We start from the raw sequence: 72,089 nt of genomic DNA on the forward strand, positions 1-72,089 counted from the left end.
GGTGACGAAGACGTGGTGATCGAGATGTACCTCGAGGTTTTCAAATCGGAAAGTTGCCTCGGCACAGAAGTATTGATACGAGGTTCCTGCCGAATCGGCAAATACGAGACGACCGACGACGATCTGGATGACATTAAGAGAGCATCCTGCTTCGCCGAGGACTCCGGCATCTTCCTGGGCGCCAGCAGGGCCGCGACGGAGAAACTCAGTTGATGAGTCGGTTTCGAGGTTGCTTGCAGCGCCTGAGCCTCGTTTGACGAATCCGGACTGGTCGATCCAGGCGTCACCGGCGAGGTCATCCTTATTACTGTCATTCTCGAACGTCGATCGGGCACGTTTTGTGTCGATTAGCACTGCTCGGATTCGCAATAACAATGTCCCGATTTTATATCCGAACGAGAGCTCGTTCGCTCATCCGCGAGACAGATTAAAAAACTCTCGACGTGCTCACTGTTTTTTTTTTTTTTTATCAAAGCAATCCTCACTGATTCATAATCTTTCACGAACGGTCAGCTCCGGAAGACGACGCGCTCGAGACACATCGTTCACACCAAGAACATTGTCCGACGTTTGACAGCTCTCATGGATCAATGATCGTTTCGACCGTCAGCTCCGGTAGCCTCCAGCCAAGTCGAGCTCTCCGTGTGGACTGAGTCTGACCGCTTCAGCCAGCACCGCCCTGATTTTTCCTTTTGCCTCGGGCCGAGTGTTCGTGGTGGGGTTGAACGTACGTCAGTACAAGAGAGATCTCCCGCAAGAGTGGGAAATGCGAGTGATAGAACGAGAAGGAGAGGTTCAGAAACGGGGCTGGCAACTCTACCAACGGGGCTGGAAACTAGTAACAGGGGCATTCCTCGCGATGCTCCGCCCCGTAGCTGGGAACAGGAATTATCTATACAGCGATTTTTGTGCCGAGAGGGATAAGTTTCTCTCGTGCAAATGCGACGCGCCGTCACGGAGCAAGAAGGGATGCGAGAAGAGGGTTGAGGGAAGCGCGACGGGAAGGAGAGATTTAATCGCCACTTGCTTTACTACGTCGGAGACGGTAATGAGTGCAATTGAGCAATTAGGCGGGGTGATTAAGATTGAAAAAAAAAATTAAGAGTGCGGATGAGATATAGTTTTCAATTGTCGTTACGCATATTAAATGATAAAACGAAGAGATAATGGATCAAGGAAAAAACGTTTGCTACTCAAAAATTCGAAAGCATTTCAACATTTATATATGTGTATTATTCGATGTGCATTGTTTTATTAATGATATAAATATTGTGACAAACTATTTCTTTCCTTTGATGATAAATTTAGTTATGAAGATAACAGTGACAAGGTAACAAGGAATGAATAATAAAACTTTTCACGCTTTAATTTTAAATATATAAATTTGAACTCGACTCAAAATTGAATTTGTGATTACTAAATTGGGCAACAATTTATTAAAAAAAAAATAAAAATTATCATTCATATTACTTCTCAATTTAATAATCAATTTATTATATGCATCACATTAATTACCTAAATAATTTTCGCGCGACAATTACAATATTTGAATTCATAATTATATTAATCACGTTTGGCTGACAATCAGAGATGCACAGTGCACTATATCACGGTTGAAAGGATTAAATCATGATGGTAACGCAAAAATATGAGAACTCTGAAATTTCGGCCATCTCTTCCAGTCCGGGAGATACGGTTTGTTCGCGCATGCAGGTAGATAGGTGTAGGTATATCGATTCGCAGTCGAACATCAACCCCTCTCAGTCTCGAGACTTCCCTCTCGACGTTCAGCCCCTAAATCGAGCCGTCGCGTCGCGTCGCGTCGCGTCGCGGCGTGTCGGGAGATTTTCGGGGTACGTCCGTGATGCTCGTTTGTTCTGACGGAGATTCCATCGTCGCGCACCCGTCCGTCATATTTACGGTGACTCCGTCACGTAACTTCGCGATAAGCAAAAACAAATGAGTCCCGATAGGGGTGCCGATATAACACGCTGCACCGCCGAATAAAACCTCGCGGACGTTCTTCCATTTTCGCGGAATTGGTTGGAGCCGTAAATTTCATCGTGCGGAAATCCGCGCGGTGTCTATTTTCACCGTTTTATCAGAGAGAATCGATGCCAAACCTCAAAAACATATCGCTTACCAGCGATACATTCACATCGTTACATTATTCGTAACTCCCCCGTTAGACAAAAGTCTGTTTGTTTGTCTATTTGATGGAGACTCTAAACGCAAATTTATTAATAATAAAATGTCTGTAGAAGCTGTAAAATCTAGAAGACATTCAGCATAAAGCGTGTACATGATTGTTTCTCGCGGATCAATTAATGTACGTAGTGTAAGACGTTTAATGAAGTCGAATATATAGAATCAAAATGGATATTCATTGTCGAGTTGGTCTTTATGCTGTCAACTGCCGTTCTGAGAAATTGTTATTCGACAGTCGATATCGTGACAGACTCGTATTGTACATAACGAAGTATAGATAGTCGGAGGACGATTCACGATTAACTATCCCTGTACCTAACTTCTAACAGCACGATATTAATGTTAACTGCAGACTCGGCAATTGAGAAGAAATCGCGATGGCAATAAAGAGATTCATAAACTCCCAAAGTAACAAAGCATTTTCGCTATCTTTCGTTACTCGAGGCATTCATGTTTACAGGCCATTGATTTTTAAATTCGCTTTCACGAGCATATCCATTCCGTTTGCTCTCAACATAAATTTGTGTGTCCGATTGGCGAGGTCATAATTGCGTTCTCCTATCGTTAGATTTTCTCTTTAAAAAATAATTGCGGTATTAACTAAAGCATATATTCTTCAGTTATTTGAAGTTTCAGAATTTACGTGCGCATCGTTTCCAAGAATTTTCGAACTTGGACCAATTATATAGATTTGATCAAAAAGGAAGTCTTTGGCCAGCGCAGTGTCAGAAGCTTCCTGATAACATTTTCCTAAATAAATCGGTATTAACTAAAGCATATATTCTTCAGTTATTTGAAGTTTCAGAATTTATGTGTGCATCGTTTCCAAGAATTTTCGAACTTGGACCAATTATATAGATTTGATCAAAAAGGAAGTCTTTGGCCAGCAGCAGTGTTAGAAGCTTCCTGATAACATTTTCCTAAATAAATCGGTATTAACTAAAGCATATATTCTTCAGTTATTTGAAGTTTCAGAATTTATGTGTGCATCGTTTCCAAGAATTTTCGAACTTGGACCAATTATATAGATTTGATCAAAAAGGAAGTCTTTGGCCAGCGCAGTGTTAGAAGCTTCCTGATAACATTTTCCTAAATAAATCGACATTAACTAAAGCATATATTCTTCAGTTATTTGAAGTTTCAGAATTTATGTGTGCATCGTTTCCAAGAATTTTCGAACTTGGACCAATTATATAGATTTGATCAAAAAGGAAGTCTTTGGCCAGCACAGTGTTAGAAGCTTCCTGATAACATTTTCCTAAATAAATCGGTATTAACTAAAGCATATATTCTTCAGTTATTTGAAGTTTCAGAATTTATGTGTGCATCGTTTCCAAGAATTTTCGAACTTGGACCAATTATATAGATTTGATCAAAAAGGAAGTCTTTGGCCAGCGCAGTGTTAGAAGCTTCCTGATAACATTTTCCTAAATAAATCAGTATTAACTAAAGCATATATTCTTCAGTTATTTGAAGTTTCAGAATTTATGTGTGCATCGTTTCCAAGAATTTTCGAACTTGGACCAATTATATAGATTTGATCAAAAAGGAAGTCTTTGGCCAGCGCAGTGTTAGAAGCTTCCTGATAACATTTTCCTAAATAAATCGGTATTAACTAAAGCATATATTCTTCAGTTATTTGAAGTTTCAGAATTTATGTGCGCATCGTTTCCAAGAATTTTCGAACTTGGACCAATTATATAGATTTGATCAAAAAGGAAGTCTTTGGCCAGCACAGTGTTAGAAGCTTCCTGATAACATTTTCCTAAATAAATCGGTATTAACTAAAGCATATATTCTTCAGTTATTTGAAGTTTCAGAATTTATGTGTGCATCGTTTCCAAGAATTTTCGAACTTGGACCAATTATATAGATTTGATCAAAAAGGAAGTCTTTGGCCAGCGCAGTGTTAGAAGCTTCCTGATAACATTTTCCTAAATAAATCGACATTAACTAAAGCATATATTCTTCAGTTATTTGAAGTTTCAGAATTTATGTGCGCATCGTTTCCAAGAATTTTCCAACTTGGACCAATTATATAGATTTGATCAAAAAGGAAGTCTTTGGCCAGCGCAGTGTTAGAAGCTTTCTGATAACATTTTCCTAAATAAATCGACATTAACTAAAGTATATATTCTTCAGTTATTTGAAGTTTCAGAATTTATGTGCGCATTGTTTCCAAGAATTTTTGAACTTGGACCAATTATATATTATAGATTTGATCAAAAAGGAAGTCTTTGGCCAGCGCAGTGTTAGAAGCTTCCTGATAACATTTTCCTAAATAAATCGACATTAACTAAAGCATATATTCTTCAGTTATTTGAAGTTTCAGAATTTATGTGCGCATCGTTTCCAAGAATTTTCCAACTTGGACCAATTATATAGATTTGATCAAAAAGGAAGTCTTTGGCCAGCGCAGTGTTAGAAGCTTTCTGATAACATTTTCCTAAATAAATCGACATTAACTAAAGTATATATTCTTCAGTTATTTGAAGTTTCAGAATTTATGTGCGCATTGTTTCCAAGAATTTTCGAACTTGGACCAATTATATATTATAGATTTGATCAAAAAGAAAATCTTTGGCCAGCACAGTGTCAGAAGCTTCCTGATAACATTTTCCTAAATAAATCGGTATTAACTAAAGTATGTATTCTTCAGTTATTTGAAGTTTCAGAATTTATGTGTGCATTGTTTCCAAGAATTTTCGAACTTGGACCAATTATATAAATTTGATCAAAAAGGAAGTCTTTGGCCAGCGCAGTGTTAGGAGCTTCCTGATAACATTCTCCTAAATAAATGGCGGTTCGCCATTACGATATAATCTTTCACAGGAAACGAGTGTTTTCTATTAGAGCACACCGTGACGGTCGGATCGTCGTTATTAAACATCGTCCTTTCAATAATTAAAGAAGACAAGAGCGAGGTCGGGAAAGATGCCGTTGCCGCGGGATAGAGAAGGATGAGCTAATTTGGATGGTTACCAAGGCAAACGATACGTTAAATAGATAGGACGGGTAAGCAGTGGGGAACCCGACATAATGAGGACCACCCGCTAGCACCGTAAGATGTACTCGGTACACGTACTCGGTGTATCGCAGAATTTTGCCTCAACGTTTTCGCTATTTTCTGGAAACAAACTTCCACGTGTACCGAATCAATATACAATTCAAATGTGCGTTCACAAGCTTTTTAGAGAAATGTGACAATCTCTTAACATTTTTCTATATCTATCAATAATTATTGCAAATAATTTTTAGAAATGTATGAAATAAATTCAATTTAGTTTAGTCTGATTAATATAAATATAATACTCTGTGTAATAATATTTATGTACGCTATAAAACTTGAGTAGATGCAGCGTTTCTAAAAACATGAATAACTATAAGAAACTTTCAACAGTCATGAATTTTGTGCGATATCGAGACACCCTGTACGTGTAAAGTCCCAGGAGCTGGCCGTTAATTATTAGCGAGCCGCTATATTGAGCATGAAAACAGTATTTCTTTCGGGCAGAAAAGATTCGAGTCAAATTGGCGTTAAAATTGCAATCACGGTGGTCCGTCTTCCTCGCTTCGCCTTGCTCCATCAGCTCGTTCCTCGCTTCCTCCCATCCACGGAATTAGATCGTCTATTCTCAGAGAGAACGCGCACGCTCGCCGCTCGCCTCTAATAGCCGTTTAGAGGGTTAATTTCTCTTGGAAAAAAAAGAATATGGTCATGGGAGCGCGTTCTTGCGCTTTTTGCCGTTGATGCGCCACTTATACTTCGATGATATATATCGAGCAGTTTGGAAAAAAATCTGTAGCCGAGCTACGTCAATTTTTAAATATGTAGACAGTATTTTATTTTTAGAAATAACCAGATCTCATAATTAATAGTGAAATTATTACGATGAAAAATCTTGAACAAATTTGTACCCATTAAGTAATCTGATAAATTTAATTTATAGCCGAATATATTTTTGAAATATCTTAACATTATGTACAAGGAAAAGTCAAGAAAATATTCTTTACGCAGGAACTTCTTAATGATATTTTTTATCACATATTCTATTAAATTAAATTAGACGAGATTCCACCGAAAATTAGTGAGTGTTTTAACAAATGATTTTCAATCAAATACATTTTATTCTTTCGTCTTATGTCTCACTGACTGTGATGATAAATTAGCCAATGTTCGATCTTTCAGTATTTCCCTAACAGCACAACATATCCGAAAGACGTTTAGAGGCTACCCAGAGGATTAGTAATTAAATTCCTATGGTAGATAATTCAAATATCATTTTTAATATTAAAATAATCTCTTCAGAGTTATAACTGAATAAATGATTCCTAATTTCATTGCGAACAAAATGTTCTATTTATTTTCTTGATAGATCGTAATTTCATTCCTGTCAAAAGTATTGTGCAATTATCGAGAGAAACGCTCAAAAAATATTGTTTGATAAATTTAATTTATAGCCGAATATATTTTTGAAATATCTTAACATTATATACAAGGAAAAGTCAAGAAAATATTCTTTACGCAGGAACTTCTTAATGATATTTTTTATCACATATTCTATTAAATTAAATTAGACGAGATTCCACCGAAAATTAGTGAGTGTTTTAACAAATGATTTTCAATCAAATACATTTTATTCTTTCGTCTTATGTCTCACTGACTGTGATGATAAATTAGCCAATGTTCGATCTTTCAGTATTTCCCTAACAGCACAACATATTCGAAAGACGTTTAGAGGCTATCCAGAAGATTAGTAATTAAATTCCTATGGTAGATAATTCAAATATCATTTTTAATATTAAAATATTCTCTTCAGAGATTTATAACTGAATAAATGATTCCTAATTTCATTGCGAACAAAATGTTCTATTTATTTTCTTGATAGATCGTAATTTCATTCCTGTCAAAAGTACTGTGCAATTATCGCGAGAAACGCTCAAAAAGCATCGTTTGATAAATGCATCGCAAGCCAGCCATTCTCATTCTTCATAGATTTCAGTATCGAGCGGCGGGAAGATTGCATCTCTCGTAATCTCCCCACGAGTTCATTCTGCGCTTGTCGCGTTTCGATTTAAGTACCTCTGACTCGATTGGGCTCTTTGAAGCATTGCGTGTCACAGCGAATACCGTGCCCATTCCGCGAACCCGGCGCACGATCGCATTTGCACGGAAAGCCACGACGGACGGAACACTGCTCGTTTGTTTCAGATTTCTGCCAGGAAACGCGCCGTCTCACCCCAAACTCACCCTTTCCCTTTCTCTCGTTGCCATTCTCTGTTTCTTGCTCGGCAGGAGGCGGCGAAACACACGCGCCCATTCGTATATGCACCCCAGAAACCGTAAGCGACTTCGTTTCCCGCTTTTTGCGAGCGAACGCTCGCGTAGCCAATAATTGAATATCGGAGCCCCGAATGGCGTGGGTGGAAAGAAGGGAAGAAGCGAAGAAAGAGAAAGAGCGAAAGCAATGGAAAGGAAGGAAAAATAGAGAGAGAGAGGAAGCGATGGCTGTACAACAGGATGAGCGAGGGTGAGAGAAGAGGAAGAATCACGGGGTTGGGTACGGTCGATGCTACCGTATGGAGGGTGGAAAAGGCGGACTAGGGTGGGAGAAACTGCGAAAGGCGAATTCGCGAGAGTCGCGGCGATGGGGGAGAAAATCGATATTTTAATTGGACAAAATAATTGGAACGAGCGAACGAATGAAAGATCGTAATCTCCGGGCTCCCCTTTGTATATTGGCGAACCTGCACGTCCCATCCAATCCTCCCTTCTCTGTGATCCTCCTGTCCCATCCCTTTCCCTTCTGCGAAGCGTCTCTTGTGTTGTTCACCGACCGATTCTCTCTCTGCCGTTTAACGCACCCCGGTATCATCGCGTCGTGTAGATGTACATTACATTAATGGTCACGAAAGGAATATAGGGGATTTAAGACTCACGGCTGATCGTTAACGAAAATTATTCGTAATCGACGGTATCCGATTTGCGAGGAAGCATCGCAAAGGAAGTATTTTTAATTAAGCTCTTCGGTTTTTAATAGGATCTACCATTTTTATGGAAACAATAATAACGATTAGAAATTTCGTCGTTCCGTAGAGATTATTTTTTGATATTAAAAATCATATTTCAATTATCTACCATAGGAATTTAATTACTAACCCTAACAGCACGTATTTCCAAAAGATGTTCAAAGGATATCCTCTGGATATGTTGTACTGTTAGGGAAATGCTGAAAGATTGAACATAAGCTTACAATTAGAAATTACTGTCTTAAACACAAGAGATTTTGTCAATCCTTGTTTTTCACTATGATACAAACTTTTTTTTGCAAATCCACGAGCATCAATTCGACGATATATAAAATAATTGTTTGATACAACATATATGAGTTTATACATACAACACAATCACACGCGAGTATGAATGGCGGTAAACGAAGCGCGTCGAGCGGATAGCGCGTAATGTCCGATAATTTTGCGTTGTTTCAGTTAATTAAATTTCATTTTCTCCCTCTCTCTCTCTCCCCTTTAAGCGGTTTATGCGCGTCGGCTTATCCCCGGCCGGTTTGACAGTTGACCACTGGCGCGATAGCGAGCGCGACGTCGAGCTGGCCAATTTCATCGCCACCGGCTCGTAAAATTAGAATACACCCGAGGAAAACCGCTACCGGAACTTCAAAGACTCTCGCGAAATCCTCAAGTAACTGCCTTAAGACGCTGCGACTTTCAAAGTGTCCTTCGTCCGTGGCAGTTTGCATTTCTGCTCGCGAGCTATCAAAGACTAATACGTCCGAAAATATCAAATTATTCCAGTCGAGGATAAACTATATACAATTGTATTGGCCATTACACGGTTATAAAAGCTATTTCAGTTTAAATTACCGTCAAATTACGGCAACTTGTGTTTAATAATTTTTCAGTCTTCAAGAATGAAGAAGGAAAGCTTACGCAACAAATATTCTATTAAATATCATATTAAATCTAAAAATATCATATTAAATTTTCATTCAGCATTTTCCTCTCTTTCTCTGTTTTTACATAAATTATAATTCCTAACTTAATTAAATTTGAGCTGTCAGTTTTAAATCTCGCGAGAGTGATTTTGTCTCGCACGGTCAATTTATTAGTCAAACGGAAGAAAATTGAGGGTAGCGATATAGCGCGCGTGGTTCCGAGTCACCCGTCGTGGCCAATTACGTAGGGCCCAAATATTTTTGCTCCGATTTCGTCCGGCGTGAAATGGAGCGTCGCGACGGGGTGGTGGGGTGGGGTGGGGAAGTGAAAGGACGGGAAGGGTCACGGCCGAGGATAAGGGTCTTTGCGCCTCTGGCGCAGTCGACACCTCCACACGTGCTCGCCATGCGCGGCTAGTTAGAGAGGCGCCGTGTATCGGTGGTTATATACTTGTTAGCCTCTAACTGGTCCTTTACCCGCCTCTTCCTATCCGTCTTTCGGGTTTTGCGGTGCCCCGATAGTTCATTTGTTGCGTTCGCGGACTTCCGCTCTTAAAAACGCCGCGCTAACGATAACTTCCTCTCGAACGGTTTCGTTATAAAGCCACGATGCAATATGTCTTTCAATTATATATAATTACGTTAAGAAATGCAATAATTTTGTGATCAACAATGTGAGCAAAATATTTATCTTACATTAATGCAGAATTTCATTTATCCAAACACTCAGAGTGTCTAGCGGTCGGGGAATTGTATAAATCTGGAATAAAATTGTCAGGGAAAAGTCAGGAAATTTTACTATTTATCTGGATTTTTTTCCATTATTCTACATTTGTCTTGATAATTAATTTGAAATTTTTTATTGAATAAATATAAACTTTTTCTTGACTCCCAGCACGCTAATTTTCTGTGTTAAAAATCGATTCGTTAATTTATATTTTCGTCATCGTGTTACTTTATTTCAATGTCTTTGATAGAGACAAAACTAAAAAAATTTGATATAATATAAATAAAAAAGGTGATTTAACATTTAATTGATTTACCATATATGCAAATTATATATTTGGAAAAAATAATACTAAAAAGTCAAGGAATTTTTTTTATTGAGTCTGTTGGACACCCTGAATATAATTATATTATCTATAATATATATATTATATTATTATAATATATATAATTACGTTAAGAAATAATTTTCTACAACAATGTGATAAAAATATTAATCTTACATTTCATTTATCCAAACACTTTAATTACTATATATTATCTCTATCGTTTTCTCTCCGTTTTGATCTAATTTTAATTTTTCAAGATCTAAACTTTAAACAAATTTAACATTAATCAAGAGAAACATTAATTCGCTATTATATATTTTACAACTTAAAAAGCAATCTCTAGGGAGAAAGTTCATACTACAGAATATATCGACGCCAGTTGGTAGCGGCACGTGTGTTCTGTTACATTCGTGGCGCTTCATAAGACGTGCCGAACAGAAGTTCTCTTGCTCGTCAAGGATAAGTAGCCGGTCTTCATAAGTAGCCGTTCGCACTTGTCGATAATAGCCCTTTTAAGAAGTGCCTCTCGAACGTCACGCCTGTGCGAGATCGCTTCTGGGATCATAACGACGGATTATAGGCTCATCAAAGTTTTCACACGAGTCGAGAGCTTTGGGAAATCATTAATATCTCTTGTAGAGTGAGTGCATCCCGCATGCATCCGCTTTAATGGAATCGCGCGAGCGCGTTTTCGCCTCGTCGTGCTACCACTTAGCAGAGCCGCTTCCGCCAGGCGTAAAAAGGTTTCGTTACTTTTCGGCGCTTTTTAGGCCGAATGTGTCGAAGATTTATCGTGTTTAGATTGAGTCGCGCCGCACGCTGGATTAAAACATTCAATGTAACCGTTGCGATAAAATGTCGAGAAAATTATGCTACTGTCGGATCAATGTTTCAGAAAGTATAAGTATAAAAATGGTTTTTTTTTTCTGAGGTATAAGTTTTCATAAAATGCAAAAGCTGAATTTTTTCTAACTCTTGCTTACATCCTCAAAATGAACAAATCAAATAAACAAGGATAGACGCTCGAGATGAATAAAAAATAATAAATATATAAATAAATGAATTATACTCAAAGGTTGGATATACAATTATTTTATTAAATATATCTCTTCTATTTTATTTCTTGTTTTCCATTCATTATATCGATTTTTTTAAATTTAATACATGTAATAATAATTGTTTGAAATATAAATTATTTTGAACGCTACTATAATTAAAATCTTATATTTATGTTACAGATCAGTTTCAAATACTCTGCTACTGGTGTGGTACATCGACCGGTGAGTGTAACTTTTATTTTATGGTAAAAACCGTCAAATAAATATAAGTAAAAATAATTTTATATAATAAACACACATATGGCCGATCTTTTTAAATTTCTGTTTGCCATACACAAGTGTGAATACTTGTTTGCATATTTGGCGTCTTTTACATTTGCTTTTCTTTTTTTTGAAGAAAAATTGATATATGCGATGCGAGAGAGAGATACGAAAATTTCGCTGGCGAAAGCATAAAAATCGAAACGAATAAAAGAATTAAGGAGATAAGAGAGATGCGTGAAGACAAGTTCGATCCGCGATATGTATTAATCGTTCGTCGAGCAATTATCCATTAATGACCGAGTCGACAAACGTGTTTCCACGAACACGTACGTAATCAAGTAACAGTCGTAACGAGCTATCGGGTTTCTTGGATTTCATGGCCCATCATCTCGCAAATTGCGGTGAGACGTCGCAATTAGCGCGTAAAAAGGTTCAGTGAAAAGTGCTTTTCGAAAAGAGATCTGATGAGCCACTTTCTCAATTTCGCGATGATTGCATTCGATATTCGGCACCCGTTCGTGAGATCGTCGCTCGTGCATTCCTGCTGCATGGCACTTTGAAAAATGTCTTTTATTTTTTTATCGGTACACAATATTCTCTCGTGTACGTGAGATCGTAAAACGCATCCCCCAGACTCGTCTCGACGACTATGTTTAGCCGGGATGTTTTCGAGATGAATGTTTGCTGCGTGTCTCCTCGTTCGTATCTTTTTTTTTTCACCGGTACTCGCGAGTTATTCTCCATTGAAATTCCTCTCTTGCCCGTTGCACTCTCTCGTGATGCAATAAACAAAATTGCACTAATTAGATATAAGATAGCATTTATAATAGAAGCTATAGTGTTTTTATATATGTACACATTCGCTTGAATTTTAATTCGTAACGACATAATTCAAATTAAAATAGATATTACGTGTTTCTCTATGAATTATAATAAATTTCAATAATTATTTATAAAAGTCAACAGACGGGCAAGTATGAAGAGAAGAAAATTAACATAAACTTTAAATCGTCTTCTGAAGAGAAATTATTTAATGATAATCACTATCTTTTAGACATATATTTTTCTCATAACATTTTCAGTCCAATCAAGGTTCGGTTAAAGTAAACGTTAATTTAAAATCGCCACGCCTTCTGCTAATTCTCTATCGTCACAAACAGAAACGGGAAGGTGGAGAAAGAACTGAAAGCAAAGAGATCCGCATAAACGTGAGTAGTTACGCCGTCATTTAACGACAGGAAGTGTTGCTCAGGAGAAACATATGTTTCGCGTGCATTCGTAATGATTACACTCGCGTTCGACAAGTTCCTCGTTATTTCCTTCTTAATTATAGACCGGCCGAACCCGAACGTGCCCTGCGCGAAACGGTTTTCCTTCGTTCCTTCATCTTCGTTCTTTTTTCTTAACTTTACATCTCGAAATAACTCAATCTTGATATTTGCCTGTGATACAAGAAATTTTGCAAACAGGCGAATTGTGATGAATAATTCTCATAAATAATACAATGCAATTGATCATCATCTTTCTTTCAAAAATGATAAAAAATATTTCTTTTTACAATTAAAATATAAGATTGCTTTTTTCAGATACATTTCTGGATACATCTTCACATATTTTTTGAATAGCCCAATTCTTTAAATTTTTAAAAGATCAAGACTGCAAGTTATCAACTTATCGTCATCAACACCGGTTGGGGGATTATTAAGCATTGATCAAATTTTAGTATCATGGCGAAATAGTTTGAGTGACGATATGAATACGCGAAACGGTTTTCCTTCGTTCCTTCATCTTCGTTCTCTTTTCTTAACTTTACATCTCGAAATAACTCAATCTTGATATTTGCCTGTGATACAAGAAATTTTGCAAACAGGCGAATTGTGAATAATTCTCATAAATAATACAATGCAATTGATTATCTTCTTTCTTTCAAAAATGATAGAAAATATTTCTTTTTACAATTAAAATATAAGATTGCTTTTTTCAGATACATTTCTAGATACATCTTCACATATTTTTTGAATAGCCCAATTCTTTAAATTTTTAAAAGATCAAGACTGCAAGTTATCAACTTATCGTCATCAACACCGGTTGGGGGATTATTAAGCATTGATCAAATTTTAGTACCATGGCGAAATAGTTTGAGTGACGATATGGATACGCGAAACGGTTTTCCTTCGTTCCTTCATCTTCGTTCTCTTTTCTTAACTTTACATCTCGAAATAACTCAATCTTGATATTTGCCTGTGATACAAGATATGCTTTGTGAAATTATGCAAACAGGCGAATTGTGATGAATAATTCTCATCAATAATACAATGCAATTGATTATCTTCTTTCTTTCAAAAATGATAGAAAATATTTCTTTTTACAATTAAAATATAAGAGCTTTCATTCGATTTTACATAATGGATATTGCAATTATATAATGTATAATGTCACAAATCAAAATGAGTTATTAAACTCTGAAATTTAGGCGCGGATACAAAATTGTTTATAGAAACGGGGGATAAGCGAGACATGAACACGTCGCAAATTTGGTAATCTCGCGGGGTACTAAATAACTGACTGGGAGCGACACGAATTGATTATGTGTATAAATGGAAACGCACGGGCGGTTAGCCGAGCGTCAGGGCGAATCAGCTGTTATCAGCCGTTTATCTCGCCCCGTGGCAATAAGTTTCGACATTTTACTGCGTTACAACTTCATCAGGCCGCGCAACAGCGAAAATTAACTCCGACACCGTCGATATAAACTATAATAAGCGCGAATAAGGTCGAAAACGATAGTATCATAATCGTCGATATCTTAATGAGCGTTCGATGACAAAAAATTATGCAGCCGGAGACGCGCGAAAATACAAGGCGAAGGTTGAATAAGCGAACGAATTGCGAAAAAAAAAAAAGAAAAGAAAAAAGGAGAGCGCGCGGAGCTTTCGAAAGGAGACTTCTGGTTTTCTCGCGAGCCGACCGACGCTCGTTTCGCAATTTAAATTCTGCCAGACACCCTTAACCGTGGATCGGGTACGAAATAAAAAAAAGGAGAGTGCAGGGAACGAGAAGAGAGAAAGAGAGCGGCAAATGTGGCGAAAAGAGAGCAATCACGGCGCAGCAAGAGCAGCGGCGACGCTGCGACAGGAGCGTTTGTTTTTTGAAGTCTGTATTGCTTACAAATGTCCCGTTGTAAAAAGCGAGCAGCACGGTCCTAATGAGTTTGGTTGTTAAAAGACCCCCCCTTTTTTACGCCTCACGCGCTCTTTCCTTCTCTTGTCCCTCGTCGCCCGTCGTCCGTCATTCTCGCGGAAGATCCATTAAAGTGACGGACACATTGTAGACCGCGAGATCTTCCTCAGACTTCGTGTACGACTTTAAACGGCTTCTAATAATGCGCGAAAAATAATACAGATTTTTGTGCCTTCTCCATAATTAACCCATAATGATTGAGTAAAAATATTATATAACATTCAAATAATAATTTACATGAATTATTATGAATATCACAATCAGTGATGCGTAGATATACCTGTATACAGATACGTGTAAAAAATATATCCAGATACAGATACAGATACACAAATTAAAATGTATATATAGATACAGATACTTTTAAAAGTATCTCAGATACATATCAGATACTTTTAAATTATATTTTATCATAATAATGGTAATATGCACAAAATGTACTGAAATTATTCAGTACATTTACAGATAAAAGAATTATCTTTTATCTTCATTAATATTTTTGTTTATATTGCGACTTTAGTCGTTAGTCTTAACACGTGAGAAATGCCTCAAAGATATCGTCACTCAAACTATTTCGCCATGGTATTAAAATTTGACCAATGCTTAATAATCCCCCAACCGGTGTTGATGACGATAAGTTGATAACTTGCAGTCTTGATCTTTTGAAAATTTAAAGAATTGGGCTATTCAAAAAATATGTGAAGATGTATCTACAAATGTATCTGAAAAAAGCAATTCAGATATACCATGTTTTGTATCTAGATACTTCAATTCGAATATATCTCAGATATACGGACTCAGATACACAAAATATGTCTAGATACCGTATCACAATGTATTCAGATATTATTCTAAAATAATACATAGTTATGTTAACTGGCTGATTAACGTAAACGCTCTCGTCAGAATTTACAGGGACAAAATTACGAACATGAACAGTTTATAGAGTAATTTCCGTGAAACACCAACCAACTTTGTGACTTTCGGTCGGATTTCGGTCGATCTCGGACACATCCCAAGTCGTAATACTCGATAGCGGCGGCGCTTGTAAATGGTCCTAGGGCACACTTAAACGCCCATTTCCTCAGAAATCCGCCCAAATCGCTTAGACGCAGCAAAGCGTTCCAATTAAGAGGTATGCGTCTCGCTTCTGGTATCTCAGCAACGAGAGGATATATATTTTTTTTAACCCTCGTCGACCTTTCCTTCTCTTCCCTGCATCCTCCCGTGTTACTCGCGCGTCAACCACGTGCTAGCCAGGAGAAGTTAATTGATGGGAATCTTTCGGTCTATTAACGGCGTTGCCACCGACGTGGCGTGCGAGCAAAATTGATATCTTGTTGCGTGTACGCTGCGCTATATATCGCATCCTTTCGATTTCACTTTTTCTTATTTTCGTGAACGCTATATCGTCTTGATTAAAATTCCTCAAACATGGATTTTAAAACGAAATTTTATATATACACAGGGAAAATTTTCTTTTAGAATTTACCCTCAAAATTATAGTAATTGTGGGACAATTTGGTATTGGCAGAATTTTATAAGAGTTTTACAGATTAATATTTATGACATTAAAAAATATTAATATATACATATAGTAAAATTCATCGAATATATTTGATATTTTATTGTGGTAGATATTACTATTTTTATTGTGGTAAATATTAATCAGAGAAACTCTTATAAAATTCTTCCAACACCATATTATCCTACCATGATTTTCAGGGTAAATTCTAAGAGAAAATTCTTTCCGTGTAGTATTCGAAAAGTCAAACTCGAATGTATGTTTAAAATTGAATATAATTTTATATATAGTCGAAAAATATTTGTTCTCTCTATTCGATATCTATTCTTCTAGATATATCTTTTTCAATTTTTCGTTCTATTGTTAATTTACAAGATGTCTTATAATATTTTATATAATGGGAATTGTGAAATTAACGTAATAATGTTCAATAACGTTATACATTTTTTATGTTTGAGAGGAAGAAAAAATTATTATTTTTATATTATTTTATAACTACTATTTCTTTGTCCGTCTCCTTCGACGCGAATCTTTACGGTTGCGGGGCGCCGGCCATACAACAATCAGAAAGAATCGTAAACTAAGGATATAAACGTGCCGCGAAACACTTCCAGGAATCATTGCACGAAACATGTGTTTAAGATTAGAACGACGTTCCACTACGTACCATTCTACCGAATCTATTCAACGAAATAAAGTTTTACAAATGAAGTTTAACAGATGTCAAACGATATTACTGAAGCAATAAAAATTTCTGTATCATATATATATATATATTAAATATTCAAAAAAAAATTCATGATTTACACATTTACAGTCGAGTAAAAACCAAAAATTAAAATGTCATTATTTAAGAAAATACGCGTATAAAAAAATTATTAATGCTTTGACACTGAAGCAACGTGGTACTTTAGTTTGAAAGGGTAGGTCCGGAATATCCCAGAATATTAATGAAGATAAAGTCGACTTTGTCGTAAGTGGTGATCCCAGAAAAAGCTTGAAAGAGACGGAACAGAGACAAGGAGGAAAAGAAGAAGAAAGGAGCGCGCATTCCGCAAGCGCGTGCCGCGGTGTCAGTTCGGCGAGAGCGAATGATACGTAATTTATAATGGCATGGGACTAAATACCGGCGTATGAGAGGAGGATGCGAGTTAAGACCGAGCGAGATCCTCGTCTCGGGAATCACGTTGACGCTCGCGAACGGAGACGACCGGTGTCTAAATATTGAGCGCATGTCGAGAGTGCCGTCGGCTTCTAAATGACAACGAAAATAGAAGCCGCAACGTGGTCCGCCGTACGTCATCTCGCTCGAGCCGCGGAGATCCGCGCGTGGACCATTCGGTTGCGAGCCGACTTGGTGTTTTCGGGCATCGTGTTTGGCGTTAGGTGGTATTCCCTCTAAGCGTCTACTTCATCTTTCTCTCGTCTGGTCTCATCCCGTCTCGTCTCTTCTCTTCTTCGCGTGTTTTACAATTCGTTCCCGCATCGCGACAGGAGGAAGCGAGAAAAAAAGAAGCGCTCGCTGTCTGTCGTCTTAATTGACTAGGTGGGCTTTTGAGCGTGTGATGACTCTCGAACGATGCTTGCTCGAGTTGGGAGTAGGAACGACCGTGTGTGGAACATGCGATAATAAATGTGGCGCTCGTGTCTGTAGTGTTTGGTCTTAATTTCGTTCCTCGATTGTCTATTGGACGTGGGAAATTCATCATCTAGCTGAGGATGATGGTTTTTATATAGAATCGCGCGTAGAATTCGGAGTAACAATACGAGTGTTTAGATATTTTAGTGGTTCATTCGTCAATTTTTTCCTCTTTTCACGAATATTTTTAATGTTTATGTAGCAAGATTAATTTCTCTTATTTCGCGTTTAATCCTCAGTATCCGAAGTCAGATTAAAAAGATTCTGCGTCTTTTTTTTTCAACTACATTTTAGAATAAATTTTGTCTCGCAAGTTTTATTTTGTGACTTTTGCATATGTACTTTAAAATATAATACATTTTATATTCGAAAAAGATGTAAAAAGTTGAAGTTTCGTTTTAGAATACATATACATATAATTAATTTAAAATGTGTGAGAAAATATCAGAATTGAAAACTGTTGCAATTATATGATTAAATCTTTAAATTTGTGAAGATAATGAATTGTTAAACCAATAATCGAAACTCGCGTAAAATGATTGATATTCGATACTACATCTTGTAAACCGCTCGATTTCAGGGCGGTCAGTGTTTCGCTAGAGAATCTTTCGCGCGACTTTTATTGCCGCACAACAGTGGAGTCCAAATTGTTCGATTGTCCGTTTCGAGTGGCTGCCCCATTGTTGAGCAGTCGCAGCTGTCCCGTGGCTCTTAAATCGCAATTATGCGAATGCCTAGCTGCGAAAAAGGGGGCCACTTTTCTGGCGTTTCGCTCAAAAACTGATCCTTCGAACGGTCTACAATGGACGCGAAACGAATCGCTTGGGTTACTTTTATGTCCACCTCTTTGTCTCTCTCATTCTCTCTCTCTCTTTCTCTCTTCTTGCCTGCACCTTCTCGTTTCGAGATTGCCATATTGTCGAGGGCGTGAGGTCCTTCCGAAGGCGATTTTCATCCGTAAAGCCATTCAAACGCCGAAGAATGCTCAGTCGAGAAATACACGTCTGGCTTGTGTATCGCGTGGGAGCTACGTTCGCGAATCAGACTGAAGGTATAAAAGATCATATGTGCTTTATGGATCATACATATACTGATCCAGTAGCCTCGAGATGCGCGACTTATGAATACGAGAGACGTGTTTCCGATTACCTCTTTCCGATTCATTTTTATCTATACAAAAGTAGGCGCTGTTATAACTATTTCCAACATTCAAATTACGTTCGGAATATTAAATCCTTAAAATAGTCGAGTTGTTTAATAAACACGCATACGGAAAATTTAAATTTTTATTTTTATTTTTTCAACGATATTATTATAATATTTATATTTAGCAATTAATAATTTTCAAGTATATTTACATGCCATTTATAAAGAAAAGAATTCCTCGAATGTATAACCTTCTTGAAATAATCTTGTTATAATTTTTATATAGAATGTTGTGCATTCTAAATTTAAAAAAAAATGCTAAATGTTATGCGTTCTAAATAAATCTTGATGTTTTAGCTTATTAAGGAGTGTGGTTGTAATAATAGTTGCGAATGTTTTTGTCCGAGCAAATCGGGAAAATAGATCAGTAGATACACCGATCGCTGGGAAATCGCATTGTAAAAGATCCATTTATAAAAGATGTGACGCACCATTGTGCCCTATATACAACCGTGAAGCACTCCAAGTTGTTTAAATCGCTGTAAAGCTCGGAGAGGACGCGGCCCCGAAATATCGCTTTTCCGTTCTCAAGTGGTCGAAATATCGCTTTCGTTCGATTGTCGACTTTTTGAAAAGAATGAAATTGAGTCGGATAATCCAAGCCCACAACCCAGGCAGGTGTCAAAGTCTCTCTCGCTCTACCACTCTTTTTCTGAAAAGGTATCGTAAAACCGTAAAGACCGCAATGGATCCCGAACGACGTTAAACGATGCTTCCCGCGTCGTTCACCGTCCGTGAAAAAAAAAAATCGTCTCGCGTTCCATCAAATTAATAAGAAACGACCAACCATATGACCAGTGTTGGGTTTAGTATCTAGATACAATATCTAGATACATTACAAAAAATTTTTTTAACATACATTGTTGGGAGCTATTATTAGTACTTTATTATTGGTATGTTAAGGCAGGATGACATAAGCGAACCGAATATATCTATTTATTTATTTATTTATCTTTTTATTATCTTATACTTTCTATATTTTATTTTTTATTTTTTATTTTTTATATTTTATTTTAGTAATTTGCCATATGGTACATCACAATTTAGCGAGAATGTAAATATTGTTAACTTTTAACTTTGACATAATTTTCGGCGTGTTTATTCGTTAGTACAGTGTGTTCAGTCGTGGCAAGATGACACAAGTGAAACGCAGTTAATTTACCATCCGATCTTAAGTTAAGTCTCACCGGAGCGTACTTTTAAATGTCAATAACGATATGCAGTAACTCATTGTAAGTCTCATTTGTTACATTTCACGTTTTCAATTTAAATGTTGATTCTGATTGCATGTACATTAATTTCTAGAATGCTTCTATTGTAATTTTGAAAAGGACCACAGCCCGTATGGTCGAAACGTCAATAAATATAGTTTAACAAATCTAATAGACAGCCAGTGTAGTCAGTTTAATATCTACTACCTTAGATACATTTTGTGAGTCTGAATCTGTGTCTGAGATATATTTGAATTGAAATATCTATATTTGTATCTAGATACAAAACATGGTATCTGAATTGTTTTTTTTAGATACATTTTCACATATTTTTTCGAATATAGACCAATTCTTTAAATTTCTAAAAGATCAAGACTGCAAGTTATCAACGTATCGTCATCAACACCGGTTGAGCGATTATTAAGCATTGGTTAAATTTTAGTACTATGGCGAAATATAGTTTGAGTGACGACTTCTTTGACGATATCCTTTTTAAATATAATTTAAAAGTATCTGATATGTATCTGAGATACTTTTAAAGTATCTGAGTATCTGTATCTGCACACTGAGATAATTTTCTTTCAGAATTTACCCGAAAAATCAAGGTAATCGTGGGACAATATGGTATTGGAAGAATTTTATAAGAGTTTCTCTAATTAATATTTACTACACTAAAAATATTAATATTTACCACAATAAGATATAAAATATGTTCGATTAATTTTACTATACACATAGTAAAATTTGCCATGTACATATTAATAATTTTATTGTGGTAAATATTAATCAGAGAAATTGTTATAAAATTCTTCCAATATCGTCGTGTCCCACAATTAAGATAATTTTCAGGGTAAATTCTACGAGAAAATTCTCTCCGTGTATCGAGATACATTTTAAATGTATCTTACCCATCACTGCATATAACTAACGACGTTCGTGATAAATCTCGCCTTTATGCCACATTTTTTTCACGATCGTGAACGAACGATAGATCGCGAAACTGGGGGACAGAAAAGGAGCCGATGTGTGGTATCGAGATCTCGAAAAGGCGCCGTCGAGTGGATGAGAGATCTCGCGAGATCGTGTATAAACTAATTTATCTCGATAAAAGTGGCCTTAATGAGTCAAATTAAGCCGGCGTATAATATATATATATATTATATGTGTGTGTGCATCGTGTATCGCTTGTACGCGGCGCCGCCGACTCGACCGGTATCGCACGCACACTGAAGAGTGATATACAGTTCGGTAATGGTGCAGGAGAATCCGACACCTGGTCCTGTGGCCCCTTTGTCAGCGAGCCTCAAAGACCGTGCGCTCCGCGCTACGAGAGAAGAGGACCACATAAACTCCCGTGGCATTCAGCTAAATGGTTCTAAAGTGCTTTCAAAATACGACGCTGCGCCGAAAACCTCGGCGGATCGGAGCGACCCACGAAACTCGTGGGGCAGAGGAGACACGATATGGGTGGTTTCGGGAATGAAAATGCAGATTAGGATTAATACGCCGCACCGAGACGATTCCGTGCTTCTGTTGATTTATGCCTTAACCGTTTATTGCCACCGGTGACTCGCGTCGATATCTATTGCCGACACTAATTTCGTGATTTAAAATGACAAAGCCATCCTATATATACCACGATATTTTTCATATTTTATTGAATACACAAAGTCGAGATGTGAAATTTCATTATTTTATACATATATCGCCTGTGATCTAGAATCTAGATTTCAATTCTGATTTAGATGACATTTTTTTTAAATATATGTATCAAGTATGTTTTATTGCTTTTCTTAATCAAATTTTCGTCGAACGTGTAGAATTGAATTATTTTTAACTGAAAAATTTGGTACTTTTAATTTTTATATTCTTGGATATCTTTTAAAATTTAAATTGAATTTCCATTATGCATTTTATATATATATATATTTTACATGTAAGTATACAATAAAAAAATCTTTTATCATTTAATTGCAGTAATAAACTTTAATATTTTTATTTAGTACTGTCATCTTCTGAAAAGATAAGAGTTTTATTCGCGAGTCAGAGACGGATTCTTCGCGAGAAATATTTTCGATCGCGAAGTCAATGACGACAATTTGAACGACGCGCGCGTGGGTAGAAATATGTGTATCGCATTCACAGCGGTCCATTGATCTCTGAGACCAAAAACGCGTCAGGTACAGCTGCTTTGAAAAACCGTATGTCGCCAATGATCGATATGTCTAGGACATTTAATGCGATCTTCGTGGATTACTCGAGCGTGAATATCCATACACATGCCTACATCCCATACCATATGAAAAATATGATTTCAATCACATGCATTATATTTCTGACAATAAAGCACCTATTCTCGCGCAGAGATAAATCGAGACAAAAATTAATCGGGATATATAGATTTATTATCGTGCATTTTTTATTAATTACAATTATCGTACGTACCTACATGTTCTTGAAGACCGTAGAAACGAGATACCGAACGAACGATAGTTTCCATCGTGGCTGTACCGTTTCTTTGCAAGAAGGTGCGACTATGTCTGAATGCACTGTTGATTGGGCCATAAATGTGTCTGTTGGGGTACAAACATTTTTTTTCCTCCTATTTCGCTTTATCATATCCTTCTTCGGAGAGCCACGAGCCATGAGGCACCACACGTAGGATCGCCGATGACTTTCTGAGCTGTTCGATCGATGCCTCTCGGACTAACTCGCCGTAACTCGATTGAATTCCACTTTGAAACGATTGACGCAAAGAGAGACTTAATTTTGAACAGCTTCGACTCTTTACCTAATTCAACAAGTCGATAGAAGTTGAAGAGCATTTTTACTTAAGATTGAGAGAGAACGTAGTTTCAATATTTGTGGGAAATATAACAAAATTACAAGCAAGTCGTTGAATTATGTGGTACAAGTTTGAAGATATTAAAATTATATCTTCCTAGTCATAAGTCAGCGAGATGTCTCAGCTTACCACTTACATTAGAAATGATACGTAATAAGCAAAAATCTTTGTTTTTGGAATAAAAAAATGTCTTCTCAGTATATTCACTATTATATTAATATTATTAGTTAAAATTCATTTGTTCTCTTTTGACGAATAAAATATAACTGTTTAAAGATTTTAATTTATGTATATATAAATATAATTCTCCGCTTTTCTCGCGCCTTGTAATAATACACGATCGGTCGAACTGATCGTTCAAATTTAAAGAGAAGGAGACGCGAGTAGGCAGAAAGAGAATGCGGAATCCCGCTGAATAATTGCATCTGGATGCAGTTTGACGTGCTGGCGCAGGCGAGAGTCATCCCGCTCGTGCTCGACGTCGGTCATCGAGAATCTTGCAGCACCGCGTGAATGCTCGTCAAATTCTCGGAACCACCGACAATTCACGGCCGATGGGTGGTCTCCGCAATACGTGAGGTCTAATATGTGTTTCGCGGTGCACCTCGATCTTTTTTGATTTTTCGAGGAAAGATGAAACAATGAAAAAAGTTAAAATTAAAATCTGAATATTCCGAATATTCAAATATAATTGTACTAAATGTCTACGAAGATTGAGGATTATATATCAAGGTGTCTAGTGATCAGGAAAATCTGGAAAACCGGGCATTATCAGAGAATTTGATAAATCTGGAATTGTCAGGTGTTGCGAACGCGCGGCTTGAACCGTGGTCCGACGCGAAGCTGCGGCGAACGAGCATGCTCGGCCTTTTTAGGGCCGCGTCTCGCGCGCCGCCTCTCAAATCCTTCACCCGTTTTTTTTTTTTTTTTTATTGGAAAGAAATCATAGGAATCTCATGAGAGATGTGATGGATGGACAATAGGATAATTGTTGAGTGGACTGTATCTTAATAGGGTGATCGCGCACCCATGTGTGCGCTGAGATTGATGATTTACGTAGGAAGCCGAATTGAAAAGAAGTCTTGAAGTTGATGAACAAAAACAGATCAATTTATTATTTCACATGTCAGAAAGTCACCTGGACTTGACACAAACAAATCAAAGAAAAAAAGAACAAAAACTCGATATGAGAATCGAAAGCGTTTGCTGTACACGTTTCGAAGCTCGCGATCACAAAAGAAAAAACTGTTTGTTCGATATCGACACCAATGTTTTTTGTCGCAAGAGAAAACAATGTCTTATTTGAAAGTCACGATCGCGAATCGTACAACAACAAATTTGTCCTCTTGTGGACGACCGTTATAATTTATCGAACACGCGCACATATGATTTGACGCGACTTAATAATTGTCTTCAATTATGTGACATTCAATCCTCCAGCAGGATCCGAATATTCGTAATGTTCGATCACGTGCATTTATATGCAATTAACTATCACACAGAATCCTCCAGAAGGATTCGAATATTCGCAGGAGTCGATCACGTGTACGCAGCGTGCACAATACGACGGCGAGTTCGTCGCGACGGCGTACTACGACAATTGTGAGAGAGAGCGCGGGAGAGAGAGAGAGAGAGAGAGAGAGAGAGAGAGAGAACGAGCGAGAGAGAGAATGCACGACATGCATTCACCGATACGCGAATATCGCAGTGAATCCTCCAGCAGGATCCGAATACTCGTAATGTTCGATCACGTGCACGTAGCATGCACGAGACAATGGCGAATTCGTCGCGAGAACGTGTATGTTGCGTCGCGAACGAGATCCGATTACCCGTTAACTCTTCACTCTCGATATGTCACACAATACCGCGCAAATCTGTTCGTATTTGTCGCGATAATACATTCACGCACTTATTACACGGTAACGCGAATTCTTTGGTCTGACTTGCGACCAACGCCGGCTCTCTCTCCGCGACGACTGTCCCCGACGGAATGCTACCCTCATCGATCACGCTATCGACCGCCTGATCGCGAGGGGTACACGCGGAACGCGCTAATTGGCCGAAAATTTGCTTCCGCGGCGCTTCCCGCGGTGCGTGCCGCGAGGTGCTGCCGTGTTAGGCCCGCGGCAATTGCTTTCACTTAAATTCTCGACTTTTCGTGAATTTTCGTTCGATCGAGCGCGGCAAATTTTTCTGAATCCTAAACATACCGCCCGCCTCGAAATTTGAATTTCGAAACTACTCGATCTCGCGGTATACCTTACACAAGGATGCATCGTTCACTCCCGTGTGAGTGAGGTTTGCTAAATGAAAACTAATTGCGTGTGATTGTTCGTCACGATTGATCCCATGCAATATATAAGATACTGAGATGTAACTTCTGATTACGCTCAGATCGCACTAAAGTGAAATTGTAGACCTGAAACGGCTGACAATATTGACTTAAAGTTGACTTCTAAAGATCACTGTTGTTATCGCGGACGGATTTTAACATTTAACGCAGATCGCGTAAACAACAGTATCCGCTGTTCGTACTAATTCGCACGACCTTAAACTTAGGATTGCAAGCGCCGCCCGCCTTGGCGACTTTACTTGCACGCTTTGACTTAACTAATGAACATAAACTTGACTTACTGGCTACATAAATTATAACGTAATTAGGATTAGAATCGTATAATTAACTTACACTAGAATTATCGCTAATTGCTTGACACTCGAGGTTGATCCTCGATGGAATCGTCAGAATCAACGTCGATTGGAAGCACACATAACTTAGTTATGGGACGCTTATATTCCGAGTTCGCTGTTTTGACGGAAACTACTCGAATTAATCCGTCAGAGCCTGGTTGACAGTGGATTACGCGTCCGAGTTCCCATTTGCAAGGAGGAAGAAGAGGATTTTGAATCAGAACCATGGAACCGATATGGATAAGTGACTTTGCCTTTCGCCACTTAGTTCGCTGTTGAAGCGTGTTAATATAGTCGGCGTGCCAATGCTTCCAAAAACGCTCCGTGATCTGTCGCAACAACTGCCACCGTGACAGTCTGTTTTCATTGATTTGCAGAACAGAAGGTTCTGGATTGATTGTGATTGCCGATCCAATCAAAAAGTGACCCGGAGTGAGCACTTCAAAATCGTCAATCGAATCAGTCAATGGGCACAGGGGCCTTGAATTTAAGCATGCTTCAACTTTACAAAGCACGGTAGTAAGTTCCTCGAAAGTGAGGGTGTGATTTCCTAATATCCTACGAAGGTGGTATTTAACGCTTTTGACCCCTGCCTCCCACAATCCACCGAAGTGTGGAGCATGGGGAGGGATAAAACTCCATGTGATGTTATCTGACACGATAAAGTTGAGAAAGTTAACATCGCTTTGAGCGTCTCGATACGCTTGCGACAACTCCTTGTCTGCTCCTGCGAACGTAGTACCATTGTCCGAGTACATGACCTCTGGTAATCCACGTCGCGCACAAAATCTTTGAAAAGCGTTAAGAAAGGCAGCAGTCGAGTAATCACTAACCAGTTCGAGATGAATAGCGCGTGTGGCTAAACAAATAAAGAGTGCTATATAGGCCTTTCGCGAGGTAATTCCTCGGCCGGCTGAAGCACGTGTAAAGACTGGTCCGGCGTAGTCGACACCGCTATGTAGAAACGCTCGAGAGGGCGCCGAAACACGACTTGTAGGTAGATGGCCCATCAGCTGACTAGCTACTTGAGCCTTTTCTCTTGTACACGGAACACATTTATAAATAACCGACTTTACTAGACTTCTTGCTCTCAAAATCCAAAACTCTTGTCTAAGTTTTGAAAGAGTGGATTGAAGACCGGCATGGAGAGATACAACATGCGTATAACGGATGATCATGGTAGTGATCGTATGGTTGGCTAATAAGATTGGATGCTTGGACTGGAAAGATAATGACGAGTGTTCTAATCGCCCCCCAACGCGAATTAGACCGTCAGAATCCAGGAACGGATTTAATGAGAGAATTGGACTGTGAGTAGGCAACGGTTTGTTTGACTTTAAATTATGGAGCTCGTTTTCGAATAGTTCTAACTGAATGAAGTTCAGCCAGAAGTTTCGTGCTTCGTTGAATTCAACTGTAGTAAGAGCGTGATATTGAGACTTGTTGTTCGATCCTATTGTGTGTTTCTTTCTACACTTCCTTATGAAACGGTAAATGTAGGCGGTAATACGTATCAATTTTGGCCACCATGAATATCGAGTAGTGAGATTCCACGGTTCATTAGCGTTCACTTGATGCACTTGACACGGTTTTTCTTCTAACTGTGTTTCGTCTATCGGCGTTATTGTGAATGTGGGCCAATCATCCTGTTTAAGACTCAACCATGAAGGTCCGCGCCACCAAATGTCGAAGGCGCTTAATTCTGTGCCAAGTAAACCGCGAGATGCACAGTCAGCGGGATTTTCATGTGTACTGACATGATGCCAAATGCCATCAGATACTCGTGTTTGAATCTCTGTTACGCGATGCGAGACGAAAGTTTTCCAATGAGATGGGTGCTTGTTTAACCAAGCAAGCACAATACTCGAATCTGTCCAACAATGGACTGGCATTTTCGTGAAATGAAGAGATTTTCTGATAAATTCAATTAGGCGCGCTAATAAGACCGCAGCTGACAATTCTAATCGAGGGATTGTCAGCGGTTTGATAGGCGCGACTTTGGATCGCCCAGCGAGGAGCGAAACAGTTGTATGACCGGATAATGTTGTGACTCTCAAAAAAACTACTGCGGCGTAAGCTACTTGGGAAGCATCCGCGAAACCGTGTAACTCGATGCTCTTGGTATCTGAATCGCATCCAATCCAGCGACTAAGTTTTATGCTTTTGATGTAAGGAAGTGATTTATAAATCACGCTCCATTGTAAAAGGAGATCTTCTGAGAGATTGTCGTCCCAGCCTACTTTGTGTCGCCATAATTTCTGCATAAAAACTTTCGCTTTGAGAACCACGGGTGTGACCCATCCAAGTGGATCGAATATTCTGGCTATGGTAGAGAGAATCGTTCGTTTTGTAGAAGGGAGAGTCTGTGGTAATTCAATTTGAAACTGGAAACAATCGTGCGTCGGATTCCAAAAAATACCGAGAACCTTCAGATTGTTGTCAGTCTCGAATAATTTAAGCTGTGCGAGCCCGTGATGATCCGATGAAATATCTGAGAGCAACTCCGGTTTGTTACTCGCCCATTTGCGAAGATCGAATCCACCGCGTTTCAACAAATTGCAAACTTGATCTCGAGTCTGTTTAAGGAGAGGCATATCTTCGGCCCCAAACAGCACGTCGTCCACATAGACGTTCTCGCTTAAAACCGCAGATGCTAGTGGAAACGAGCTTCCTTCATCATCGTTTAACTGATTAATGACTCGAAGAGCTAAAAACGGTGCGGAAGCCGTACCGTATGTTACCGTAAGGAGTTGATGTTCTTGAATATTCGAATTTTCATCTATCCATAGGATGCGTTGATAATCTCTATCTCGCGAGTCGACCAATATTTGTCTATACATTTTCGTTATGTCTGCGGAGTAAACGTATTTGTGCTGTCGCCAACGTAATAAAACCGATTGCAGATCTAACTGTAGTTTAGGCCCAGTAAACATGTGAGAATTGAGCGAGGTACCGTTAGAGGTTGTGCATGAGGCGTCAAATACGACTCTCAACCGAGTTGTCGAACTAGTCTCTCGAATGACCGGATGATGAGGGATGTACACGACTTGTGAATTTACTGAATCCACCAGTGCGATTACTTTCATATGATTCAACTGTGCGTATTCGCTCATGAATTCAGCATACTCCTGCTTAATCGCAGGTTGATTATTAATTCTCCGAAGTAACGACGAAAGCCGACGCGCGGCTATTTCGCGAGATTCACCGATTTCGATGGGTGGGCCGTTTCGAAACGGCAGACGCACGATATATCTCCCATCCGATGTTCTCGAATGCGTTTGTTTGAAATGTTCTTCGCATTGTTCGTCATCTGGGGACATTTCAATTGATTGAGGTGTTTCTTCTGCCTCCCAGAATTTAGACAATTGATTTTCGAGAGAACAACAATGAGCGACAACACTGTAACGTTGATTTAACTGAGCTGATTGCACGACGCGACTCGCATCCTCAACAGGCGGAATTACGAGAGTTGAAGTTACCACATGAGAGGGTTGTGTCACGTGATTCGGGATAGAGGTTGTTCCGGATAGGATCCATCCGAAATGCGATTCAATTGCACCTGGTTGACCGAGCGGTCCGTTACGTACGTGAACGAGTACGTGATTATATAAATCGGATCCTATTATGAGATCAATCGGTGTTGATCCGGTAGGATCATCGTCAGCCAATTCCAGATTGGAAATATGTTTCCAATCTTGCGATTGCGAAGCGTTTCTGGGAGCATACCTCGTTAATGCCTTCATAATATAGGCAACCGTTGTGAACCTTGGTTTCGATTTTTTGCGAGGAGTGATGTGAATCAGAGCCGCAGATCGGCATGTACCGGTGTCAGCGCAGCTTATTCCCGACGTTGAAGTAAGCGTTCGTATACGCTTGAGACGTAATATTTGAGCAACGCGCTCCGTCACAAACGTGAGCTCTGATCCACCGTCAATCAAGGCTCTGACAACCAATGAGCGTCCAGAAGGCGCCTGCAAATTCACCTTTGCAGTAGATAAGACAACAGGAGTCGGCGCAGTTGTCATTGTAACTGATGAGAGTGCCGTAACGTTAGGCACGTTGTCGATGACGTCATTCGCGTTTGACGTATTGTTCGCATTTGTAACTTGTTGCAATGAGTCCGAATCGAGATGAATCATAGAATGATGTCGTTTATTACATGTTCGACATGTGAAATTACTTTGACAATTGATCGACATGTGTTTATCACTCAAACAATTAAAACATCGTCGAAATTTCTTAACCAATTCGCGTCGCTGAATCGGACTCTTTGCTACAAATTGCGGACATTTTGAGAGAATGTGCGATTGCTTGCACATTGAACACACTATATTAAATGACGCAGTCGCTGTTGCGCTAGTCACTTTCGCATGTGACTTGGTCTTGTCGTTATCGCGAGGGTGAAGTTCCTCTAACGCGAGAGCACGCGACGAAATAAATTTTAATACTTCTTTGTATGTTGGCGGATTTTCGATATCGCTCGTTTTTAACTTCCACGCACGGCGCGTGGCGGGATCGAACTTCTGAGAGAGAAAATAAACTAACATGTCGCTGACTATATCGTCCGGCGAACGATTAAGACGTTGCAATGTTGAGATCGCTTGTTCGGCTTTATCGCGTAAGGCGTGAAGCTCGACAGCTGACTCACGAGTCATTTTCGGAAGATTATACAAATTCGAAATGTGAGTCTCAATTAATCGGCGCTTATTTTCAAAACGCGCTGTTAATGCTTTCCACGCAACCGAGAAGTTATCCGCGGTGACTTTAATACCTGATATCGCATCGCGAGCTGAGCCTGTTAAACTTGACACTAAAAAATGCATGCGACTGAAGTTCGATAATTCGCGATTGTCTATAATAAGCGATTGAAACCGATCGCGAAAAGTCTCCCACTCCTCAATCTTACCGGTGAACGGCGGCAATTTGATGGGAGGAAGATGTTTGACCGATAATGACGCAGAGTCTGTATGCGCGAACGAAGCGTTGAAAGAGGTTTCACGACTTACGACTGGAACCAGCTCCTCCAAGCACTCGTTCATGTAGTCCATAGCTGCCTGATAGAGGTCCTCGTGGAAGGCGAAGGTCTCCTTTTTGAAGTAGTGAATTGAAACTTGCTTCTCGTCAGGAACAAGCTGCAGCAGTGTCGCGTGATTGCGTACACATTGTGTCCACGTGTCTTGTAAGCTCGTCATTCGCGAGCGAATTTTGGCGGCCGTCAGATTTGACCGACCGATCTTCTTAAAATTGTCGAGAGCTCGAGCAACTGAATAGCAAGCAGTTTGTTGATTTGCGAGAGCTTCTTCCATTTTGACACTGAATTTAATCAACTGAGGTTTCAACGACACTGAATTTAATCAAATTAGTCTTTTACGAATCGAGCTGTCACTCTCTTTGAATGCACTGATAGCGTTTGATGATGTCCGATTTTGAATGTACTTGCAATGTCACTGTGTTTTTTACTTGAGTTTTTTCACTTTTCAATTCGTCACCAATCTCAAATCCGGCTCGAAGGACCAAATGTTGCGAACGCGCGGCTTGAACCGTGGTCCGACGCGAAGCTGCGGCGAACGAGCATGCTCGGCCTTTTTAGGGCCGCGTCTCGCGCGCCGCCTCTCAAATCCTTCACCCGTTTTTTTTTTTTTTTTTATTGGAAAGAAATCATAGGAATCTCATGAGAGATGTGATGGATGGACAATAGGATAATTGTTGAGTGGACTGTATCTTAATAGGGTGATCGCGCACCCATGTGTGCGCTGAGATTGATGATTTACGTAGGAAGCCGAATTGAAAAGAAGTCTTGAAGTTGATGAACAAAAACAGATCAATTTATTATTTCACATGTCAGAAAGTCACCTGGACTTGACACAAACAAATCAAAGAAAAAAAGAACAAAAACTCGATATGAGAATCGAAAGCGTTTGCTGTACACGTTTCGAAGCTCGCGATCACAAAAGAAAAAACTGTTTGTTCGATATCGACACCAATGTTTTTTGTCGCAAGAGAAAACAATGTCTTATTTGAAAGTCACGATCGCGAATCGTACAACAACAAATTTGTCCTCTTGTGGACGACCGTTATAATTTATCGAACACGCGCACATATGATTTGACGCGACTTAATAATTGTCTTCAATTATGTGACATTCAATCCTCCAGCAGGATCCGAATATTCGTAATGTTCGATCACGTGCATTTATATGCAATTAACTATCACACAGAATCCTCCAGAAGGATTCGAATATTCGCAGGAGTCGATCACGTGTACGCAGCGTGCACAATACGACGGCGAGTTCGTCGCGACGGCGTACTACGACAATTGTGAGAGAGAGCGCGGGAGAGAGAGAGAGAGAGAGAGAGAGAGAGAGAGAACGAGCGAGAGAGAGAATGCACGACATGCATTCACCGATACGCGAATATCGCAGTGAATCCTCCAGCAGGATCCGAATACTCGTAATGTTCGATCACGTGCACGTAGCATGCACGAGACAATGGCGAATTCGTCGCGAGAACGTGTATGTTGCGTCGCGAACGAGATCCGATTACCCGTTAACTCTTCACTCTCGATATGTCACACAATACCGCGCAAATCTGTTCGTATTTGTCGCGATAATACATTCACGCACTTATTACACGGTAACGCGAATTCTTTGGTCTGACTTGCGACCAACGCCGGCTCTCTCTCCGCGACGACTGTCCCCGACGGAATGCTACCCTCATCGATCACGCTATCGACCGCCTGATCGCGAGGGGTACACGCGGAACGCGCTAATTGGCCGAAAATTTGCTTCCGCGGCGCTTCCCGCGGTGCGTGCCGCGAGGTGCTGCCGTGTTAGGCCCGCGGCAATTGCTTTCACTTAAATTCTCGACTGTTCGTGAATTTTCGTTCGATCGAGCGCGGCAAATTTTTCTGAATCCTAAACATCAGGAAATTTTACTATTTATCTGGATTTTTTCACATTATTCTACATTTGCTCTCAATAATTTGCAATTTTTTATTAGATAAATATAAACTTTTCCTCGATTCCCAGCACGCTAATTTTTTGTGTTGTAATTTATATTTTCATCGTTGTGTTATTTTATTTCAATGTGCTCACGACTTAACGTTTAATTGATTTATCACATAGATATATGCAAATTATATATTTGGAAAAAATAATACTAAAAAGTCAGGGAATTTTTTTATTGAATCCGCTGGACACTTTGTTATATCATTTTCATTAGAAATACGTAGGGATTATTTTTATGCGAGATTAAAAATCACATCTATATCATAGACATTTTATTGTATTGTCATACACAATAACTGTACGTTATAAAGTTCTTACGGTCTGATGATCAGTTCTCAAATACACGTCGCGAAATACGTCAGACATCTCTGGTCCACGATCTCGCTCGATAATCGAAGACAGTCAGTGCATTATTTATTTTCCAAGCGCGCGCGGACGCGTCTTCGATTCGACGGGCCCAATTAAGCGATATATCCGCGAGCCAAGGTCATTAGCTCATTAGCCATTGATAGGTACATTCGGTGCCCAATCAAAAAGCATTCTTCGATCGGCGCGTATTCGTGCTGATGTCATCCGACTCGTGGAAAATCGACGTCCACCGGACGGGCGTCTAACGTGAATCGTGTGGAAGGAAGACAAACGCGCGGCCGAGGCGGTCAACGAGCAGGGAGAAGCACGAGGGATAAAAAAAGAAGACGAAGGTGCGAGAGAAATGATGAAAAGGGAGGGACGAAGAAGGAATGGTGAACGCGAGGGAGAAGAGGCTCGTCTCGTCGTCCACGAGACTAGTTAGCACCTTCTCTTAGGCTCTCTCGCGAGCTCTCGAATCAAGGCGCGCATTCTGCTTGAGTCGGGCTGGCCTGCCAGCCACAATGCGGCATTGTACTTAAATCAGATTCAATTTGGGCCCCATTGAAAATTACGCTTAATAAATTATTTGGGCAATTCATAAATCCGCCTGGGCCTCTCTCGGCCTCCGCTGCCTCCAAGAGAAAAGTCTCGCTTGCTTTCGAAAGGGCGCGCAGTCGCGCCTTCTCTCAACGGAGGACCGTCTCTCTACTAATGGACCCGCCGGAGATACGCTAGCGACTAAGATAAGCCAGGGACGTACAACTAATCGTCGTAGATAAAGACAAGATAATATACACCGAGTTATATTGAAAAGAAATGTTTGAGAGGACAACAATTAATACGAAGAAAATTAATTTTTCACTACGAGATTATCTTCATCAAAAATGGAAAAGAACATTTTTTACAATTTCTATAAATATTTATTTATTTTTGTAGACATATTTCTTTGACACATATATACTTCTTTAGATTTATGCTATCTCGCGCATTCTAATATATAAAATTGCGGAGAAGGAGAGATTTAATAGAGAAATTTTTAAGTTTATAGTTACTTTTTTTTTCTGACGTATATTTAAATTGGAGAAGACATAAGAGGCAAGAATTCGAAAAGCAAAATCTTACAATATCTGGTCGTTGTCACATTCTCCTCGAGTTAAATTTGAAAAGTCAGTTGACATCGGTATGTTAGACGATTAAATCCGACCCTGATGATGACTATGATTGGCTACGAAGATCCTCAGGTAAATACGCAAGCACTCACATATGCGAGAGAATTCATTCTCTACCTGCGTGTGTACGGCGTTTATGGTACAAATTAGTAGGCAGTTATAAATGACACAGTATCCTTATTATCGTCTTGATCTTATTTCGTCGCCGAGTACGAACCACGTTTGACCCATTACTCAGAGAACAAAGAGAAAGAATATGAAAAATACAGTTTTATTATAGGATCTAATAATTATATATAATTAGGCCTTTAGAATAAAATTGTATATATCTATGTCAACAAGTGACTCGCAATATTTATAAAAGATAGGACGATCGACAAGTATAAACAGGGTGTCTAGCGGTCAGGGAAATCTGGAAAACTGGACATTGTCAAGGAATTTTACACTGAAAAATGTATTGAACTTGAATAAATATTTATTTTAATACTGCCTAATAAAACATTTATTTGAAAGTAATAATATTGATTTGATGTGAAAAATATTTATTTGATATAAGAAAATCTTTTTTTAAAACAAATATTTATTTGTTTCAAATAAATGATTTATTAGGCAGTATTGAAATAAATATATTTATTAATTTAATAATTTTTTTCCGTGTATAAATCTGTAATTATGAGGACAAAGTCAGGAAAACTTTATCTGGATTTTTTCACATTATTCTACATTGGTCTCAATAATTTGAAATTTTTTATTGAATAAATATAAACTTTTCCTTGACTCCCAGCATGCTAATTTTCTATGTTAAAAATCGATTCGTTAATTTATATTTTCATCATCGTGTTACTTTATTTCAACGTGTTTGACAGAGACAAAATTAAAAAATTTGATCTAATATAAATAAAAAAAATGGTTATTTAAATAGTTTATAGTGACACCTTCGTTTCGATTATCGTACATAATGCAGATTGTATAATTGATTTAAATTTTTGTTTTGACTTTTGAATCTTTTCATCGTTGACAAAAATATCTCAAGGATTTCGTGATTTAACATTTAATTGTTATCATATAAATATATGCAAGTTATATATTTGGAAAAAATAATCTTAAAAAGTCAGGGAAAAAATGAATTTTTGGTCTCGGAAAATCTGAAAAAGACAGGGAATTTTTTTTATTGCGTCTGCTGGACACCCTGATAAACTAACAATAAGACAAAAATCTATTTGATGTAACTAATAGAAATCAGCGCGTATTTCGTAAAAATATGAAATAGCTTACAGCTTTGTCGAGACGTGTGATAATCGCTAAAGTGTGTATAGCTCAGGGAAAGAGAGAAAAATCTAAAGAAGAGCGGCACGTTTAGAAAGCCGCAAACAAGGGGCTGACACGTTCAAACAATCGTGGAACAGCCGTCGAACCTATAATTAGCGTAGGATCTTTTCGGGAATCCCTTTCGTCATTGGTTTTCTGGAGCGGCACCGGACAGTTGGGACGTCCCGATCCTGTTTCCATTCGGCAGATCGTCATCTCCAAATGTTAGACACGCAGTGTAAAGAACTCCCGATCGTCTTAGAAGTTACCGCGCAAAATTGATCCGGACCCTAAAAAGGATCTTTTGCGACCTTTGTCTTTGATCTTGACTCGAGAATACAAATATTCGACCGCACAAAGCTTGATCAATTTAGAGATTGTCTAATCCTGTTGTAAATTCAAGTCTTTTTACATTATCAATTATTTGAACATCAATCTTCCATTCTATAATATTGTATTTATTTGGAATTTATTTGAGAAATAATAAATTGAGTATTATAGAAGATTAAGTTGATCAATTTAAAATAATTATATAATAAATTTTAAATATTTTTACGAATAAAGATACGAAACAAACGAACCTATATGTATAATGAATGTAAAGAAATAATGTTGCACGATCCATGAAATAAAAAATTAATATTCTCGAAAGCTTGAAATTTTTATACAAATTTCAGGTGTGCAAGTCTTTTTACATTATATCAATTATTTGAACATCAATCTTCCATTCTATAATATTGTATTTATTTGGAATTTAATTTGAGAAATAATAAATTGAGTGTTATAGAAGATTAAGTTAATCAATTTAAAACAATTATATAATAAATTTTAAATATTTTTACGAATAAAGATACGAAACAAACGAACCTATATGTATAATGAATGTAAAGAAATAATGTTGCACGATCCATGAAATAAAAAATTAATATTCTCGAAAGCTTGAAATTTTTATACAAATTTCAAGGTGTGCAGATACATACATATAAATATACACGAATGGTCAGCCGCAATCGCATGCGATTATCGATGGGCGTGTTTATGAGCAGTTATTTCACAATTGAAATACAACACCTGGTCTAATCTTCTAAATCACGCGATCGTGAATTAATGAAAGTATACACTATACACGAAACCACTCAAATAAAGTCATCTCCCATCTGTGTGTGATTTTCTAAACAGCTTCTGATTAAATAATACGACTCCAATATCCAATAGCATGAGTGCTTCTAATTTATTTGAAAACTTATCGATTTCACGAATATAAGATACGGAAATTATAAATCGTGAACTTCAATCAAGGTTTATCAAAAACGAATCATCAATTATGCAATTTGTTCTATTCAGAGAAAACCAACTTAATCTACATTTTTTATTCACAATTACGTTATCATTTACACAAACATGATAATAAAGTTAAATAAAAGGTCAATATTTATTAATTAAAATGTTATTATTTAATTAAAAATGGGCTTTATTCTTGGGCTTAAAATTTACAAGAAGTTTTTAGTTTGGAATAAATTGTAAAATGATGATCTGTCGATAAAAATCAATTTTTATATTTGATTCTTTCATTGTTGAAATACACATGCCTATTTAAAGATTAATTCTACACATTTTGTAATATATTTCTATATATTTTTATAATCATTCGCTATTCACCTTTCACGTGCATACGTTCACTCAAAAAAATTTAGTTAATTCTTATAAGTATTTATTTCAATACTGTCAAATAAATCATTTATTTGAATTTAATAAATATTGATTCGATATAAAAAATATTTATTTGCTTGAAATAAATAACTCGTTTGACAGTATTGAACTAAATATTTGTTAATTTAACCAATTTGTTTTCAGTGTTTAATAATAAAGCCGGATAAGACTGTTTGATAGAAGTGAGGCTATAGCATCCGGTGTGTCCTTCCAATCTAATTGACGACGGTTATCGAGGATGTATAGGGGACGCCCTGGTAATTTCTAAGCGTTACACTTTTAATCAGCGCTTCACGCAAGATTGATCAAGCGTAGCATCTCGTACAATGGACGGCGTGCCGTCGAGAAGGGTATAAAAGTATTGTGTCTTGATTTAAGGTCGCAACGCTGCCGTCTGCGATTCAGATAAAAGTGACGTCGATTTAGGCTCCACTGCCGACGTGCTGTTCGTCAAATATTGCTCAGACACACACTGCTAATGATATTGAAATCTGCAAATTGACAGGGAGTAAGTGTTCTTTTGCAGTCGGTGGTAATTCCAGAGAGATTCATCACATATGCATTTGGAGCACATATGTGCACTCTACCATCTCCAATATCATGAACGATCATTTCATCGTTTCATCATGTGTGTTTAATTACAGAAAATAGGTAGATTTCAAGTCACATAATATAGCATTCAAAAATATACAAATTACATAATATGTGTATTACACACTCACAATCACTATTTATATTAAATTATTATAGTATATATATTATTATATATAATATAATTAAATATCATTATAATATATATTACTATATAATATAAATATTATTTTAATATATATATATATATATATATATATATATATATAATATATATTATAATATATATATATATATATATATATATATATATATATATACAGGGTTTGTCCGGAAAGTAATGCGTCGCATTTTTTTGTGACGCGACTATACATCGCAGAGCGATGGGACCGGTTGGGGAGGAACGGGGGTACCCTTAGCTTTCCAACGGTAGGTCGCTCAATTGTTTCCATGCGCTTGGAGGGTTAGGACGGCTTATTCTGTGAACCTCTGCTTAGTGGTCGCGTCGAACTTGTGATGGAGAGAACGATAGAGCAACGCTATGCGATAAAGTTTTGCGTGAAGCTGGACAAGACGCCGCTGGAAACTTTTGAAATGCTCAAGAAAGTTTTCGGGGACGATTGCCTTTCCAAATCGCAGTCAAACAGATGGCACAAGATGTTTAGAGAAGGTCGGAAGGAGGTCGCCGACGAGGCCCGCGCAGGACGCCCGTCAACATCGCGAACGGACGACAATGTGACTCGTGTGCGCCAATTATTGAATTCAGACCGTCGAATGAATGTTCGCTTAATGTCGGAATTATTGAACTTGCCGAAAACGCTCAATTTTACAAGGAAGTGCTTCAGAGACTGAATCACAGGATCGCCCGCGTCCGAAAGGAGATCCGCGCTTCATGGAAACTCCATCACGACAACGCGCCGGCTCACACCGCCTTTGTTATTACGGCCTACCTGACCCGGATCGGTGTGGCAACGGTGCCGCAGCCGCCCTACAGTCCCGACTTGGCCCCGGCGGACTTTTTTTTATTTCCTCGGCTGAAAAGGGAGCTCAAAGGACAACAGCTCGAGTCGGTTGACAACGTACAAGCTACTTCGACGGCCTCCCTGAACAGCATCCCAGTCAAGGAGTTCCAGAAATCTTATGACGCATGGAAATCGCGTTGGTAAAAATGTATTGACGCAGAAGGGTCATACTTCGAACAATTTTAAGTTGTTTTACCTATGCGATCAATAAATTCTTTTTTAAAAAAATGCGACGCATTACTTTCCGGACAAACCCTGTAATATATATTATAATATATATTAATATAATATATATTATTATTTTATAATATAATATATCATAATATTAAAAAATATATAATACAAATTACAATTAAAAATAGATTAAAGATATTTTCAAGCATCACTTTTTAAAAACAACAATGATTATCAAATTTTTGATAACTTGAAACATGCGCAAGAAGGAACGAGAGCGGATTAAATAATTCGGTCAACGCGTATATGTAGCTGCGTGAACGGACGATCGTGAAAAATTGGACGAGAGTTCGAGAAAGTATAATTTTAGAATCGTAAATATAATAAATCTGTGCGTTATCAAAGCGCTGTAATTAAGAAAGAATTTCGAACTCTGACCGATGGTCAGCACACATCTTCGTGTTACGCATGAACGAGAGAGATACAGCCGTAATCGCGACGATTCACCAACACTTCGAACTCGATACAATGAACGCATTCAGAGATAGTTTATCAGGCCGACGAGTACACGTACAGCACACGCCTTCTTGAGACAAATTTATTATGTTAGAGGGAGACGTAATTGGGCAATCTCATACATAAATATCAGGGAGCAAATTAATTCATCATTTTATCACGATCGCGTTATACTTACGAACTTATCATTCAACGGTCAATCGGGTTATTCGTCCCATCTTGTTGATGCTTAAATCAATAGTTTTTAAACGAATAATTTGGCAAATACAGATATCGGGCCGAAAATATATAGCATGTGATAATACGAGGATATATAATAATTTAATTAAAAAAATAAGAATATTACACAACAAAATCATATAATTTAATTGAAAAAATACAAATATTACACACAAAAAAATAATACAATTTAATTGAAAAAATAAGCTTCTAATGTTAAACCGGTAAAAGCGATAAATATATGTTCTAGTGGCGGAAAGCACCCACCCTCATTAGTTTTTGACGAGGAAATCACCTTCTTCTCGATTCTACCACCAATTATCGGGCGTCCGACCGAGATGAAACGTTTTGTCCAACGAAACTACAAGTCCGTCGCCAGGGCGTGGCGCCGAAACGGCATGATGAGGATGGTCGGCGCAAATTTCTTTTTCGTTTTCCAATTCTCGGCGCCTCGGCCGCGTCCTCTCTTTCCTTCCGCTAAATTTTCGGTTCGACACACCCTTTTTTCGAAAGCGGTACGATTTTTCATCGTTTTTCACGTCCCACGTTTTCTGTCTCTTTATTCAACTAATTTACATGAGGCCTTAAACAGTTTTGTTACAATAAGTTCTAATTAGTGATGTCGTTATGTCGCGATTCATCTTCAATGAATTTCTAACTTTCTGAAAAAATAAATAATTTATTATTATTAAATATATTAAATATAAATAATAATAAAAATATTAAATATTAAATATAATTAAATAATTTATTATTTCAATGCAATTTAAGTATAATAATTTTAAACAAAGCTTTCTCTATGAGGAAGCAAAAATGTGTAAATTACATTGGTTCACAAAGATATTCGCGCGAGAGACGTAAAGAGATAAACAATAAATAACGCTTTGTTCCTTCGCATAATTCTTTCCGAATATAGATAAATCATATTTTCGTTTCTAGACAAGCTAAAATAAAAAAAATTTATATATCTCAATCACACGTGATTCCATTAATTAGTTGAAGATCTTTTTAGATCTTTTAGCCGTTTATTTTATACAAATTATTAATATAATTTATTAACAACATGTCGCACCAGTGGGTGTTAACGATGTTTTCGAAGCATCACGATAAGTGTATTTGTAAATTTTTGAGAGAATTAAGAGACATCTCTATTGGGCAGATATATTGTATCTAGATTACGTATCGCGCAAACGTAACTGCTCTTAATGACAGCGCAGAGAGCGAGGATATAACGCTTAGCAAAAGCGACTGAATGATAACTCGCAGATAACGCCTCGTAATTAGTCACTGCCAATTAACAGCTGCTTAAACGGAAAACAACCGACTGCATTAATGATATTTGAATCGCAGTTTCGCCGGAAACGAGCGCTTACGTCATTCTATCTCTCTCTCACTCCCTCTTTCTCTTTCTTGCAACTCAACATTTTTTATAATCTCGTAGAATATATTAATCGTGCTAAAGGAAACTATTCTTCATTACCAAATCGTGAAAAGATGCGAGCATAAGAAATCTGCCGTTGTATAATTTATTAAGATAATTAGTCGATATCGACTTAATGTTGGCTTAATAACTTTAATTATTTACATATATCTATAATTTTTTGTAAAATAATTTCAAAAAATTCTAAAAAAAAATTTTCTTTATATAATATAGAATAGATGAAATTTTATTTAGTTTTTATTCTTCTGCCATTATTTTTACAGATAATTACAAATTACAAATTACAAAATATTATTTTGTTTTGATTTCTTTGTCAAATTTTCTTTTTAAAAAAATGAACGATTTATTTTGTGCGAGGAAAAAAATTTCTTCTGAAAAGATAATCAAATGCAACCGAATGAGAATGCAAGTTGCAACACAAATAGAAAACCGGTACGACGGTGGACGTTTTATCTCATTTTTCTTCATTTATTTCGCAGCTCGAGATCGGTATAATTAACAGATAATGCTCGCGCTGCCACAACAAAATAAGTTTTCGCAAATCATTAACGTATAATTTTAATTGAGAGCATTGACGAAGCTTGGAATTAATTATTCTGATTGTGAGCGAGAAAGAGGGAGTATGCTGCCGTTCTTGTTGCGTTACACGCTTTATTCGCATATAAGTAGACCTCGTTTTCCCGTCGACGTTTCTCTGTCGCTTATCTTGTTGCCAATTAATTGCCTGTGGCATAGTTTAGATGAAGATAACTAGAACTGTTTCTTCCCTTGCAATCTTATTCCGATGCCTGTTTGTTTAGACTGCCTTGAACTGCAATCATAATTTGTGAGCACTTTGTTCTTTGGAATAGAGAGGAAGGAAGATGGCGTGATTAAAAAATGTTTTTCCTAGTTAACAATATTGCCTTCAATTGATTCGATATTAATTAAAATATATTTATTGAATCATATATTTAGAAAAAAATTACAATTTATTAAAAAACGATGTCACATCTAAATATTGAAGAACGTAAATTTTAAAATAATATTATCTACACAAAAATGTTTCTCAAACATTGGATATCGCATGAGGCAAATTTATAAAAAATTAATAAAAAGATATTAATCTTTTTTACTAAAAATTAATATTTGACAAATTATTAATCGATACTATAATTAATATCGACGATATAACAATAAATTAAAATATTCGAGAAACACATTGTATTATGCATATCAATACAAATTATGATTTCGATTTTATTATAGTGTCCAAACAGCGAGTAAAAACATGCTTATTACATCGCTGTAGTTATAGTCACTTTTGATTATCAGTCGGCATTTTATTGCACGCTTTCACGCGAGTTATTGTTGTGCCGAGCAATTATGTTTCTTCTGCAGAGAACATTATTACTTTTTTTCATCACATATATGATAAGAAATAATTGTGGTCTGCACGAATGCCATTATATACATGCGAACATATAGATTTAAAAGTTTTCCAATTCTGTTTTTTGTTTGCTTAGACGAATACAAAATCTTTCATTGATTTCATCGATCCATCTTATTATATTACATAATTATTACAAAACTAATTATAATTTTTATTTAATCAACAGAAAATAGCAGTTTTTTATTCGTTCTAAATTATTTTAACTCTTATCATCGTAAGCACTTAATATAATAATAAAACAATTGTTTTTTTTTTTTTTTAATATATCTAACATATAATAAAAATATTTCTAAAAATGTATAGACCACACACATTGGTGGTAATCTCGCAATATATCATTTTTCATTCTATGACAAATTTTGACAGCCGGATTATCCGATTAGCTATAGAGATTTACAAAAAGATATAATCTGTCAATAGATTTCTCAGCAAACTTTCTTCCTATATTTCCTTGCCTATATATTCACTTGCGATTTGACCTTTCTCTCATTTCCTTTAAGATGCAGGTAAGAAAAATATTGAGTAGGGCTGAATATTATCTTAAATCCAATTTAAATATACAATGAATGCATCATTTTTAATCCATCGTACAATTTACAAAATCCCTCAAGAATTATTCAGAGAATGTAAAGAATCTTCTAAAATATTTCTCTGACTCTGAATTTTCGGAATAATCCTCCGCAACTCAACGAATATTAAAAACCGACTATACCTATATTTAAAAACCAAAAATATTGAATTGCAAACTTATAATTAATGTTTGTATTTTAATTCTTAATAACATACAAGCTAATAATATACAAAAAATAAATAAATATAAATATAAATCACATAAGAAATATTTTTGTCGTTTTGTTGTTTTCTCCATACGTAAAGTTCGAGATTAATTTATATATGGAACTTAATAATCTCAACCCAAGAGATACAGTTCCGAAGAATTAATTCTTCGCGCTTGGGCTCTATTGGCCGATTAAAAATATCATACATTATTATTATTATAAATATAAATGTCCATTAGTATAAAGTTCAGCAAACAAATGCAATCTTTACATCAAGCATACGCGCTTTACCGAATGATTCTTTACGTATATCGAAATAAAAGCACGATTTACGATAATTATCCTGACACGAGATTAGCCAAAAAGCTAACCCTTCAACTTTGCAAATAAATACATATACACAATGTTGCACAACCCCTTTCAGGTAGTCTCGATAGCAGGGCGACAAGACGATAGAGCTCCGCTTCGCGAACGGCACGTAAACCCGCAGAGGCCATCATATCCTTATTATATCAGGCACTTATCCGGAGCGGCATTCATGTCGTGCCTGCGTGTGCGTGCGCGTTTATACGCGAAGGCAGCCGAGAAGTGAGGGATAGTTACCACGATACGCCATACAGCGGGACCACCCTCATATCTCTCACGCTTCGCGGGTATTTCTATGGGAGGGAGACGCCCGTCTAATTTCCTGTCCTGAATTTCGAACGAGCGAGAATTTGCACCCTTGAGTTCACACCGACGCGGTGGCAGAAGGGACGCTCGGGGAAAGAGGAAGGAAGAGGGTGACGGCTTTTGAGAGGTGGAAAATGGGGAGAGAGCTTGAAGGAAGGGGTGAGGGAGGGCACCCCGGTCGGGAGAGCGACGGCCATAGGTGGAGGGAAAACGCGCAAAATCGCCAGCCACCCTTCTGTCATCCCGCAGTCGCGCCATTTTTCGATATCATTCTTCTCTCTCGCGCGCGCGCGCGCGCGCGCTCTCTCTCTCACCCCATTTTCGCGCCGCGAATGGAACATGTTTTTTTTTTTTTTCCATGTTCCTCTCTTCCGATTTTTTTCCCGTTCGCGACGTCAAGCGCGCTTCCGCTCGCGCGGACGCGAAAGCACGCGACGACGAGAATCGTTCTTTCCGATTCTGAAAAGTGCACGGAACTTTTAGGAGAATTTTCCGATACTAAATTATTCAATGTTCTACTTCGGGAGTATCTGTCACGTGAATACATGAGATGCTGATGTACTTGAAAAATAAATCAAGATCAAATCCCGAGAGATGAAGGGAAGTTCTCGAGTAATCAGTTTATTTTTACAGAATATAATATTTATTTTTAAACAAGAAAATATTTCGTAAAAATGACATTCTTATTATTAAGTAGAATCTTTCAACGTTATTAAAAAATTATAAGTATTTTCTAATTGCTCTCGGAAAAGAGAGATGTAGTTTATTAAATAATATTATTATAATTCGAATAACGCACATGGCATTTTTTCATGAAAATGTGTTATACAGGGTGTCCCAAAATTAATAGCAAACCTTTGAATTTTCTTGCAGATTATTTGGAGAGGATTTTTCCTCAACAAAAATGTCGAGACAGCAATAATTTTCGAGTTATAAGCGATTGAAAATAAGAAGTTTTTCCTAAACTAAGCCTTTGTGGAAATGAAATATTAACAAAATCACATTCTTTTATTAATTTCATGTAGAATTTACTTTAATAGAATTTTAATTGAGTAATTAATTTATTTTTACAGAATATAACATTTATTTTTAAACAAGAAAATATTTCGTAAAAATGACATTCTTATTATTAAGTAGAATCTTTCAACGTTATTAAAAAATTATAAGTATTTTCTAATTGCTCTCGGAAAAGAGAGATGTAGTTTATTAAATAATATTATTAAAATTCGAATAACGCACATGGCATTTTTTCATGAAAATGTGTTATACAGGGTGTCCCAAAATTAATAGCAAACCTGTTAATTTTCTTGCAGATTATTTGGAGAGGATTTTTCCTCAACAAAAATGTCGAGACAGCAATAATTTTCGAGTTATAAGCGATTGAAAATAAGGAGTTTCTTTTATTAATTTCATGTAGAATTTACTTTAATAGAATTTTAATTTAAGGCTTAATAAGATATGATGACAAAAATTGGAAACATGCCAAAAATGATGGTCCTCTCTCGATATTTTCGCCGAGGAAAACTCGTCTCCAAATGATCCCAGGAATCTGCCATTAAAAGACTTGCTATTATTTTTGGGACACCCTATATATATATACATAAAAAATAAAATTCATCGAGTTTATTCGCCGCGACGACAGATAGAGGTTTCGTTCGCTTCAAGAAGCCGTAGAGAAAGAAACTACTCCGGAAAAAACGGAGATATTATTATATGAGAGACACGCCGAGCGTGACGATATATGCTTGCGGGCCCCTTTTACGCGGGGTTCCATTATGTGATTGTTATGAATTTCCTATTAATAATAAATAAACAAACATAATAGAGAGGCCGTCGCGGTGCGTTAGCCACGATGATGCATCTGGTTCCTTCCTTCGGTCACAAGGGTAATTCAATGCGAACACCCCGTGTATCTGATGGATAACTATCGAGAATCCCTTTCTCTCTTTTTCGCGCTTTTCTGTCGACTGTATCATCATTGGCGTACTTCTAGACGATGAAGCGCGCTATTGGATGCTCCGGGAACAACGACCGGTAACAAATCATCCCCTTATGGTCGATGCTCAAGTCCGCGTGACAATCTCTCTTTTTTTTTTTCGCGCCACCCATCCCAGTTCCATCAAGGGTAAATTTAATGCGTTAAACGCTTTAAATACGCGGTCTTGTCTAGCGCTTTATGATTCCGTGTTTAGATACGCGCTGATGTGAATGGAAATTTGGCACGAGGCAAATTGAAATTTATTAGCAACTTTTCCAACTCGTCTCTTCAAGATTGCGAGGTTCCAGGTTTAGACATTCTTCTTACACACGTCAGATTTTATCCAAAGACATAAGATACTATTGGGCAATTATTTTCTGGAACAAGTGCTTTTTTTATTGTCAAGAAGTACTGCATTTATGTAATACTTTTCTTTTTTCTAAATTTAGATATCTTTTGAGAGAGAGCTTGGTTTACATAAAAGAATTGAGAATTTATAAATATAAAATTGACAAATATTTTGTTGTTACAAATTTGTCGTCAAAACAAATTGCTGAGATTAATGAGAATAGCTGGGAATTACCGAAAGTAAATATTTTTTCTTACAACTTGTAAAAAAAGGAAAGATAAGCCACAACAGTTTGGAATGCTTATAAAATTAAAAGGACCTTCCTCTGCGGGATGCTATTATATTGTATCTTTGGAATGTTGATATTGCAACCCAAGATGTTTCAAACCGAATATAGTTTTGTGGGTTCTAAAACGGTCATTTAAAATTTGTATTATACCTACTAAAGAAAATAACGAACCACAATTATGTGACAAATGATGTATATAAGTATCCCTTTTTTTGTAATTCTTGTTTTTCTCTAAGTACTGCGTAATATAAAAGATATAAAGTGAGAGAGAAAAAGAAAATTATTTTTAAAAATATTTCTTTTGAAATAAATTCGAAAAAATTATATTTATTTTATCCATAATATATACACATTGTAAATTACTTATATTAAGAAGAGAGATGAAATTCCTCCACATCTAATCTAGTCAAATGTAGATAAAGAATATGCACAATAATGCAGCAATATTTGAATAGGTAAAATATCGCACCTCTAGGAATAGACGTAAGACAATTTTTAAATCATACATTAAGTAACTACAAACAGTTTACACAAACAGAATTACGAAATTACGTTGTCAATCATGATTTGCATAGGGTGCTGTCGTCTTATTTGAATCTACAATATATGAATTTGATCTTATCTAAGTGTTTAGTTCGAACTCAAATTTATTTCTGATATAAAAGTGTAAATGTTTGCGCATCTGACAATTAAATAAAATATTTATTTTACCTTCAGTTATCTTTATCTCGATACATAAAACTATCTTCCTTCGATGAAAGTAAATATATATCATAAAAAAAATTTCGACTTTAAATGAGGTGTACAATGTATGATAAAATATATACTTGCAGAAAACATCATTAATAAAACTAATTATAATATTATAGGAAAGTTAGATTTTTAAAAATAAAACTGACGTTTCATATGGACAACTCTATAGTAAAATTTTATTTTAAAAATCAAATTCTTTGCCGGCACTTCGGGCTTTGTAAATGTATTTCCACGTCAGTTCGTGGATTCGCTTCCACATCGTGAAGCAAATATTTTCTTTCAAGACGATTCGGCATTAATGCCGAGTATTAAAGGTCGCGAGAGCGAGCAGGCGACAAGAGAGCATTAGTGCCGGCTTATTAGGCTCGCGAAAAATGGTGGAACGTCTTTTCCTCGGCAGGTGATGGCATAATACGGCCGCGGCATCGCCACCTTCGTGGCAGCTAATTCCACATTAACTGCACTCTCTAAATCTCTGTCAACGCGTCTCTAGGGCGGCCTCGACAAAAGCCGACGAGATTCGATTCTCGGTGGCGAACACACAACACACACGCACCCGCACTCACACATACATATACTCTCGCGCTTATTCGCATCCGGAGTCGATTTCAAAATGACTACTTACTGCTTTCTCAGGAGCACCGAAACGGCATCGGTAGACGGCACAAGAGGGGAGTTATTCGACCATGAAACGCCAAACTAAACGGCGCTTTGGGCGCCCAGATATGAAGCTCGAACCCCTAGGTGAGTGTGAGTTCTGCGTATGCGTTGCATTCACACATTCCCGCGCACAAAACGGGATCGTACCATCCCTCGGAATAAACTCAAATGAGATTATGGAAAGTATACATAATGAGAGATGCTCAGGGATACTTAGAAAGTAAAGAAGATAATAGAATCAAAAGCAGTAATTAATTTTTAATGAAGCAAACTTAATTTGGCGATGGAAAGTATTGCACATTAATGCACAGTTTTGTGATTTGTGACAGGGAATTATTAAAAGATACAAAGATGAGCAATATAAGCTACATAATATTAAGGCGAGCAAGTTGTATCGCATAATCATGAAGGAATTAGTTTTTCGAATTATTTATGAATTAAAATCTTTTGTCTTTTAACCATCTATCTTGATTTAAAAAAAAAAAAAAATGAAAATATCTAATATAATTTTCTGTTATTCATGCAATGTTGAGGGTTGTAATTTCGAAGTGCCGGTACGTATATAATAGAATCAAAAGCAGTAATTAATTTTTAATGAAGCAAACTTAATTTGGCGATGGAAGTATTGCACATTAATGCACAGTTTTGTGATTTGTGACAGGGAATTATTAAAAGATACAAAGATGAGCAATATAAGCTAATATTAAGGCGAGCAAGTTGTATCGCATAATCATGAAGGAATTAGTTTTTCGAATTATTTATGAATTAAAATCTTTTGTCTTTTAACCATCTATCTTGATTTAAAAAAAAAAAAAAATGAAAATATCTAATATAATTTTCTGTTATTCATGCAATGTTGAGGGTTGTAATTTCGAAGTGCCGGTACGTATATAATAGAATCAAAAGCTGTAATTAATTTTTAATGAAGCAAACTTAATTTGGCGATGAAAGTATCTCACATTAATGCACAGTTTTGTGATTTGTGACAGGGAATTATTAAAAGATACAAAGATGAGCAATATTAAGGCGAGCAAGTTGTATCGCATAATCATGAAGGAATAGTTTTTTGAATTATTTATGAATTAAAATCTTTTGTCTTTTAACCATCTATCTTGATTAAAAAAAAAAAAAATGAAAATATCTAATATAATTTTCTGTTATTCATGCAATGTTGAGGGTTGTAATTTCGAAGTGCCGGTACGTATATAAGTGCACAGATATCGCGTATTTATACCGGCGTACGTGGAACATCACAAAAAGGGCATAATGGAGCCTGTATAGTCAGATAGATGTACATAACGAGGCCACAAGAGGGGTGGAGTAAGGTACGAGGAGACAGGGTGGCGTGCGGAGGTTGTCGAGATATAAATGGCGGGGAGGAGAGATCAGAGAGGGTTGTTCCCCTCATCCAGAACGCATCTGCCCCATTATGCTGCCCCGGGGCACTCTCGAGACCATTAATCCTCACTAAACGACAGCCATTTTGTACCTAAACTGGATTGCCGACTCACTAACTGGTTTTGAGGACGCTTAATAGACTACTCGGTGCTCCTATTATGGCGATCGCGCGTCCACGCTGTATTTCGGTGTCGTTTATTCCCCGTTAATGTGCAAATCGTCCGGGACACATCCCCTCTTGCGCGCGCGCAAACGCATGCATTTTGCTCGTCACGGTGCTGGTAATTTACAAAAGCAGACAGACAAATATATATATATATATATATATATATATATATATGTGTGTGATTTGTGACAGGTAATTATTAAAAGATACAAAAATGAGCAATATAAGCTAATATTAAGGCGAGCAAGTTATATCGCATAATCATGAAGGAATTAGTTTTTTGAATTATTTATGAATTAAAATATATATATATTTATTATAGTTTTTTGAATTATTTATGAATTAAAATATATATATATACATAAAATAGAGAGAAAAGAGAAAGAAAAACACAACAAATATTTATGTCTTATTATAATATTTAATCATCGATTTTTAAAAACATTTATTTTTAATTGTCATATAATTTTGTATAAAATTAAATCTTTTTCGTTTACTTATATAACTTCAAGTGCAATACATATCTAAAAAAATTATTGGATTTAAAAACTCGTGTATTAATATTATTTTGTAGAATAAGGTTGTCTGTGCTATCATATTTATAATATTGAAATTCCAAATGACGTACTTAATATTATATGTATAATAATTTTTTTTTCTTTTAGTAATTTTAATAAACTTCATAATTTCGAATAATCTGAATTGAATTGTACACTAAATTAAAAAATAAATTAACTGTTATGTAAGGGTATGTAATACATTAAAATTAAATTTTAAACTCGTGATAGTTTACCAAAACTAAATCGCTTGCCGTTTAAACTATCTCAGCTGTTCTATCGTCTAATTAGCGTCAACACTTCGGTGCAACGGCGCGTCTTAATTGACTCCGCAATTCTATTTCACATCGTGTTTAAACATTCTCGCAGGTGTGATAAAACGTTCAGGGCGAGAAAAATGACAATAGCTTGATGGCAAAAGCATTTCGACGGAAACGTCAACAGTCACAGCCGGCGAACTATTTGTTAGTCTTTTTAGTTTTGAAATCGGATCTAGATTTTCAAGAAAAGCGAGTCCAAATCTCCAAGATAATCGAGTTCATCCTGTCGATCATTCTTCTGCGTCTCCACGGGATGTTGTTCACACCGAAGGTTGTCACTTGTCATTATTGTCGTCACGATATTCGCCAATCGGATTAGTGATCCGGATTATTCACCCGATAATAAAGTATCGCTGGTCAAGTTGGTCGACGAACCGACATTGTCGCGATTGTGTAGATTGAACGTATTGTACTAGAGTAGTAGTACTAGGTGAGAGTTTGGACAGACAAGGTTGATTAATCCTGTCCCACCGAGGTAGAGAATTTCGCGTAAGGCTAACATATACAATATTCCTGAGAAGAGCAATTCGAGTGATGAACACAATAAAATTTAGAAATTTATTTTTTTCAAATTGTTTAATTTTATGTCGAATAATAAATGATATTCGTAAGGGTAGTTTTTACTGTTGAATAGATTACGGCATGTGATCTCTTATTTTTCACTTTCAAACATAATTATATTGATATTTAAAAATCTCTGCAAAATTTTCTTATAATATAATTGTAGAAAGTTTATTCTAATTTAATGTCTCCTTATATTGATCTTTAATAAAAAATTTGTTTGTTAAATACGTCACCACGCAACTCGAAGGAGAACATCGTAAAGAGCATCATAAGACACAACGAGAACACGTATACGGGTTGCCCAAGGCCTTCTTAGCCCTATTCGCAACTGGCAAACAGCAAAAACCCCTATGCTTGACGGCTCAATTCTCTCTTTCTCCTTTCTCCCGCCTTCTGATACACCTCTTTCCTCGCGAGGATCGCGCGTGTGTGTTGCGGGTGCTTCCCCACCTTCGCTGCATTACTGTGCTCCCTTCTTTTGGACCGGAGATTCAATATGCCGGCTCTGTGAACGGAACGTTAGCAAGAAGTGGATTGGAGCAATCCACCCCTTTTATCAAAGAAAGTATCCTATGAATATTTTTTCTTTTTTAATCGTTATTTTTATAATTGTTTACGCACAGAACAAGGGATAAGTTAATGATGTAACGTATCAGGAAAGACAATTTACTTCCCCATAAATAATTAGAGAAATATTTGTATATCTTGAGCAGCGCATATTCGAAATCAACTCCTGTTTCTCGATATATTTACTACCCCATAAATAATTACAGAAATATTTGTATATCTTGAGCAGCGCATATTCGAAATCAACCTCTGTTTCTCGATATATTTACTACCCCATAAATAATTACAGAAATATTTGTATATCTTGAGCAGCGCATTTTCGAAATCAACCCCTGTTTCTCGATATATTTACTATCCCATAAATAATTACAGAAATATTTGTATATCTTGAGCGGCACATTTTCGAAATCAACCCCTGTTTCTCGATATATTTACTACCCCATAAATAATTACAGAAATATTTATATATCTTGTGCGGCACATTTTCGAAATCAATTTTTGTTTCTCGATACGTTTACTACCCCATAAATAATTAGCGCAATATTTGAATATATCTTGAGCAGCGCATTTTTGAAATCAACCCCTGCTTCTCGATATTCCCCCATATTATGTTACGAGAGCAAAAATGTGTATAGACAATCAAAGAGCGGACTGTCAAAATGAAATTCTCCAGTCACATGTTTTGGCACGCCGGCCAATCTCGCTGATAGGTAAATATGATCGACGTCGAGGTCGTGCATATCACCATTATCGTAAATCCTAGATTAGCCTTTACTCGCGCTCTCGCGAAAGCTAAACGAGAGGAACCGTGCGCGATCCTGGTAGTCGAATAAACGCGAGAGGGTTGCCGTTCTCCCAGCATGCGCTCAGCATGCACACAGCCACGTGCACCCGTATTGCCAATCAATTCGCGCATTGCGCGCCCGGGAATTAGACAATTAGGAGTCGTCACGTTCCGCTCGGTCCCGCGCCATGTCCCACCACGTCCACCACGTTCCACATCGACCGTACTCGGTTCCCCACCACCTGGAGACTTCCTCGAAGAGAGAGCTGATGTCGGGGTGATGTGTGTAACCAGCTCCATCTAGCGGCTTCGGCAAACCGGAAGAAGAAGGGGCACCCCCTTTGGCTTCCGATTCATCCCGTTGGTCGCTATTGGTCCGCGTTCAACCAAGAAGAACGCCCACTCGCAAAACACCCGAGATGTGCGTCGGCTCGCACGTATTGGTCGAGACCAGACCGCGGTACCGGTTCTGCAAACGTTGCGGGGGCGGCGACGACACCGCGACACCGAGAACGAGAAAAGAAAGGGAGTGAGCGAGCGAGATGACGGGAGCGAGAGAGAGACAGAGTGAGAAAGGGGGAGAATGGGCCCCGGCAGGGCTCTCCGCCGCGAGTGCAGCCGAGCTGGTAATCAGTGCCGTTTCCGCGGCAGTGGCGGTCACCACGCGGCAGATTACACAGATTACACCCGATTACATTTGTACTCCATCAGCACTGACGGTCATCGTTTCTTTTCCGGGAAGATCACCGGTACTATCCCGCCTTATCCCTTCTTCCGTCGTGTGACATAAGCTGGAGTACGTGTTTGACCGTCCTGGTGAACCGTCGCGAAGTCCGATCGTCGACGTCGTCGGTGTACGAAGAGTCCGAATTTTGACAGAAAAGTCAAGAGTGCCGAAGGAGAACTCGAGATCGTATATGTCGGACGACGCCGGGCGTTCAATACTCTCGAATGCGTGGAAGAATATGTTGATGCCAGCGACGGCCGACGGATCTCTCGATTAACGTTGAAAATCAATGTTTCATTCTTCTTGAGACCTAAAGCTTCCAAAGATCTAGTTCGTCGATTATTAATAATGACATTATTATCCAAGAATGACATTTAAAATCTAATGGTGAAATAGACGACGGAGCATCAAGTGCATCGTATGTACATATCACATCACGAAGAAGCTGAATTTAGAACAAGAAAATACAATGCTAGAAAATATCTTTTGCGGGATATAGGCGCACAAAAAAATAATAATCACTCACATTTGTATAATAGAAATATATATATATATATGATGACAGAAACTGTCAACGTAAAATCGACGATATTGTCCACGCAATATAATTTTTAATAAAAACGAATAATGCGCGGCGCAGATTTGATCCTGCATATTTCATTTAAGAAGTGTGATTCAAATGTTTGTATACAGTCTCATTAAGCGCTGCCTGAGAAAAGACCGTAAAGTATCGTGAAAAGAAAGTTGCTGTATACGAATTATCGGCTAAAGATCGGTCGGGATGCGAAAGATATAAAAGTTAAGGGACAAGAAGAGTTGGGTCATCATGTTGATATCTTAAAAACACTCTTCTGACTTTAATGGGGGAATCCGCTCGTGTCGGCTGGGTCATTCCGCGGCGATGCGGCGGATTCCAAGAATAACGGAGCATGGGACTTGTTGAGGCGACGGACTGTATCTAGAGAGCATCTTCGAAGCATTACTCGAAGAGATTCGTCCAGGAATCGCGATGTAACTGATCGTCGCCCGAAAGTGCCGCGTGACTCGATCGCGTCAACACACCATCGTTCTTTAACAGTCATACGTGAAAAAAGGAAACTAATGCAGCGATCATCAGCTGACACTTGGGATCGCGTCGCTTATTGTTTCGAGTTCTGCTAGAGGTTGCGATGTAATGGACTTTACAGCATGGAACTTAGACAGCGGTCGGACGTTCTTTTTAACTGCGTCTTCGAATGACTTCGGAGTGTAGCTGCAATAAAATCGCGGATAGTAGCGAGACGTAAAATCTCGAAGAAACCGGTGCGCGTTAGAATCGGCATGAGTAACGGCGAAGGCGTGGTAACGGGTCCGGGTTCCGGCAACGATCGTCTGTGCGAGGACGTCGACATGGCTACTCCGACGTCAGCATCCTCGAATCTGAAACCGCGAAGTGGCAAGATCAGCTTCAGTGTCGACGCCCTGCTGAGCGGCACGAAGAAAAGTGCCATCAGCGGCGGCGCCTTCGCGGCTAGGCGAGAGAACGATGACAGGATGGACGCGGAGAAGAGTCTCGAGATGGAGAGTAGATATCGTGAGCTGCTGATGGAGCAGCAGAGGCTTCAGAGCAGAGAATTGCTCGCCAGGCTGAGCCCACACGGGCTTGCCGGCTTCGGCAATCATCATCATCATCATCATCATCATCATCATCATCCGAGCAGACTCGATCAGGATCACGCGCCCGCTCGTCACGAGATGCTCACGGTGAAAGATTTCTCTAGAACAAGCCATGACAAGTCGTCCTCGCCCATCAGGATAGATCAGGAGATCCCGAAGGACCGCGACGATCATCGACTGACGACCAGCTCGCCGAGCGCGATCGGCGAAACGATGCTCCAGCGAGAACAGGAGCGTATTCAGGAGGACGACGAGAGGATCGACAGGATCACCAATCCGAGATCCGTGTCGCCTGCGAGCAGACGGGAGATCCTGGACGATCGTAGCGACTCCGAAGCGAATCGCTCGCTGGAAGGTGACCGAACGACGGATCATCTGGACCTCGAGGATCATGAAATAAGAAGCGTCGGCCAGTCCGAGGATCTGAACGTGATGGATTCGGATTGCGAGCTGGAGAGGGATCTCGAGGCCGGTCAAGAGAAGGAGGAGAAGTCCAGTCCGGTAGTGCCTCAGCCGATTCATCCCGGAGTGCAAAGGCCCTCGCAAGGGCCGCCATATCTCGCCGGAGCACCCGGTGCTCCCGGCTGGAACCCCGCGGGATTTCCACATTCTCTGGCGGGGTTCGCGTGGCTACCCCCACCCCCACATCCGCACAATCCTCATGGACATCTTTACACGCCGCACGGCGGGCCTACTAGTCCGAACGGTAAGTCTAGTACCTACCTAGTAATTCGATACTCATTCGTTATTCGACTGTCGTATTTTAAATTATGCGAAATTTCATTTTTGTTTTTTATGCTAAAATGAAAAATTTACATTTTTATATTTATGTGATTTATATGATAATGATATCGCTATAAATTTTAAACAAATGTTTCTCAAATATCTTTCGGAGGAAATAGGAATATGTTGAATCGCAATTGTCATTTAATTAAAATTGTGTGTCTTATTTTAATATCTTAATAACCATCCGTATACAAAGAGAAATATTCTCTGAAATAAAAACAAACTTAACTTAAAAAAATGTCATTCTTGGAAAAGAATGCGAGCAGTAATTTCACTATATTTTTCTTTTCTTTACCTTCAGACCGTACGATTACATTGTCGGTGATTAGACGGAGAACGCAGACTCTTATGGAGAATGTATGACACGCATAGAGAGTCATAATGTTCTGTGATAATGTCATGAGTCACGCGAATAAGCGGATATTATCGGTCTTATGTGCTAAAAAATTCGTACTCTACTTTACCTTTATTACACACGCGATTAAAGCTTAAATCTGAGAAAAATTTCAGATTTTAAAACTAGCATCGCGCATAATATCATGACAAGATATCTTTGCCTTAGCAGATGATTTTTCGAGCGGAAAGATTTAATGAGAATAATGTCGCAAGATTAATGATAAAATATTAGAATTCTAGCACGTGGCACAATAAATAAATATTTAATGGGTAATACTTGGGTTTTATATTTAAATTCATTATCATATGTTATGGTATTTAAGAACCTACCTGTATATTTTATATTATTATGTATTATATAATCTTGTCAATTTTAATTCAATCTAAACTTTGATTAAATTACTGATTATAATTGTTATAATCTTTATTTCTCTCACTTAGAATTTTTAATTTGGAATAATTTGTTTCTGCGAATATATAATTATTATATCCTATAATCATTAATAAATAAACGTTAATTAGTTAACTATTAAATTTTTATATAATGTTTATATATAATTATGAATAAACTTTTGTATTAATAACTATTAATTTATTCTCAAATGATTATATTGTCTAATTTTTGAGCCACTCGAAATTACTTCATTTTATGTGATATTTTCTCGAAGCTACTTTTCATCAAGTAAAAATATTGTCAAATACTTTCTCTAATATCACTATTTAACATTGTCTCTGAACAGAAATTACCGTGAGTATATATACGTTGGCTATTGATTTCAAGAACTATTAGAATTTTAATATCATTCACTTATCGAGTATAGTTACACGCGTGCAGCCATCGAAGTCGCGATTTTCCTTCTACTCGTTGACGTCGACAGGGTTGCAACTCGGTCATTAAGGCCTCACACTGACTTTCCTGATTCTATTCCACAAATGTCACGCGGAACTCGAGTCTCTACGGCTTGCAACCGGCTCCTGAAACCGATCGCGTACGATCGGTGCGGAAAGTTCGGTATACGATTGTGCGTCGGACTCGATCGTCGTACATCTAGGCTATTAGGACGCACGATCAGCGACGAGAGATATTTTTCGTCTCTTTTGGTGCGATGTAAAAATGACGGTGTAACAATGCAAACGAAAAATTGATCGCGTAGATAAAGTTCGATGTCTAATGAGGGAAGGAGAAACCGTGAAAGCAACTGCAGCGTGATTCTTGAGGCAAATACAAAAATGATCAGACATACAGATACAGATCTTGTTTCATGATCGGCGAATATATGGATTGTAATTGGCTAATAAATCGAAGGAAGGAAAGTCGTAGCCGCGTAGGTTTCAAGTCGTGATAATTAGACGCCGTTTATATTAAACGTTGTGCTACCTATCGAAACACACTTCATTGATAAGTAACTTATGATAACTCGAACGAGAGAAATTAGTTGCGATTTATTAATTACTGATTGCGAGGCTGCTCGCTCTTTTTTCTTATCAATTGTAGTAATTGTTCAAAAAAGCTCTAATATTGCGGTAAGCAAAATATATTACATGAATTGAAGAAAATATATACACTATAGAGCTGAGTTGTATTTGTTCAATACGAAATTATGACAAGATGTATTAGTTTATTTGTCTAAGATCTCGAGATGTTTATGAATCAAGACACAATATCAATTATGATGACAATGTTTGAACCGTAAATTACTTATCCATATTAATTATTTCTTTGAGCCACAGTTATTATCATTTGTCCAAGCAAATGGAAGATTCCTTTAACGGAGAAAGACGTTGAAGTGCAAAGACTCGTGTCCTCGTGTAAGCAAAGGACTCATGAACATTACTACATGACAAAATCCTTCCCTAATGGACAATTAAAGTAATACCTCATTAAGGTGTAACCGACACCTTCTGCGCAACGAGCTGCATCTTGGCTCTCTTCAAAGTACTCTGCCTCGAGTATTCGAGTACTCACGAGACTGCAAAAGGACAAGAGTGCTCCTCGTGCCTAGCTTCGCTACTCGCGCGTCAACTCTTATGCTCGCCGAGAGAGCTCGTAATGGTTTTAGAGATTTCTTTCTCGGAAACAGCGTGAATTCCTCATTACGCGCGGATATAATCTCTCTTGCGGTAACTTCGAGATTCGCGACGTTATTTACAACTACGATTTTTAACGAGGATCGTCTTCGAAGAATAAACCACTATAGCTGCATCTTCAAAAGTCCTTTCTGATCCTTTTCTATCGTAATTCATTTCTGCGAAGCTTCTTTTATAATTGCCAAATTAATAGAATTCATCATAAACATTATTATAACGAAAGAGAATTATTAAATAGATTTAGGAAAATTTAAATAGCATGAAGTTTTTACGTTTTTTAAAGTGACATGATTAAAATTATTGCACACCACTTGATGTAAAGCAACATAACATCGAAAAAGAGAAAACATTGAAAAAACACACAAGCATAGAACTGATATAAACGTCGAAAAAGAGAAAACATTGAAAAAACACACAAGCATAGAACTGATATAAACATATAAAAGCAACTGTTGTTTGCATTACCTCAGCTTCTAAAATGGCATAATTGAAAATAACGCTTATAATACTCGAGAGTAGCAACATAGATATTAATTAGAGGAAGGAAAAATATTGGAAAAATCTCTCGCAATTAATAAGAGTACAATTAATATAAATAACTACTAAAACTTTTTTATCGTTCAAAACTTTGAATTATTAAATAGATCGCGTTTACATAATTTACAACTACAACAAAATTAAGATTTTTTAAAATATTTAATATAAAGGAACAAAATTGAAGAATGAGAAGATTTTTCAAAAAATTATTTGAGGAAAAACACAATTGAAACACTCTTTTTCTTTCTGTGATGTAAACATATAAGGGTATTACACGCTGTGCTCTCTCGCACAGAAGGAAAGGGAGAAAGAGTGTCTTATTCTGCAGATGTTACTGACAGAAAATGGAAAGTTGACGAAGGTGGATCAGCCCGCGCGCTAACCGAGATCGCGAACAGTTCGACATGATAGAGTCATACATAACTCACAACATCCATAATGCATTCAAGAGAGATAAAAACTGCTCTTGTTAAGGTGGCCTGTTAGGTTTAGTATAGCGCAGCTTCAGCTTCCTGCGCGACTTCTTGACGAAGTTTTTTTAACGACAAACCATTCGCTTTTCGGTCTTCCGATCTCGCCTCTATGCCTTTTCTCTTACGATTTGTCTTCCTCGTCTTTTTTTCACTGCTGTGATGCACGACACCAATTACCAGCACTCAAAACGGAAGCCGAAGCAACCCGGTACGCGTCATTATTGTTCTTACTCACGATTATTGCATTTGCAACATTGTTGCTTTTGCTCCGAGATGATTGTTCGCTTATAGGGAACTCGGCTAATTATGACGTCTCTCGTTAGTCTTCGGTATTTTTTACCAAAAATTTTAAGCGACGCGAATCAGCTTTTAACCACCGAAGAATGATCATATATCATCTACGATATTTTACAAAGAAATTTAGAACCAGTTGTAATAATAATTTTTACAAGTAATATTTCTATATTATTTTTCGAGTCACACTTCGCTCATGATGATTAAACAGAAAAAAGTTTGTTAATCAGTTTTCACTAGTCCTCTAACAATGATTAGCGCGATTATGATACGCGAGGCTCTCATAAAGTTGATAATGCCCGAGTCTGGACGACGGCTTTCGAAAATTATGAATACGAACATCATTTATAACGCTCGAACGTCGCTGCTCGTACGCATTTATCTGGATTGCACGCGCAAGAATGAATTAACGACGCCCGCCCCGCGTCCAATGATGTTCTACAAAGTATTTTGGACGATTCATCATTCCGTGGACGTAATTACCCGCCTCAGTCGTTCCAACGATGTTGCTGGCCGCGCGGTCTTTCCTCGGCATCTCCAAAAACCCCAGCATCCGTTGACGAAACTAATGTAATTATCTTTGGAAATTTTGTATAAATATTCGCGTAATTTTTTTTTTTTTTTAATATTTAATGGCTCGGTATTTTTTACTAATTTTAACAAAATCAAGTTTTTTGCATTATATAATATAAATAATATTGTATACATTATAGTGAATTTAAAATTTATAATTCTGATACAGCAACTTGTGCCGTTCAATTATACAAAGTCTGTATACATTTTTAATTAGGCTGAACGCGGTTGATATTTTATCTCAACAATTTGAGGCAATCTTTATCGTTGCATTTGATTACCCCAAAAAATGTACAACGTAGAGTCGAAGGAATACGAATCGTATAACTATTAGCCAATTATAGCGGTCATTATAGCCGACGTACTTATTCCCGTGCGTGTTTCAGCGATCGGGTAATTAACAGAAATTAATTAGCAGTCAAGAAGAACATATTGATCGTTTACATGCGCGGCATGGCTAACTTTGGCGAGCGACATGAAATGGCTATGTTACCGTGTGAATGGAAGGGACGTCGACGTAACGACAGATTGTCTGGTTGAGCGCAGATTTGCGGGTATCTTCTTACGTATTTTCTTTTGTAAACTCAAACACACATTAGGGATACTTTACGCAAGCGCGCGGACGCAAATGGAACGGGCTGCCACATTGTCAATTGTTTAATATTTTCACATTTTTACACAGAAACAATTTTCTCTTACCACAATAAAAATATTAATATCTACCACAATAAGATATAAAATATACTCGATTAATTTTACTATGTACTTATTTTAATATTTTTTATTGTGGTAAATATTAATCAGAGAAACTCTTATAAAATTCTTCCAACACCATATTGTCCCACGATTACCATAATTTTCAGGGTAAATTCTAAAAGAAAATTCTCTCCGTGATATAAATGTAGAACAAATTTATATTTATACGTAGAATACTTTTATATCTCACATTGTGTTTTCTCATGCAACAATATTATTCACTGAATATTATATATGAATTCATATAATATTTTATATGTTATATATTATTTTTCCATACATGTTTGATACTTGAATAAAACATCTCTTTTTCACGGTAAGATAAATAACATTGTAATTCTAAAGTTGTAATTAATTAGTTGAGCGACTTGAAATAGTAATTCCTGACACCCTTATATTAGCTCGAGCATGAAGTGTCACTAGAAAAGGCAATAAAATTCCATTAGTAGAATATTTAGTACAAAAGATCGCGTCGTGTGATGTTGTCACGGTCCATATACGTTGTTCTCGAAGGAAGAAAGCGGTGTGAGCAGATCCTGCTACCTTCGATCCGTCTGAATAAGTATTTAATTAGCAGAAATTAATTAGCCTCCAGGGAGAACATATTGATCGGTTACGTGCGTCAAGCCGCCTGCCTCTCCCAACACACGCGAAACGAGCGGTGCAGCAAACGCGAATGGAAGACGTAATACCGGTGTCTCGACTGATCAGGTCGACAATGCCGGCGGCCCGTGCCTTTTTTGTACACGAGCGATCGTTAATTAGCGCGCGGAATCCACGCGTGTCCTCCTCGTCGTCGTGAAATCGTCATCGTTCCCGTCGAGCTGGATGTCGAAAAACACTTTTTCACGGTGCCACAACATGCGGCCGTACAAAATCAAGCGATGTAACCGCGCATCTAGCTGACGTAGCTTCGCTTCCATCGAGATATCAATTACTCATACTCTTATAATATGAGATGCTTATTCCGAATGTGTCGGAGAGTAGAATTATGGGGATTGGAAATAATATTTCTAATTGCAGAACGCGCACGCGTTAAAAGGATTTATTAGCAACTGTGATTCTTAACGCGTCAATAGCGTTCGTTTGGTCAATTGTGCGTGGTTCTTCAAATATGTCATATTGGATATTAATGATTATAGTCTGACAGAAAAATGTTGGTAGCGTAATAATATATTATAAGCCTTTATTGTTATACTCACTTTGTGGATAATTATTACATTATTTTTAGCTTTTGGAAAATGAATTTATATAAATGAAACGAAGGAGAATGTGCGAACTGCTGCCAATGTATAATTACATTATCGTGAAAAAGTGGCAAGATTTTATGCAGTATCAGTTAATTGCACGCGTCATAAACAACGACGGTCGATGATAATCATGCATGCCGGATGCACGAGACTGGGACGATAGGTCGATGATAATTAGGCGCCGTTTGCTCTGAACATTCAAGCGCAATTGGTTTTTTATGATTTAATTTGCACCCTCGTCGTGAGACCGTAATCGCTTCATCTCGCGAAACCTATGAAAAGCATTTTACCTAATCGTTGTCGTAAATTAACAACCAACGTTGCACATTCAACGTTTATTATCACTCGATAAGTGCACGAAGATGGTGGACTGACATTTTAATAGTAAACGAATACAAATATCCGCGGATGTCGTTATTATCATTTTTCTGATTCTCTCTCTTTCTCTCTAATGATGCATAAATAGCAAAGTAATATACGGCAGAGTAATGTTATTTTAATCCATCTCTTTTTGTACTTTTTCACATCGCAAATACCGGCTCAATCTACTAAAAATGAGCGAGATTTAAACCATGATATATATATATGTATATATCGAGTAATTTTCTAATAAAAATTTTCCATTATTTTTATAAAATAAATTAAACTCCTCTCCCGCTTAATTGAGAAATATTTTATATTATCAAATATTTACTTTACGGTATGGATAGATTTTTATTAAATCTTTATATTTGAATCAAAATTTTTCCGCGGATGTTTTTTTCATTCGATGACAGTATAAGTAAATTTTATTGTATAAAGATAGGAAGCCCTATTTAAACACATCTCTCCTTTGGTTTCAGGGGACTTAAGACTGCCGGGACCTGGACCAGGTCCGGTCAGATGCACCCTCAGAAAGCACAAGCCAAACCGAAAGCCAAGAACGCCCTTCACGACGCAGCAGCTGTTATCGCTCGAGAAAAAGTTTCGCGAGAAACAGTACCTGACGATAGCCGAAAGGGCAGAATTCTCATCGTCCCTTCACCTTACGGAAACACAGGTGAGACATGAAAGCAATTAATTCTTTTGGCCCTGAAGAAGTCTCATTTTACGTATAATGATATTTCGGAGAAATATATTTAAAACGTTCGCTAAGAAAAAGATGAACAATCATGACGTTCATGCGAGTTTATTTGACACCAAAAGCCGCAAGTAAATTAGCTTAGGACAGTTAATTACATATAATATTAAGCGTACGAAAAAATATATATTTGCTCTTATATATATATATATATATATATCCGACATATATTATAATATAAATCGAGTAAAAAGACAATGCGCACATGTATTGACACATTTCAAATTGATATTAAATATCGATTGATATATTAAAACGGAACATATTCTTCGATTGTCAAGTGTGCAATTAATAAAAATCGATGCAATTCATTAAGTATATTGATTTTATTAAATATTGAATATTTTAGTGAGACGAGTTTGCTTTCAAAGCTAAAAAAATGCAATTTTTCCAGTTAATATTTATATGTCTTTATACACACATCTGAGAAAAATAAGTTGCAAATTTTTTACATAGATATACATATATTTTATTCATTATTTTCTGTATTTTTTTTTTACTATCGTCCTTTTTTGCCATATGTGCAACAGACTACGTTATCGCACGTTATTAGCGTGCTAAGATACACTTTACGCGTTCATTACAATGCATCAGTCGAAATGAAGCTACATCGCATTCATTTGCTTAGATAAGCTACGATTACCTCGCCATCTCCTCGTGTCGCTTAAGCCGCTATAAACCGTTCCTTCGACTGTGCTCTCTCCTCTCATTATTCACCTCGGACAAAGAGGTATGTCTACAATTCAAATCGTGATATTCGCGGCGACATTCATCTCCATGGTCTTATGAAATAATTTATCACTTCGTGCGTGGTTATATGCGATTTTTATGAACAGAGCGATTTTTATGAAGAGAGAAGTTGACAGACGGTTGATACATTTCTATAGTAGCATTTATGGGAGACTTATCCTTTAAATTATGAATGATATAATTCGATATTATATTCTATTTTCATTCCTATAAGCCAAAATCTTTCACTTCTATTGGAGCTTGATGTGATATAAAGTTCATTTAATTCAAAAGCATCATAAAATTGAAAAGTTTTCTAGACTGAATATATTAGCAATATTTTTCTAAAACACACATCTGAATATATTAATTATCATATATTGGAGCTTTTTATGCGTGTTATATAGACAATGTGCGCTTATCGAGGCGCAAAATAATTTCATAATCTGAATATTGAAATCATCTGGTTTCTATACCTACATTTTTATAACGAAATACTGTAAATTAGTCGATTCAAAGTGACAGTTGCGCAAACGACGGAATCCGTAAACGGCTGTACAAATAATAATTAAACGCAATTTAACGTCAATTCGATTCGGTTGTATGCAAATTCGACTGTTACAACGCGTGTCTTATGACATCGAGAATTTCTCGATACTTCGATAATTTCTTGCCAGAAGTTTATGTTCTTCACTAACTACTTTGTGTCTAATGATGCTAACATGCTTTTTTGCGCAGGAATTTTTATTTACCGATTATCATGTCCACATATTGTAGGTTGCTCAGAGTGTTAATTATTAGATTATTCATTTTATTAATTACGTTCACAGATGGATAGATGTGTGTTGTTTGCCAATTATAAATCCCGTTAGTGTTAAACGCGACGTCGACTAATAATAGCGTAGCACTTATATAATGTTTGCAAAGTATATTGATACAACGCAACACATATAGTAGAATCTATGAATTCTCACATTACTTGATACCCATCAAGACGATATTTTCTTTGTAACTTAAACGACTTAAGGGAAGAAAATTCAGAAATTGCTCTGATTTTCGGAAACTATTTTTCATATAAAATTAATTTTCACATCATTTTTCATATCTAAAACCTTTAAAACAGTCATGGGAGACTTATCCTTTAAACTTATCATTTAAGTTATATACGAATAAATATAATTATATACTCGATATTATATTCTATTTTCATCCCTAGAAACCGAAATCTTTAATTTCTAACGGATCTTGATGTGATATAAATTCAAAAGCATCTTAAAATCGAAAAGTTCTCTAGAATATTATTAACAATATTTTTCTAAAAAAACCACATATCTGAGTATATTAATTATTATATAGAAGACTAGTTACGATAATAGTCATAACATATTACATAATGCTCTAACTTGTTATTAACTTAAATTCACTTTTATTTGGAAATATTGTCGAAACTGTAATATATATAATGCTCTGAAAATACTTAACATTTTTCTTTCACTATCAACGTCACAAAAATGTGAAATATTTAACAACTTATTTTGACACAATTGCATTTGAAGTGAAAGGCAGCAAATTCGGTTCATGTTCCGGTATCGACTTTATTCATTATCATCTCCACTCTATGAACACCGTTATGTTCCAGGTAAAGATCTGGTTTCAAAATCGAAGAGCTAAGGCGAAGAGGCTTCAGGAAGCGGAAATAGAGAAACTAAGACTATCCGCGAGACCCCTTCTGCATCCCAGTTTCGGGTCGGGACTTATGTTTTCTGGGGTGGGCCCGCCTGGTACCCCAGGAGTGCCTCCCTTCATTGCAGCTGCTATGGCTAGGCATACTCATGCCGCGGCGGCGGCGGCCATGTTCATGGGACCGCCGGGACACCGACCTTAATAATATACGTCGGAATATTATATACACGTGCGATTGAAAATCAATTCTTGACGCGTTCGCCTAAAGATTTGGCAACCTATTCGTAAAATAAGAACTCGATGGTGTAAGATCTGTGAGAGAACACGAGAGGGATCCAAAGATTAAGGATTTACAAGAGACAGAAACTGTTTCTCTGATTAATTCAAGAATACGAAAATCCAAAATTTAGTAACTTACAAATTTGCAAAGCCACAACTTTGCGAATTAACGAATGGGAAAAGTGAGGATGCAGATAAAGTTGGTGATCGAGGAACTGAAGAATTGCATTCTGAAGGAATTGAAGAAAGCAAGAATAATAATTTTAAAATTCGAGATTACAAGAACTCCAAAAATTCCAATCATTTAGCATTGAAAGTCGAAATTGCAATTAGCGTCAATTCAAAAATGTCTTATTTCTCTCTAAAGATAATCAACATATAAATAACTTAATTGTTTTTCAAAAATATTAAACCAAAAGTTTATCATTGAAACATTTCTACTTAAAAAATTTTCTAACTTAAAAAGAACATTATATTTTTTTGCTGAACGATGGAATATATCGGCGTCTCGAAAGACGCTCTAAGCTTTGATCTCAAAAGAAAATATGAGTGTATATAGTGTAAATAGATATGCGTTCGTACGGTAATTATGGGTGTACGTATGTATATACACACGTGTACAGGACGCTTCGATTACTCTCATTATCAGAAGGAGGAATCGAGAGGAGCGAGCGTTCGAGAGTTAGTTTAACGATTTGGACCGCGCTGGATCTAGCAAACATTCGTTTCAGGATTTGTTTTAAATATGGACCGGCTGAAAGTGCAGTGATGTAAACGAGGTACGTTTAAATAATTACGAGTCTGAGAGCATTGAAAAACTTTATTATTAAAGTCAAAATTTTCTCGTTAAAAATAATTTCACATTAAAAAAATATTTCCAAACAAATTTTGTTTATCATAAAACATCAAGTTGCTACATTTGAAATATATTTTCAAAAATTATATTAGGAATATTAGCGTGACGTTATTTTTCATAGCTATTATTAAATCAAGCAATGATTTTTCATTGGCAAATACCGCTTGCAATTCACTTAATCCTGATGTCTTTCAGACTTGTTGCATTTTTTCTACGTGAGAAAATGTGATGCAAGCATACGCAATTAAGTATCAGCTTGTATCAATTGTGTGAATCGAAGAAGAGATGGAATCGTTCGTAAGTAAATACTGAAGTTACGAATGTGGCACGGTTCTAGACGTACCTATATGCGCCTTGTATAAATGTAAGATGATAATTTATCCATGAAGGTATATTATAGCGAAATAAAAATGATTTCAGTATTTACGTTCCGCCGATTTTTCAATCCTTGAATATAAACTGTAATTTTTTTTTATTATTATACAGACAATCAATGTGTGGTATACGATAAAAAAGCAAGCTTTATTTTTTCAAATTCTCTTAAATATTGAAATTAATTAAATTTATTTAGATTACAATTTATATTTAAAAAACCGGATAAAGAGTAATAATTTTCTCGAAACTTTAGTCAAAAGAATTAACGCTACGAATAGACGTCCAGCAATTTTTCAACGTTGCAATTAACCAATTTGCAAATAATACAATGACCTAATTGACTAATAACTTCCGATCAAATGAAGCGTCCGTAGCATTGAGGCAAAGCAAAGCGAAAAAAAGGAAACTAACCACGATCGAATATATCGCACAGTCATCGACAGGTCGGCTTCATATATGGCAAGTAGTCGATCCAATGGTATAAGACGGCCGAAAGTGTCCGCCAGATAATTAGAAATATGTTAATCCACCGTGGTTGCTAATTGGTTTTTGACTAAATTTTTAATTAAGTCTTAAGCCTGGGCGGCGCGCTGATTTATCGAAGAGAGGAGACCCGCGGCTAATTATAAAATATATACATATATATATATATATATATATATAGAGAGAGAGAGAGAGAGAGAGAGAGAGAGAGAAAAGGCACCCCAACACACACGCATATCTACGACGGCCGCTCATTTGTCGTTATCATATTTGTGCATGTCTTGGCTGTGTGCACCTGTCTCACTTTACAGTGTATGGCCATATATATGTAATGTAGGAGCTTGCAACATTTTTTTTGCCAACGCGCGACTTTCCAAGAGATCATCTCGATAATTGCTGTATTAATTTGGCATTTTATTGAACTCGCAACATTCGAAGGCGTCATCGATTCGCGATGCAGAGTTCACCAATATTACAGGATATTTAAGTGGATAGAGTGATTTAAAAGTAAATTAATAATTGCATTCGATTATTTTTTATACTTTTACGAGCTTAGCTTGAAAATTGCTTTTATTTAGCACTAAAAATGAGAAGATTTAACAAGTATATGAATGAGTCTAATTACTTGAAAATTTCCATCGCAATTCTTGCTCGTCTTTATGACAATAATTTTTGTGGTATGCCATTTAAGTGCATAAAATGAAAAAAACAAGTTTCGAATAATATAGCAAATTATCTAGAAAAAGAATAAATAATCATTTGCATGGCATCTGTAGATCTCTTCAAATCTTGAGATCATAAAATTATCATTTAATTAACGAACCGAATCTTTCTTAATGCCATCAAATTAGAGATTGAATATGCAACAAGGACATCAGAAATCAATTGCGTCACGTGCGACAAGTGGCAAAGCGCAAAGAGATCCTTTAAGAGCGACGATTCATCGTTAAAGGCTTTACAAACAGGCGCCAGATATTCACTACCCGTGTAAATCGGAAGCTGTTCGGGGATTCCTGGTTCCCACTCTCCCACCCTGTTTGTGTTCTCCAAAGCCAGCCAACCGCCTCCGCTTCTCGGCACGACCTCAGAGAGTCGGCGCTCCCATATAGATGAAATTTATGTACCGAGCCGGCCGATTCTACGCATACGGCCACATTGAGCGCTGACAATTAATTAAAGAATAATTTCTTGTCTTCGCGATACGCGGAGGAGCGTCGCCGGCTAGCGTCCAATTATGCCCTCGGACCGGAGCGGAATACCAAGCAGGTCCGTCGACGACATCGGACTTCTCCACGCACTTCTCCGGAAGCTTGTACCCTTGTAACCTTTATAGTCACGCCGCTACCCAGTGCGATTCATAAAACGCGAGGCGCGCAACATAGGAATAACGACTGCGTCTTAATTACACGGGAAGCAATAGATTTCTATCTTTTTTGCTTCTACTTTGTTAGAGCATTAACTTCAAATTAAAAGGCTTTTTAATATGAAACAAAATTTGATTTTTAATATTTTACAGAATTATATAATGTGTTAATTGCATCAAGCTCTTCATTTCAATTTGTTACATTTGTTTCGAAAAATTAAAAGAACATAAATACGTACGGGTATAAAAATAATGAATGTAAAAGAGAAGCAGAAAAGATGATGCGCTTAACAATTTAATTTCAGCATTTTATTTACTATTTGACATTTCTGCATACATTTTGTCCTCGTTTTCATTTGATTGATAATAATATTCATTTGATAATAATATTCTAATTTCTTCAATAAAAAATAATTTTGTCGGCGCTAAGGAGTTAATCAGCTGCACCTGTCAAATAGGGTCAAAAGAGAACAGGCGAGCGCACATAATGAATCAAAAGGGATAAGAGCGAGGAGGAAGGAATATTCACGGTTAACGCGCGTATCGAAAATAGGGTTCTCTGCGCTCATTCGGTTTATCCAAATTAATTGGTCGTAAATTAAACAGCCTGGTCTGACGAGTGGGCGAGCGATGAAGAAAACGAGATGGTGCCGACTCAACGGGCAGGAGGGAAGATCAAATACGTATAGTGGAAGAGAGATGAGTGAGCGCGGAAGAAAGTCGGGCCTAAAAGGTGCCGAGAGACGAGATGGAGAGAGACAGAGTGAAAAAGGCAGAGATTAAAAAACCAAAAGGATATAGGTTTAGTGAGGGCACTGTCCGTGGACAGTAGCGCATCGACACGCCATTATGTGGCGGCTGGGACTAATTTATACAAGGGAAAGACGAGGACACTACCGAAAATCAAGTCGCGGCAGAAAGAAAGGTCCTGGTGGCATTATACATATATTTAAGGGAACGGGTCCTTATCCTAATTGGGAGCCCACCACTGTTTCGACGGGTGTACCGATGCTCGGATTCGTGTCCTCCGTCGTGGATTACAGATAATCAGAGAAAATTGTCTCGAGAATTAAATCAAGTTATCTTTCTTCTAATTTTGATCCTAGATTTGAAGGTAAAAATGTCGAAACAACACAAATGTGCGGTACACGGAGAGAATGTTTTCTTAGAATTTGTCCTGAAAATCATGGTAATCATGGACGCAATATGGTATTGGAAAGGTTTTATAAGAATTTCTCTGATTAATATTTATCACAGTAAAAAATATTAATATGTACATAGTAAAATACAACATATTTTATATTTTATTGTGGTAGATATTACTATTTTTATTGCGGTAAATATTAATCAGAGAAATTCTTATAAAATTCTTGCAATACCAAATTGTCCATGATTACCATGATTTTCAGAGGAAATTCTCTCTGCGTAGCAATTATCCAGCTTTCATTCTTTTTCTTATCTTCTCTACTCGTTAATATTCCATTTAGCTTTGTTAAAAAGTCATATACAATTTTCTTATTAATCTTAAAAATTATTTAACTTCTTGTACTGAAAAAAAAGAGTAACGCATACATATGTATGCAACTTGCACGCTTTTCAAGACGAGCTTCGGAAACATGTTTCGATAAATGTCGTAGAGAAATAAAATGATCGCGTCGAAACACCATAAATCGGACGCATCGGTAAACGAGAGCGCAGATCATGTGCTGTTGCCAGTAATTGCCGGCAAGATGAATCGAGACGAAATCCCGTTTCCGACTTCGTAGGAAATTTACGAAGCGGCATCGAAGCGTTTACGGCGAGAAAGTTATCCGCTACGGTCGCAAGAAAGTCTCGGCCGATGCAAACGCGTCTCGGCGGACTCTTCAAAAGTACCGAGGAACCGAGCTCCTAATTAGGAACAAGCTTGATGACCGTTCTTACACGTATTAAGCGATAAAACGAACAGGAAAGGCGAAGCAGGGTATAATAAGTAAAATTCATAAGTAATACCATTTGCTTCATCGTACTCGAGTCTCCTTTTTTTTTGTTCATGAAATTATTTATCTCGACACACGTTTGTAAAATGTAAATTTTCGAAATTTTACAAACGTTAAATTCCAAATCGACAATTAATTCGATATTCCGTCATTAAAGAAAATTGTGAAAAAAAGAAAAAAATCAAATTAAATACAAAATATTTCCAGCAGTATAAATTTTAATAATTCATAATTATAGTGCAGAAAGAGAGAAAGAGGAGGAGAGAATCTGTATGCGTATATGTCATTATCCAGCAAGTTCTCATCGCGCGCCAAGATCGAGTCTGCTCGCGAGATAAAAAGTGGCACATCGCGATATATAAAAAGAGATAATAACTATATAATTTAATCGCCGGCACTTTTCCGGGCGCGAAAGCACGAGGCGTTTTACACGCGAGACGATTGTCGCGCGGAATGCTAGCTTAAGTAGATGTTCCATCGCGACTCTCGGTATGCCAGGAGCAATTAGCGAGCGAACGGAAATCGCTTTAATATCTTTCTGCCTGGACAGTCGTTGGCGCGACGACCGGTTTCTAAATAGGATGAAATGACGCCGCATTATGAATTGTCGACGTAAACGCTCCTTTTTTCTCCCGATTTCGCCGCTGAAACGGCGCGATTACGCGGACAGACGCAGACGCGCGCAGGTGCGATGAAAAACGAAGAGATTTTAATTATTTCCAGAGACTCGGCTTCGGCCTGACATGCTGCTACTATTAATTACCAAACGGGATTCGTTCCCTATGAATATAGATGAAGGCGGAGAGGAGAATTTCTTTTTCGATTTCTCGCCGATCGAGTTATATCGAGATCGACATCCTGCACAGCCTTCGAATTTATACTCGTTAAAATGCAATTTGTCATTATATTATTTTTTATATATATTTAATGTATTTATTCGTCATGCTCATTTAATAGATCTACTAATACGCTTATACATATTTATGTTCTAAAAGTGCGTTAAGATTATAGCGTTCTGC

The 72,089-nt window shown here is 37.3% G+C and overlaps 3 protein-coding genes across 3 annotated transcripts in view; 1 reads left to right on the forward strand and 2 right to left on the reverse strand.

Moving 5' to 3' along the window:
- The window catches only part of LOC114941311 (uncharacterized), a 7,524-nt gene extending 6,843 nt beyond the window's left edge, over positions 1-681 (reverse strand). The window contains 1 exon segment of the mRNA XM_029316246.2: positions 1-681. This exon segment is cut by the window's left edge and continues 502 nt beyond it. Coding sequence (XP_029172079.1) covers positions 1-314 — 314 coding nt within the window. The 5' untranslated portion in view covers positions 315-681.
- A 25,222-nt stretch (positions 682-25,903) lies between these two features.
- LOC114941294 (uncharacterized) lies at positions 25,904-31,198 on the reverse strand. The gene has a single exon (XM_085489296.1). The coding sequence runs from the start codon at positions 31,196-31,198 to the stop codon at positions 25,904-25,906; it is 5,295 nt and encodes a 1,764-aa protein (XP_085345422.1).
- A 22,108-nt stretch (positions 31,199-53,306) lies between these two features.
- On the forward strand, positions 53,307-67,296 carry Msx (homeobox protein Msx). The gene is made up of 3 exons (XM_029316205.2): positions 53,307-55,756; positions 63,046-63,242; positions 65,692-67,296. Exons 1-3 carry the CDS (start codon positions 54,715-54,717, stop codon positions 65,935-65,937), a joined length of 1,485 nt encoding a protein of 494 aa, XP_029172038.2. The 5' UTR covers positions 53,307-54,714; the 3' UTR covers positions 65,938-67,296.
- Positions 67,297-72,089: the final 4,793 nt, after the last annotated feature.

The sequence above is a fragment of the Nylanderia fulva genome, unplaced genomic scaffold, assembly GCF_048542155.1.
Source record: "Nylanderia fulva isolate GAGA-0341 unplaced genomic scaffold, ASM4854215v1 Scaffold8, whole genome shotgun sequence".
In the NCBI taxonomy this organism is placed as follows: Eukaryota; Metazoa; Arthropoda; class Insecta; order Hymenoptera; family Formicidae; genus Nylanderia; species Nylanderia fulva.

Bases quoted from the DNA above. Each gene is read 5' to 3' on its own strand.
- LOC114941294 (XM_085489296.1), bottom strand. From the start codon at position 31,198: ATGGAAGAAGCTCTCGCAAATCAACAAACTGCTTGCTATTCAGTTGCT.
- Msx (XM_029316205.2), top strand. From the start codon at position 54,715: ATGAGTAACGGCGAAGGCGTGGTAACGGGTCCGGGTTCCGGCAACGAT. The intron at 55,757-63,045 runs GTAAGTCTAGTA...CTTTGGTTTCAG, and splicing joins CGGGCCTACTAGTCCGAACG to GGGACTTAAGACTGCCGGGA. The intron at 63,243-65,691 runs GTGAGACATGAA...GTTATGTTCCAG, and splicing joins TTCACCTTACGGAAACACAG to GTAAAGATCTGGTTTCAAAA.